The 72,089-nt window shown below is 40.6% G+C and overlaps 1 long non-coding RNA gene and 1 pseudogene across 1 annotated transcript; both read right to left on the bottom strand.

Moving 5' to 3' along the window:
- Nucleotides 1–32,245: 32,245 nt before the first annotated feature.
- On the bottom strand, nucleotides 32,246–60,057 carry LOC106601717 (Ig mu chain C region membrane-bound form-like; annotated as a pseudogene).
- Nucleotides 50,670–52,614, bottom strand: LOC123741714 (uncharacterized). The gene is made up of 3 exons (XR_006769236.1): nucleotides 52,571–52,614; nucleotides 52,203–52,406; nucleotides 50,670–51,423 (listed from the first exon to the last, which is right to left on the bottom strand). It is a non-coding gene; the product is annotated as an uncharacterized lncRNA (long non-coding RNA).
- Nucleotides 60,058–72,089: the final 12,032 nt, after the last annotated feature.

The following is a 72,089-nucleotide window of genomic DNA, read 5'->3' as shown; positions in this document are numbered from 1 at the left end:
TTCAAGGGTTTTTCTTTATTTGTACTATTTTCTAGATTGTATAATAATAGTGAAGACATCAACAACAATGAAATAACACATATGGAATCATGTAGTAACCAACAAAGCCCCCCTTTGCCTTGATGACAGCTTTGCACACTCTTGGAATTCTCTTAACCAGCTTCACCTGGAATGCTTTTCCAACAGTCTTGAAGGAGTTCCCACATATAATGAGCACTTGTTGGCTGCTTTTACTTCACTCTGCGGTCCAACTCATCCCAAACCATCTCAATTGGGTTGAGATCAGGTGATTGTGGAGGCCAGGTCATCTGATGCAGCACTTCATCACTCTCCTTCTTGGTCAAATAGCCCTTACACAGCCTGGAGGTGTGTTGGGTCCTTGTCCTGTTGAAAAACAAATGATACTCTGACTAAGCGCAAACCAGATGGGATGGAGTATCGCTTTGTAATATTGTGGTAGCCATGCTGGTTAAGTGTGCCTTGAATTCTAAATAAATCACTGACAGGGTCACCTGCAAAGCAACCCCATACTATCACACCTCCTCCTCCATGCTTCACAATGGGAACCACACGTGCGGAGATCATCCGTTCACCTACTCTGCATTGTTGTGTCTTTGGCTGGATTAAGTGATATGACATGCTATTCTATAAAATAATTTATCTGTAATTAATATTACCTGATTAAGCTAATCATGTAAATGTAATTAACTAGAAAGTCGGGGCACCACGAAATAATGTTTATAGAGCTGTTATCTTTCGAATAAACTCTTAAAGACCTGGGAATCTTTTACCTCAATAGCAGTCAATATTTAAATCCTCACCTCATTCAGTCTCATCTGAAAGTTGTAAATACTTGGTTATCTTCACGAACCCTGTTTAACAAGTTGAATCAGCAATAAAACATTTGGATTTATTAATTATTTACTAAGTACCTAACTAATCACACATAATTATATATCCTCTTGACGTTACCCTAGGATAGGGGGCGCCACAGCGCATTTTGGAAAGAATTCGTGCCCATTTTCAACGGCCTACTAATCAAACTCAGAAGCTAGGATATGCATATAATTAATACCTGTGGATAGAAAACACCCTAAAGTTTCTAAAACTGTTTGAATGGTGTCTGTGAGTATAACAGAACTCATATGGCAGTCAAAACCCCGAGACCGATTGAAACAGGAAGTGGAATTCTGAATTGTGGACTCAAATTCACGTCGTTGCCTATTATTCACACTGTGAGCTATCGTCCTATTGCTTCCACAAGATGTCCCCAGTCTTTACAAAGTGTTTTGAGCCTTCTACTGTCGAAACTCAGTGAATGAGACGCGTTGGAAATTGGTCACAGGGGAGGGCCATCACCATTATGACGCCGGCGGCCCTGTCTACCCCCACCTTTCGAAACGTTTTGAAACACAATACAATCGTCCCCCTCGAATCTTATTGGCTCTCTTGTTGAAACAGGCCCTGAAGATTTATGTTATACAACGTTTGACATGTTTGAACGACCCTAAATGGGAAAAAATGCTTTATTTCGAAACGGCTGTCCCGTGCCCGGCAGAGCATTTGGATACAGCATTCAGACGCGCTAACAACAGCAAGCTAATGGAACATAAAGGATGGACTTTTTCGACCGAAAATACATCTGTTGTGGACCTGGGATTCCTGGAAGTGCTTTCTGATGAAGACAACTAAAGGTAAGCGATTATTGACAATATTATACAAGATTAGATGTGATATGCGATTGTTCCATGATGGCGCCGAGCTCGGTTTACTAGCTCATTTTCTGAGTATCGCATCCCCTTTTATCGCTAAGTGTGATTACCCAGTAAAGTTATTTTTAAATCTGGTATGACAGGTGCTTTCAAGAGATATTCATCTATAAATCTTAGAATGACAATATTACATTTTAAAAATGTTTTCGAATAGTAATTCAGTAAATTGTAGCACTGTTTCCGGGATGCATTTGACGGGAAAATAGTTAGTCAACCAGACGCCGATGTAAAATGCTGTTTTCATATATAAATATGAACTTTATTGAACAAAAGAATGCATGCATTGTGTAACATGATGTCCTAGGTGTGTCATCTGATGAAGTTTGTAAAAGGTTAGTGCTGCATTTAGCTGTTTTTTGGTTATTTGTGATGCATGTGGCTGGTCGGAAAATGGCTATGTTGCTGCTTTTACGATGGACTCCTCTAACATAATCTAATGATTTGCTTTTCCTGTAAAACCTTTTTGAAATCGGACGACGTGGGTCGATTCAGGAGAGGTGTATCTATAAAACGATATGAGACAGTCCTATATTTGAAAAAAAAATATATTAAATTTCGTTATGCTAATGTCGCTAGGAGTTTTCGCTGGATTTTGATCCCGCATACGGGACGGGACACTGGAGAGGATATACACAGAATGAATCATACATTGATGGACCTGGTGAACAGAGCTGATATAGCGGCTGGTTACACAAAGAAAAGAGGGGGGTTGGGTTTGAATGAAAGCGAGGGAAGACTGGGAACAAAGGGTTTTTGGTCTCTATGGGATCTCGTGAGCCAGCTATCGTAAATACAGAATCCTATGCATTCTAAACAACCGCTCATTTGAAAAAGGAAAATGCAAGGAAATATTTACTCTGGTGTTTCGCCGATAGATGATCGTAGATGTAAGGCTGGATTGCCCAGCCGGATCTCTTGTCCTCTGAAGAATGTCTAGTGGTGAACTGGAGCGTGGTAGAATGGATACTCTGTCCGTCCTCTCCTAGCCCACTTTCACAGCAATGGTTGCTAACGCAACAGCTAAGAGTTATCACTTCTTTAGTGAATAAGAGTTCAAAGTGAATAAGAGTTCAAAGTTCATATCAAGTGGCCATACTTTAAGCTCATGCTATATTCTGGCTGGTATAGTCGAAATTCATCCTTTCGGCGTATTGATCGTCATCTTCACATTGAAATTCGATGCTAATTTAGTTAGATTCTTGCCGTTCAACCAGAGCTCACGCTGAGGTTGGCTTAGTTCTGTAAATTATCTTTGTCCTTTCAACGTGGGGACCGCAAGTCCTCACGTCCTTGGAACAGAAAGTTACATTTACGTAAAGGGGCTTATATAGGGTTGGGAGAGAGAGACGTGTTTTATAGTTTACAACAACTGTCTGTTCACATGGGCGGGGCCACTGAGTTGGCAGAGTTTACTCTATGACAAACCGTTCTCTCATTAAGAAGCTAAAATTACATTTCATATTTTCACAATAGTTTCATATTTAAACATTTAAATTGCACAAAAATTCCATGTGAATCTGAAAGCTAGAACGTGTCGACTTTCCAAGATACAGTTCATGTCATCCTGTAATTAGTAGTAATGTCTCAGACACCAACCAAACTGACATCATATTCATTAAGTACCAACACATATTTTCAACTGGTTGGATTACCGAAATATGGTTCCGTTTCCCACATTTTGATGTCCCCAGAATCTCTATGTTAACCAAGGGATTTTCAATAGTCACATCGGTAGAGTAGAGAGAGGAAAAAGGGGAAAGGTATTTATGGGGGTCATAAACCTCCCCCCTCAGGCCAGCGTCATGACAGCGTCTAGCAGTTGGAACAAAAATCTCAAATTTGGAGTCATCAGACCAAAGGACAGATTTCCACTGGTCTAATTTCCATTGCTCATGTTTCTTGGCACAAGCAAGTCTCTTATTGGTGTCCTTCAGTAGTGGTTTCTTTTCAGAAATGATTCACACAGCGTCCTCTGAACAGTTGATGTTGATGTTACTGTTACTCTGTGAAGCATTTATTTGGGCTGAAATCTGAGGTGCAGTTTACTCTAATGAACTTATCCTCTGCAGCAGAGGTAACTCTGGATCTTCCTTTCCTGTGGCGATCCTCATGAGAGCCAGTTTCATCATACCGCTTGATGGTTTTTGCGACTGTACTTGAAGAAACTTTCAGAGTTCTTGAAATTGTCTGTATAGACTGACCTTCATGTCTTAAAATAATGATGGACTGTCGTTTCTCTCTGCTTATTTGAGCTGTTCTTGCCATAATATGGACTTGGTCTTTTACCAAATAGGGCTATCTTCTGTATACCACCCCTACCTTGTCACAACACAACTGATTGGCTCAAACCCATTAAGAAGGAAATAAACACTTGTTCATTGAAATGCATTCCAGGTGACTACCACATTAAGCTGGTTGAGAGAATGCCAATAGTGTGCAAAGCTGTCATCAAGGCAAAGGGTGGCTACTTTGAAGAATCTAAAATCTAAAATATATTTTAAATTGGTCTAACACTTTTTTGGCTATTACTTGATTCCGTATGTGTTATTTCATAGTTTTGATGTCTTCACTATTATTCTACAATGTGTAAAATAGTACAAATAAAGAAAAACCCTTGAATGAGTAGGTGTGTCCAAACTTTTGACTGGTACTGTATATCTCAATTATACTATAAATATACAATCATTACACTCTAACACACTTATTAAAAGTGTACTTTAAATTCATAGTTTTTTCATTCACTATCACTACAGTCAAACACTCACTGTAATTTAGTATATTCATTCAAATACACTTGGATTTGCTTTTTGTGAAGCATTGTTTAATTTTTTTCTTAAACTCTGTTTGTTAGTGATAAAGTACAGAGTAAGTATAGTTTCAGTGCCAATAATAAGTACGGAAGAACTTCCGGAATTCCTATTCAGAAGAGTGCAGGGAAAGTTGACAATGATAAGGGCATATGCACAGCCATAGAACATGCTTCCCGAGTGTACTTTTTCATATGTCAAGAATATATACTTAAATGTACTTTTTTGAAAGTATACTTAACATGTCCACAAAATATATTTCAAGTATACTTTCAAAAACATTTTTTTTGCATATTACCCAGCATTCTTTTTCTGCATCTGAAGTTTTTATTTACGATATGATAATGTTCCTAATACTCAAATCAAATCAAAATCAAATCCAATTTTAATAGTAACACGTGCCGAATACATATACCTTACAGTGAAATGCTTACTTACGAGCCCCTAACCAACAATGCAGTTATTAAAAAAAAAATAAGAATAAGAAATAAAAGTAACAAGTAATAAAGAGCAGCAGCAAAATAACAATAGCGAGACTTTATACAGGGGGGCACCGGTACAGAGTCAATGTGCGGGGTCACCAGTTAGTTGAGGTAATATGTACATGTGGGTAGAGTTATTAAAGTGACTATGCATAGATGATAATAACAGAGAGTAGCAGCGGTGGAAAAGAGGGGTGGGGCAATGAAAATATTCTGGGTAGCAATTTGATTAGATGTTCAGGAGTCTTATGGCTTGGGGGTAGAAGCTATTGAGAAGCCTCATGGACCTAGACTTGGCGCTCCTGTACCGCTTGTCGTGCGGTAGCAGAGAGAACAGTCTATGACTAGGGTGGCTGGAGTCTTTGACAATTTTTAGGGCCTTCCTCTGACACTGCCTGGTATAGAGGTCCTGGATAACAGGAAGCTTGGCCTCAGTGATGTACTGGGCCATACGCATTACCCTCTGCAGTGCCTTGCGGTCAGAGGTCGAGCAGTTGCCATACCAAGGAAGTGATGCAACCAGTCAGGATGCTCTTAATGCTGCAGCTGTATAACCTTTTAAGGATCTGAGGACCCATGCCAAATCTTTTCAGTCTCCTGGGGGGAATAGGTTTTGTTGTGCCCTCTTCACGACTGTCTTGGTGTGCTTGGACCATGTTAGTTAGTTGGTGATGTCGATGCCAAGGAACTTGAATCTCTCAACCTGCTCTACTACAGCCCTGTCGATGAGAATGGGGGCGTGCTCAGTTCTCTTTTTCCTGTAATCCACAATCATCTCCTTTGTCTTGATCACTTTCAGGGAGAGGTTGTTGTCCTGGCACCACACGGCCAGGTCTCTGACCTCCTCCCTATCGGCTGTCTCATCGTTGTCGGTGATCAGGCCAACCACTGTTGTGTCATCGGCAAACTTAATGATGGTGTTGGAGTCATGCCTGGCCGTGCAGTCATAAGTGAATAGGTAGTAAAGGAGGGGACTAAGCACGCACACCTGTGTTGAGGATCAGTATGGCGGATGTGTTGTTACCTACCCTTACTACCTGGGGGCAGCCCGTCAAGAAGTCCAGGATCCAGTTGCAGAGGGAGGTGTTTAGTCCCAGGGTCCTTAGCTTATCGATGAGTTTTGAGGGCACTATGGTGTTGAACGCTGAGCTGTAGTCAATGAATAGCATTCTCACGTAGGTGTTCCTTTTGTCCAGGTGGAAAAGGGCAGTGTGGAGTGCAATAGAGATTGCATCATCTGTGGATCTGTTAGGGTGGTATGCAAATTGAGTGGGTCTAGGGTGTTGATGTGAGCCATGACCAGCCTTTCAAAGCACTTCATGGCTACATACGTGAGTGCTACAGGTTGGGGTAGTCATTTAGGCAGGTTACCTTAGTGTTCTTGGGCACAGGGACTATGGAGGTCGGCTTAAAACATGTTGGTATTTCAGAATCGGACAGGGAGAGGTTAAAAATGTCAGCGCATGCTCGCAGTACACGTCCTGGTATTCTGTCTGCCCCTACGGCCTTGTGAATGTTGACCTGTTAAAAACTTCTTCGGGATCTGTGTCTCTTCCATGGGATGGTTGAGCTAACGTAGGCTAATGCAATTAGTATGAGGTTGTAAGTAACAAGAACATTTCCCTGGACATAGACAAATCTGATATTGGCAGAAAGCTTAAATTCCTGTTAATCTAACTGCACTGTCCAATTTACAGTAGCTATTACAGTGAAAGATTACCATCCTATTGTTTGAGGAGAGTACACAATTTTGAACATGAATAGTTATTAAACTTTCTGGGATAGGGGGCAGTATTTTCACGGCCGGATAAAAAACATACACGATTTAAACTGGTTACTACTCTTGCCCAGAAACGAGAATATGCATATTATTAGTAGATTTGGATAGAAAACACTCTAAAGTTTCTAAAACTGTTTGAATGGTGTCTGTGAGTATAACAGAACTCATATGGCAGGCAAAAACCTGAGAAAATTACAAGCAGGAAGTGGCCTGTCTGCGAATTTGTAGTCCTTCTGTTGCATCTCTATCGAAATTACAGTATCTGTGCTGTTACGTGACACTTTCTAAGGCTTCCATTGGCTCTCTAAAGCCTTCAGAAACTGGATTGACGCGTCTCCTGTCTCTGGGCAGATAACAGCAGCAGAGTTTGTCAGTGGACTGCCTGGTGACAGAGAGACTGGAGTTGCGCGTTCACGAGACCTCGCCATTTTTTCTTTCCCTCTTTGAATGAATACAACGTTGTCCAGTTGGAATATTATCGCTATTTCACAAGAAAAATAGCATAAAAATTGATTATAAACAGCGTTTGACATGCTTCTAATTACGGTAAAGGAACATTTTGAAATTTTTTGTCACGAAATGTGCTCGCATGTTACACTTTGGATAGTGACCTGAACACACGAACAAAACTGAGGTATTTGGATATAACTATGGATTATTTGGAACCAAAACAACATTTGTTGTTGAAGTAGAAGTCCTGGGAGTGCATTCTGACAAAGGACAGCAAAGGTAATCCAATTTTTCTAATAGTAATTCTGAGTTTAGGTTGCCCCAAACTTGGGGGGTGTCAAATTAGCTAGCCTTGATGGCTGAGCTATGTACTCAGAATATTGCAAAATGTGCTTTCGCCGAAAAGCTATTTTAAAATCTGACACCGCGATTGCATAAAGGAGTTCTGTATCTATAATTCTTAAAATAATTGTTGTGTATTTTGTCAATGTTTATGATGAGTAATTTAGTAAATTCACCGGAAGTTTTCGGTGGGTATGCTAGTTCATATGCTAATGTAAAAAGCTGGTTTTTGATATAAATATGAACTTGATTGAACAAAACATGCATGTATTGTTTAACATAATGTCCTAGGAGTGTCATCTGATGAAGATCATCAAAGGTTAGTGCTGCATTTAGCTGTGGTTTTGGTTTTTGTGACATATATGCTTGCTTTGAAAATGGCTGTGTGATTATTTTTGGCTGGGTACTCTCCTGACATAATCTAAAGTTTTGCTTTCGCTGTAAAGCCTTTTTGAAATCGGATAATGTGGTTGGATTAACGAGAGTCTTATCTTTCAAATGGTGTAAAATAGTCATATGTTTGAGAAATTGAAGTTATAGCATTTTTAAGTTTTTTTTTATTTCGCGCCACTCGATTCCACTGGCTGTTGACTAGGTGGGATGATTTCGTCCCACATACCCGAGAGCGGTTAAATCAATCCACGATTGTGCACCCCAATACATTTCAGACATGCTTTTAAATTATGTACCCAGTTGGTCCCTCAGATATTATGGCACTGGTCTTTTAAAAACCAATAGAAAAATCTTAAAATTCATGCTAAAACTCACAGGCAGCCAGTGCAGAGACCGTAAAACCGATGTTTGATTAATGTGTTTGACACCGTTCCATTTAAACTCCATTCCAGCCATTACAATGAGCCTATCCTCTGATAGCTCATCCCTCTAGCCTACATTGTGTTGATAATATGCTGGTTGTTTAGGCTCTCGGGCATGTTGTGGTTGAGACTTTCATTGGATGTTACTCTGCTGTACTGATGCTCACTGTGGATTGCCAGTTAGATTCTCTGAGGGGTTTTTGTACAGATCCTCCACTCACTCACACCACTGTGTCTCTCGTGCACAGTAATAAAAAAGTCAACATGCTGTTGCTAGTATCTTTAGTGGTTTCCATACGTCCTTCAAACCTTCTAGCATGGTAACCTAGGCGTAATCCAGAATAACCCATCCACTCCAGGGATTTTCCTGCTGGCTGTCGTATCCAGTGTGTGTGGTGGCTGGTAACGGTATATCCAGATATCTTACAGGACAGACTGAGAGTTTCTCCAGGCTTTTTCTGGACTGGGCTGGAGGGAATGGACTCCAGATTCTGACCATCACAACCTGATGGAGAGAGAGAAAGAAATAGGAATAATGTGTGAGAGAATAGGAAGGAAGCAGCACATTTAAGAAAAGCTGAAACCTTTTTCCATGTTCAGTCATTCCACTAAGAACAGTTGATAAGGAGTAAAATCAAGCAGAACTCACAGGTCAGACAGAGAGAGAGCAGCAGAAGGTAGAGTTTTCCTGTCATACTGAGGGTGGAAATATGAACTCAGCTGCTCCACACAAGACAAGACAACAAGACAGCAGCAGAACATAAGTATATATGACATCATGATGTCATGGAGGAGGGGCTGATGAATGAGGTCAGAGGTCAATTTATGGCTCATCAGTAGTGCCAGGAGTTGTCCTTTATCACATGACCTGACCAGGAACAGTTGTCCCTGGTCAAGTCACTTAGTCAAAAAAACTCCAGGGCCTACTCACCACACATAACTGACTCAAGGACAGGAGGAACTGTGGGGAACATGATGATTTTCTAGATATTGACAATCTTCATTTATTAATATAATTGTGGATTCATTTACATTTACATTTACATTTAAGTCATTTAGCAGACGCTCTTATCCAGAGCGACTTACAAATTGGTGCATTCACCTTATGATATCCAGTGGAACAACCACTTTACAATAGTGCATCTAAATCTTTTAGGGGGGTTAGAAGGATTACTTTATCCTATCCTAGGTATTCCTTAAAGAGGTGGGGTTTCAGGTGTCTCCGGAAGGTGGTGATTGACTCCGCTGTCCTGGCGTCGCGAGGGAGCTTGTTCCACCATTGGGGTGCCAGAGCAGCGAACAGTTTTGACTGGGCTGAGCGGGAACTGTGCTTCCTCAGAGGTAGGGGGGCCAGCAGGCCAGAGGTGGATGAACGCAGTGCCCTTGTTTGGGTGTAGGGCCTGATCAGAGCCTGAAGGTATGGAGGTGCCGTTCCCTTCACAGCTCCGTAGGCAATCACCATGGTCTTGTAGCGGATGCGAGCTTCAACTGGAAGCCAGTGGAGAGAGCGGAGGAGCGGGGTGACGTGAGAGAACTTGGGAAGGTTGAACACCAGACGGGCTGCGGCGTTCTGGATGAGTTGTAGGGGTTTAATGGCACAGGCAGGGGAGCCCAGCCAACAGCGAGTTGCAGTAATCCAGACGGGAGATGACAAGTGCCTGGATTAGGACCTGCGCCGCTTCCTGTGTGAGGCAGGGTCGTACTCTGCGAATGTTGTAGAGCATGAACCTACAGGATCGGGTCACCGCCTTGATGTTAGTGGAGAACGACAGGGTGTTGTCCAGGATCACGCCAAGGTTCTTAGCACTCTGGGAGGAGGACACAAGGGAGTTGTCAACCGTGATGGCGAGATCATGGAACGGGCAGTCCTTCCCCGGGAGGAAGAGCAGCTCCGTCTTGCCGAGGTTCAGCTTGAGGTGGTGATCCGTCATCCACACTGATATGTCTGACAGACATGCAGAGATGCGATTCGCCGCCTGGTTATCAGAAGGGGGAAAGGAGAAGATTAATTGTGTGTCGTCTGCATAGCAATGATAGGAGAGACCATGTGAGGATATGACAGAGCCAAGTGACTTGGTGTATAGCGAGAATAGGAGAGGGCCTAGAACAGAGCCCTGGGGGACACCAGTGGTGAGAGCGCATGGTGCGGAGACAGATTCTCGCCACGCCACCTGGTAGGAGCGACCTGTCAGGTAGGACGCAATCCAAGCGTGGGCCGCGCCGGAGATGCCCAACCCGGAGAGGGTGGAGAGGAGGATCTGATGGTTCACAGTATCAAAGGCAGCAGATAGGTCTAGAAGGATGAGAGCAGAGGAGAGAGAGTTAGCTTTAGCAGTGCGGAGAGCCTCCGTGACACAGAGAAGAGCAGTCTCAGTTGAATGCCCAGTCTTGAAACCTGACTGATTAGGATCAAGAAGGTCATTCTGAGAGAGATAGCAGGAGAGCTGGCCAAGGACGGCACGTTCAAGAGTTTTGGAGAGAAAAGAAAGAAGGGATACTGGTCTGTAGTTGTTGACATCGGAGGGATCGAGTGTAGGTTTTTTCAGAAGGGGTGCAACTCTCGCTCTCTTGAAGACGGAAGGGACGTAGCCAGCGGTCAAGGATGAGTTGATGAGCGAGGTGAGGTAGGGGAGAAGGTCTACGGAAATGGTCTGGAGAAGAGAGGAGGGGATAGGGTCAAGTGGGCAGGTTGTTGGGTGGCCGGCCGTCACAAGACGCGAGATTTCATCTGGAGAGAGAGGGGAGAAAGAGGTCAAAGCACAAGGTAGGGCAGTGTGAGCAGGACCAGCGGTGTCGTTTGACTTAGCAAACGAGGATCGGATATCGTCAACCTTCTTTTCAAAATGGTTGACGAAGTCATCCGCAGAGAGGGAGGGGGGAGGGAGGGGAGGAGGATTCAGGAGGGAGGAGAAGGAAGCAAAGAGCTTCCTAGGGTTAGAGGCAGATGCTTGGAATTTAGAGTGGTAGAAAGTGGCTTTAGCAGCAGAGACAGAAGAGGAGAATGTAGAGAGGAGGGAGTGAAAGGATGCCAGGTCTGCAGGGGAGGCGAGTTTTCCTCCATTTCCGCTCGGCTGCCCGGAGCCCTGTTCTGTGAGCTCGTAGTGAGTCGTCGAGCCACGGAGCAGGAGGGGAGGACCGAGCCGGCCTGGAGGATAGGGGACAGAGAAAATCAAAGGATGCAGAAAGGGAGGAGAGGAGGGTTGAGGAGGCAGAATCAGGAGATAGGTTGGAGAAGGTTTGAGCAGAGGGAAGAGTTGATAGGATGGAAGAGGAGAGAGTAGCGGGAGAGAGAGAGCGAAGGTTGGGACGGCGCAATACCATCCGAGTAGGGGCAGAGTGAGAAGTGTTGGATGAGAGCAAGAGGGAAAAGGATACAAGGTAGTGGTCGGAGATTTGGAGGGGAGTTGCAATGAGATTAGTGGAAGAACAGCATCTAGTAAAGATGAGGTCAAGCGTATTGCCTGCCTTGTGAGTAGGGGGGGAAGGTGAGAGGGTGAGGTCAAAAGAGGAGAGGAGTGGAAAGAAGGAGGCAGAGAGGAATGAGTCAAAGGTAGACGTGGGGAGGTTAAAGTCACCCAGAACTGTGAGAGGTGAGCCATCTTCAGGAAAGGAACATTTAAATGGCATGTACTGTATAGACATCCATTTGTCAAGGAAATAATTGAAAAGTATTGAAAAGTCCATACATATTGGGCATGGGTGACAAAAACAGTACAATACTATTCACAGGACCTGTTTCCAATGGGGCAGTTAACCAAAATAATTAATAGAAAAAGAGTCCATTTATACTTGAATGAACACAGCTTATTAATGAAATTTAACACCTCACATAGCCTGTCCTTTGTTTTGTTTCTGCATACATGTGTATAGATGATGTAATTAAGCAATTAGGCGCAAGAGGGTGTGCTATGTACTGAATACAGTCACAGGTAAATGACGTTGTTTGGCCCGAAAGCGATAGCCCATTTGTTGGTGACGCTTGTCAAATCTCTAACCACATTGTATGTTATAACAATCTACATAGATTTAGGAATTAGTAATTTACCAGGATCTCTATGGAAATCTGTCAGTTGATGACATGGCCAGTACAGCACAACTTGGAACGCTGCTTGTCCAATCACCATCCAGGATCCAAACATCCCGTTTTATAATGTATAATGTATTATAGCTGATACCAAATTGCATACTGTACTATGTTTTCATATTATTGCCTACAATGTCTCAAAACTCTGAGTGGTCCACAATGTGCTTCTGCATTTTGTTCTGTCAATTAATGTATCAGTATGTATTATGACAGTTTCATAAATGTTTCTAACTTCTAACTTTCTACTCTTGCCTAGAGGACAATGCTCATGTTAATAGTAGTTAATTTGATGGTTTACTGGTTACTTTGGTTCTCAGGGGAATGTGTGCAGTTTGTAGTCTGCTGTACTGATGCTCTACCACCCTCTGTTGACTCTGCTGTACAGATGCTCTACTGCCCTCTGTTGACTCTCTGTTGTACTGATGCTCTACCGCCCTCTGTTGACTCTGCTGTACTGATGCTCTACCGCCCTCTGTTGACTCTGCTGTACTGATGCTCTACTGACCTCTGTTGACTACTGATGCTCTACTTCCCTCTGTTGACTCTGCTGTACTGATGCTCTACTGCCCTCTGTTGACTACACTGTACTGATGCTCTACTGCCCTCTTTTGACTCTGCTGCCAGTTAGATTCTCTGTGGTTTTCTGTACAGATCCTCAACTCACTCACTCACAGCACTGTCTTTCTTGCACAGTAATACACAGCAGAGTCATCTGCTCTCAGACCAGACAGCTTCAGATACACCATACTGTTAGAATTATCTCTGGTGACTTCTATCCGTCCTTCAATATTTTTTGCATATACAGTTCCACTAGCATCACTCCATATAGCGCCAATTCATTCTAGAGCTTTTTCTGCTGGTTGTCTTATCCAGTCCATATGGTAGCTACTAAATGTAAAGCCTGATCCCTTACAGGAGAGGCTGGGATAATCCCCAGGATTTTTCAGGACTGGACTGGAGGGTATGTCCTCCAGACTCTGACCTTACACCCCTTATAGAGAAAAGAGAATGAAGACAATAGATCACAAATATGTTAACTCAACGGATATTACAATTATCTCATTACATAAAATACTTTGTTCTAATAAATTGTTAGATTATTGCGTACATACTACAGAGGCCCTGCAAGACCAGGAGGAGGTGTAGTTTGCCAGTCATCTTTTCATGATGGAATCCAATTAACCTATGGTTGAAAACATCACATAAGTACACAGACTTGGGAGACAGAATCTGCATGACAACGATGGTTGGGTGGTAGCATGTCACATGCCTATAAAATGATTATGTTTCATGTATTAAGAAGAGTCATGAAATTATTCATATTAAATCATATTACATTTTATACTTCCCAAAACAATATCACAAACACATTCATACACGTAGTCCCTGTAAGATATGCGGTATTTTGTCTCATACGTTTTAGGAAAAGTTTTGAATCCAGGCCTACTGCCCTTTGACACAACCTTTCATCTCTGTCATCCTCTCTCTCTAGCTGTTCAATAAAGTCAGAAAAAACATTACAAATGTATTTTTTTTAAACAACATATAAAACAAAATAATAATAATAATGAACAATTCACATCCTGAAGTACTGTACACTAAAATGTATTCCCGTTGTTTAAATGATCAGCAACTGTCACTAAATTAATACATGGCTAAAAGACACTCAATTACTGTTTAAATTCATAATTTGACATTTTTCCCACATCTGCAATACATCACTGTTGTGAGTTGTTTTTTAAATGTGTTACTGCACTTTCACAATGATATATTGGTTCTTTTTTTGGTTAATAAAAAAAAAATGTATTTCACCTTTATTTAACCAGGTAGGCAAGTTGAGAACAAGTTCTCATTTGCAATTGCGACCTGGCCAAGATAACGCAAAGCAGTTTGACACATACAACAACAGAGTTACACATGGAGTAAAACAAACATACAGTCGATAATACAGTAGAAAAATAAGTCTATATACAATGTGGGCAAATGAGGTGAGATAAGGGAGGTAAAGGCAAAAAAGGCCATGGTGGCAAAGTAAATACAATATAGCAAGTAAAACACTGGAATGGTAGATTTGTAGTGGAAGAAAGTGCAAAGTAGAAATATAAATAATGGGGCGTCTCTCTTGGTTCCGGACAGTAGGCCGTCTCTCTTGGTTCCGGACAGTGGGCCGTCTCTCTACGGGGCACTGTCGCCGGAAGCTCTGGACGAGGCACTGTTGCCGGACACTCTGGAGGAGGCACTGTTGCCGGAGGTTCTGGACGAGGCACTGTTGCCGGACACTCCGGACGAGGTACTGTCGTCGGAAGCTCGGGACTGGGCTGACGCACTGGAAGGCTGATGCGTGGGGCTGGTAGTGGAGGTACCAGACTTGAGACACGAACATAGAAATACACTAACATAGAACAATGCCGAAAAATACATAAATCAAACACCCCTCTACATAAACACACACCCCGAACCACATAAACCAAATACCCCCCTGCCACGTCCTGACCAAACTACAATAACAAATAACCCCTTACTGGTCAGAACGTGACACAAGTAGCCAAATCATCACAGATTCTGACCAAATTGACTGAACATATCAATATAAATAAACGATTTAATTGTACATACTTGGAGTATTGAATATTTATAGTTACTTTTGTTATAATTATTATGCTTTAAGTCACACAGAAACAGCATATTTTCCATAATTTTGGTCAAACTATATGAAAAGTAACTATTAACGCATCCATTCCATACTCTAAGGGTTTATGTTTGATAATCCACTCTGTTCCACACCGGCCCTGCTCTCCTTTTCACAGTGTTGCCTGTTTCTCTCACACACCCCACCCTTCTTGTTTCCCCTCTGTGACCCTCACAGCTGTGTGGAACCATGCTTGGTGAACTCTAATTGGTGTGTTTCAGGGTCCCAATTTAGCATCTCTGATGATTCAGATAGACAGTTATAGCAGTTAATTAGCCCAGGGACCGCAGGGACTGTTCCTATCCACTTTCATGATCTATTTCTCACTACCTTGTTTCAGCTGAGGAGAACCTGTCTTTTGCATAAGCTAGCTGGTGGCTGGTAACCATACAATGTTGGAACCACATGAACACGATTTGCATTTGGTTTGAATAAATGGGGAGATGGTTCAAAGAATGAGACAATTGAATCACTATTTCATTTATATTATAAGCCGTTGTCAACAGTTGTATTAATTTTATTATTTAATATTTTCAGTCATTCACTGCTACTCATCACACACAATGTTATTGACAGACCATATTCATGGTTTGTGTTTGTAATAGATATAATACACTTTTCAAGAATTGAATTGAACAATGAGTCCTTAATTTAAATAACAAATTGCTCTATGTGGTTTCTCATATCTGTCCTGGGCACCTCCACCTAAATACATAACTATGTCTTGATTTTAATTATTTGTAGGGGAGAAAGTTTAAGAATGTGTTTTTATCAGGTGTGTCTATCAAAATGAGTGTTGGGCACGGCAGTTCAAAGCTATCCAAGCATGACTTCTACCCAGGATGCACCTGCACTCTGATAAAGCCATTTCCCTGATATAGCATCTTGATTAGCGGTCAAACGACCTCCACTCATCACTGTCAAACGCTCCCTGAAACATTTCAGCGAGCAAGCCTTTCTAATCGACCTGGCCCGGGTATCCTGGAAGGATATTGACCTCATCCCGTCAGTAGAAGATGCCTGGTTATTTTTTTTAAATGCCTTCCTCACCATCTTAAATAAGCATGCCTCATTCAAGAAATTTAGAACCAGGAACAGATATATCCCTTGGTTCTCTCCAGACCTGACTGCCCTTAACACAAAAACATCCTGTGGTGTTCTGCATTAGCATCGAACAGCCCCCGTGATATGCAACTTTTCAGGGAAGTTAGAAACCAATATACACAGACAGTTAGAAAAGCCAAGGCTAGCTTTTTCAAGCAGAAATTTGCTTGCTGCAACACAAACTCCAAAAAGTTCTGGGACATTGTAAAGTCCATGGAGAATAAGAACACCTCCTCCCAGCTGCCCACTGCACTGAGGATAGGAAACTCTGTCACCACCGATAAATCCACTAAAATTGAGAATTTCAATAAGTATTTTTCTACGGCTGTTGCAACCCCTATTACTAGCCTGTTCAACCTCTCTTTCGTGTCGTCTGAGATTCCCAAAGATTGGAAAGCAGCTGCTGTCATCCCCCTATTCAAAGGATAGGACACTCTTGACTCAAACTGCCAAAGACCTATATCTATCATACCCTGCCTTTCTAAGGTCTTTGAAAGCAAAGTCAACAAACAGATTACCGACCATTTCGAATCCCACCGCACCTTCTCCGCTATGCAATCTGGTTTCAGAGCTGGTCATGGGAGCACCTCAGCCACGCTCAAGGTCCTAAACAATATCGTAACCGCCATCGATAAGAAATAGTACTGTGCTGCCGTATGCATTGACCTGGCCAAAGCTTTCAACTCTGTCAATCACCACATCCTCATCGGCAGACTCAATAGCCTTGGTTTCTCAAATGAGTGCTTCGCCTGGTTCACCAACTACTTCTCTGATAGAGCTCAATGTGTCAAATCGGATCTACTGTTGTCCGGGCGTCTGGTAGTCTCTATGGGGGTGCCACAGGGTTCAACTCTTGGGCCAACTCATTTCTCTGTATACATCAATGATATTGCTCTTGCTGCTGGTGAGTCTCTATTCCACCTCTACGCAGACGACACCATTCTGTATACTTCTGGCCCTTCTTTGGACACTGTGTTAACTTCTATGGGTCTATTCAACAGCCAGTGGAAGTATGTGGCGCGAAATACAAAAACCTCAGAAATGCTATAATTTCAATATTTCAAACATACGACTATTTTACACCATTTGAAAGATAAGACTCTCGTTAATCTAACCATATTGTCTGATTTCAAAAAGGCTTTACAACGAAAGCAAAACATTAGATTATGTTAGAGTACATAGACACAAATAACCACACAGCCATTTTTCAAACAAGCATATATGTCACAAAAAACCAAAACACAGCTAAATGCAGCACTAACCTTTGATGATCTTCATCAGATGACACTCCTAGGACATTATTTTATACAATACATGCATGCTTTGTTCAATAAAGTTCATATTTATATCAAAAGACAGCTTTTTACATTGGCGTGTGATGTTCAGAAATTGTATTCCCACCGAAAACTTCCGGTGAATTTACTAAATTACTCATGATAAATGTTGACAAAATACATAACAATTATTTTAAGAATTATAGATACAGAACTCCTTTATGCAATCACGGTGTCAGATTTTAAAATAGCTTTTCGGCGAAAGCACATTTTGTAATATTCTGAGTACATAGCTCAGCCATCACGGCTAGCTAATTTGACACCCGCCAAGTTCGGGGCAACCTAAACTCAGAATTAGTATTAGAAAAATTGGATTACCTTTGCTGTTCTTCATCAGAATGCACTCCCAGGACTGCTACTTCCACAACAAATGTTGTTTTTTTTCCAAATAATACATAGTTATGTGTAAATATCTCTGCTTTGTTTATGCGTTCAGGTCACTATCCAAAGGGTAATGCGCGAGTTCATTTCGAGACAAAAAAATTCAAAATGTTCCATTACCGTACTTAGAAGCATGTCAAACGCTGTTTAAAATCCATTTTTATGCTATTTTTCTCGTAAAATAGCGATAACATTCCAACCGGACAATAGTGTTTTCATTCAAAAAGGAAGAGAAAAAACAGCGTGCTCACGTGAACGCACATATCCAATCTCTTAGTCACCAGGCATGCCACTCAGAAACTGAGCTACCATACTCTGCCCAGAGACAGGAGACGCCTCAATCCACGTTCTGAAGGCTTTAGAAAGCCAATGGAAGCCTTAGGAAGTGCAACGTAACCCCACAGATACTGTAGTTTCGATAGAGAATCAAAAGAAGAACTACAAATTCTCAGACAGGCCACTTCCTGCTTGTAATTTTCTCAGGTTTTTGCCTGCCATATGAGTTCTGTTATACTCACAGACACCATTCACACAGTTTTAGAAACTTTAGAGTGTTTTCTATCCAAATCTACTAATAATATGCATATTCTCCTTTCTGGGCAAGAGTAGTAACCAGTTTAAATTGGGTACGTTTTTTCATCCGGCCGTGAAAATACTGCAATACTGGACACCTCAATAAGACAGACATAAACTCAGCAAAAAAGAAACGTCCTGTCTCCCTGTAGCACTGTCTTAGGCATCTCACAGTACAGACATTGCAATTTATTACCCTGGCCACATTTGTAGTCCACATGCCTCCTTGCAGCATGCATAAGGCACATTCACGCAGAAGAGCAGGGACCCTGGGGATATTTGTTTTGGTGTTTTTCAGAGTCAGTAGACAGGCCTTTTTAGTGTCCTAAGTTTTCATAACTGTGACCTTAATTGCCTACCGTCTGTAAGCTGTTAGTGTTTTCACTTCATGCGGATCAGTGGGACGCTAGCGTCCAATCTCGACAACTTCCGGTGAAATTGCAGAGCGCGAAATTCAATTTACAGAAATAGTAATATTCAACATTCAGGAAAATTTAAGTGCCATACATCAGTTAACCTGTTGGGGATAGGGGGCTGTATTTGCACGGCCGGATAAAAAACGTACCCGATTTAATCTGGTTACTACTCCTGCCCAGTAACTAGAATATGCATATAATTATTGGCTTTGGATAGAAAACACCCTAAAGTTTCTAAAACTGTTTGAATGGTGTCTGTGAGTATAACAGAACTCATATGGCAGGCAAAAACCTGAGAAGATTCCTTACAGGAAGTGGCCTGTCTGACCATTCCTTGAGCTTCTTGACTCTGTTTATTGAAGACTGGGGATCTTTGCTGTAACGTGACACTTTCTACGGCTCCCATAGGCTCTCAGAAGGCGGGAAAAAGCTGAATGATATAATTCCAGCCCCAGGCTAAAACACATTAGCGCTTTTGGCAAGTGCTCTATCAGAGGACAATGGGCTGAGGCGCGTGCACGAGTCGATGTTTTTATTTTGTATCGTCTTTGAACCTAAACACAGATTCCCGGTCGGAATATTATCGCTTTTTTACGAGAAAAATGGCATAAAAATTGATTTTAAACAGCGGTTGACATGCTTCGAAGTACGGTAATGGAATATTTAGAAATGTTTTGTCACAAAATGCGTCGTGCGCGTCACCCTTCTTTACCATTCGGATAGTGTCTTGAACGCATGAACAAAACAGAGGATATTTGAACATAACTATGGATTATTTTGAACCAAACCAACATTTGTTATTGAAGTAGAAGTCCTGGGAGTGCATTCTGACGAAGACAGCAAAGGTAATAACATTTTTCTTATAGTAAATCTGATTTTGGTGAGTGCTAAACTTGGTGGGTGTCTAAATAGCTAGCCCTGTGATGCTGGGCTATCTACTGAGAATATTGCAAAATGTGCTTTCACCGAAAATAGCGAGTGCATAGAGGAGTTCTCTATCTATAATTCTTAAAATAATTGTTATGTTTTTTGTGAACGTTTATCGTGAGTAATTTAGTAAATTCACCGGAAGTTTGCGGGGGGTATGCTAGTTCTGAACGTCACATGCTAATGTAAAAAGCTGTTTTTTGATATAAATATGAACTTGATTGAACAAAACATCCATGTATTGTATAACATAATGTCCTAGGGTTGTCATCTGATGAAGATCATCAAAGGTTAGTGCTGCATTTAGCTGTGGTTTGGGTTTATGTGACATTATATGCTAGCTTGAAAAATGGGTGTCTGATTATTTCTGGCTGGGTACTCTGCTGACATAATCGAATGTTTTGCTTTCGTTGTAAAGCCTTTTTGAAATCGGACAGTGTGGTTAGATTAACGAGAGTCTTGTCTTTAAAATGGTGTAAAATAGTCATATGTTTGAGAAATTGAAGTAATAGCATTTCTAAGGTATTTGAATAACGCGCCACGGGATTCAACTGGCTGTTGAGTAGGTGGGACGATTTCGTCCCGCCGACCCTAGAGAGGTTAAAGCTTGATTTCTTGTTAAAACCTGTTGGGGCTAGGGGGCAGTATTGAGAATCTTGAAAAAAATATGTGCCCATATTAAACTGCCTCCTACACAAACTCAGAAGCTAGGATATGCATATTATTATTCTTTTTGGATAGAAAACACTCTGAAGTTTCTAAAACTGTTTGAATGGTGTCTGTAAGTATAACAGAATTCATATGGCAATCAAAACCCTGAGACAAATCCTAACAGGAAGTGGAAATCTGATCTGTGGAATCACTTTCAAGCCTTTGCCTATGAAACACACAGTGAGTTAGGATTCATTTAGCACTTCCTAAGGCTTCCACTAGATGTCACCAGTCTTTACAAAGTGGTTTGAGTCTTCTCCGGTAAAAACTGACCTAACGAGAAGCCTGGAAAGTTTGTCATAAGGGGAAGGACATTACTACTATGACACGCATGCATGTGGGGACTCTTTCGTTCTGAAACGTTTTATAAGACAATGCAATCGTCTGCCTTGAATATTATTGAAGTTCTGATTGAAAAGTGCTCTAAAGATTTATGCTATACAACTTTTGACATGTTTGAACGAACGTAAATATGTTTTTTTGTACTTTTCGTGGCGACATGTTCCGTGCGCTTCGTACATTTGGAGTAGCCTACAGAACGTGGAAACGACAAGGAGCTAATATCGAGCAAAACCAGATTTGTTGTGGATCAGGGATTCCTGTAAGTGCCTTCTGATGAAGTTTATCAAAGGTAGGTGAATATTTCTAATACAATTTATGATTGTAGATGGTTCCAAGATGGCGCTGGTATCTATCGCCTAGCTTATTTTTCTGAGCATAGTACCTCGTTTATTGCAAAGTGTGATTTCCCAGTAAAGTTATTTTGAAATCTGGCAATGCGGTTGCATTGATGAGATGTTAATCTATAATTCTTTGAATGACAATATTATATTTTACCAATGTTTTCGAATAGTAATTTTGTAAATTGTAGCGCTGATTCACTGGCGGTATAAGAGGGAAAATATTTTCTGAACATCACCGCCATCGCAAAATGCTGTTTTTGGATATAAATATGAACTTGATAGAACAAAACATGCATGTATTGTCTAACATAACGTCCTAGGAGTGTCATCTGATGAAGATTGTCAAAGGTTAGTGCATAATTTTAGCTGGTTTTCTGCTTTTGGTGACGCCTGTCTTTGCATTGAAAATGGCTGTATGTAATGTTTTGTCAATGTACTGTCCTAACATAATCTAACTTTATGCTTTCGCCGTAAAGCCTTTTTGAAATCGGACAACGTAGTTCGATTAAGGAGATGTTTATCTTTCAAAGGGTGTAAAATAGTTGTATGTTTGAGAAATTTGAATTATGACATAGAAGTTAATCCAGCTGCTGTGTCAGATTTCAAAAAGATTTACGGTGAAAGCACACTATGCGATTATCTGAGGACAGCGCCCAGCACACAAAAGCTTTAAGGATACGCCACTTTCTTTCAATTTTCGCCTAAATCTAACTGCCTATAGCTCAGGGCCTGAAGCAAGGATATGCATATTCTTGGTACCATTTGAAAGGAAACACTTTGAACTTTGTGGAAATGTGAAAGGAATGTAGGAGAATATAACAGAATAGATCTGGTAAAAGATAATACAAAGAAAAAAACAACTGTTCTCATGTTTTTTTTGCACCATCATCTTTGAAATGCAAGAGAAAGGCCATAATGTATTATTCCAGCCCATGTGCAATTTAGATTTTGTCCACTAGATGGCAGCAGTGTATGTGCAAAGTTTTAGACTGATTCAATGAACCATTGCATTTCTGTTAACAATATTGGCTTATATCAAGACAAATATATGGTAAAGAAAGAGTGTTCGCTTTCCAGTCTTTTCGGTCCTCTGAAGCAGTTGGTAGTCATCAAGTTGTCACCGTCAAAAACACCATCCTTGGAGAGCAATTCTGATGTAATAATTTTGTTCGAACTGAGCAAACATTTATGTGGTGAACTAGAACTGCCCGCATCCTCCTTCCTTCGCGACTGCTACAAGATCAAATAGAGCCAAGCAACCAGCATAGCAACGGACGCTTTCATTCATTATGTAATCCGGTCAGAATTTTGCAAGTTCTAGCAACAGCCCTAGCAACAGACGCTAGAATGCATTGAATCCCATTGTATGATAGTGATGGCGCCGGAAGGTAGGGCTGCTGCCTTATTGGCTCTCAACCAATCATGCTATTTTCTATTTATTTATTACGTTGTTCATAACTTTTTTGTACATAATGTTGCTGCTACTGTCTCATGACCGAAAAGAGCTTCTGGACATCAGAACTGGGATTACTCACATCAAATTGAACGAGGAGTTCTTCTTCAATGAGTCGGCCACGAGGGATATACTGCAGACACCCGACCAGGCACCGATCCCCGTGATTCGCTGGAGAAGGAAACTGAGGTTTCGAGGCAAAAGATCCTGGTGCCTTGAGAGATCAGGCGGCGAGTGGCTAATCTGCCCTTGGCTTCCATTCTGCTAGCTGACGTTCAATCGCTGGAAAATAAATGGGATGAACTGAAAGCAAGTATATCCTACCAACGGGACATTAAAAACTGTAATATCTTATGTTTCACCGAGTTGTGACTGAACGGCGACATTAAGAACATACAGCTGGCGGGTTATACACTCTATCGGCAAGACAGAGGAGCAGCCTCTGGTAAGACACGGGGCGGGGGCTATGCATTTATGTGAACAATGCTGGTGCACGATATCTAAGGAAGTCTCAAAGTTTTGCTCACCTGAGGTAGAGTATCTTATGAAAAGCTGTAGACTACACAATCTACCTAGAGAGTTTTCATTTGTATTTTTCGTAGCTGTCTACATAGCACCACAGAGCAAAGTTGGCACTTAAACCGCACTCAATGAGCTGTATTTCGCCAAAAGCAAACAGGAAAACGTTCACCCAGAGGTGGCGTTCCTCGTGGCCGGTGATGTTAATGCAAGGAAACTTAAATCAGTTTTACCAAATTTCTATCAGCATGTTAAATGTGAAACCAGAGGGAAAAAAATTCTAGACCACCTTTACTCCACACACAGAGACGCGTACAAAGCTCTCCCTTGCCCTCCATTTGGCAAATCTGACCATAACTCTATCCTCATAATTCCTGCTTACAAGCAAAAATTAAAGCAGGAAGCACCAGTAACTCGGTCTATAAAAAAGTAGTCAGATGAAGCAGATTCTTCCGATGGCATTGAGGAGTACACCACATCAGTCACTGGCTTTATCAATAAGTGCATCGAGGACATTGTCCCCACAGTGAATGTAGATACATACCCCAACCAGAAGTCATGGATTACAGACAACATTCGCACCGAGCTAAAGGGCAGAGCTGCCGCTTTCAAGGAGCGGGACTCTAACCCAGAAGCTTTTAAGAAATCCTGCTATGCCCTCCGACGAACCATCAAACAGGCAAAGCGCCAATACAGGACTAAGGTCGAGTCGTACTACACCAACTCCGACGCTCGTCGGATGTGGCAGGGCTTGCAAACTATTACAGACTGCAAAAGGAAGCACAACCGAGAGCTGAACAGTTTCACGAGCCCACTAGACGAGCTAAATAACTTCTATGCTTGCTTCGAGGCAAGTAACATTGAAAATATCATGAGAGCATCAGACGGATTACCAGGACGTGTACTCCGAGAATGCGCTGACCAACTGGCAAGTGTCTCTCTCCCTGTCTGAGTCTGTAATACCAACATGTTTCAAGCAGACCACCATAGTGTTCATGGGCACAGGGACTAAGGTAACCTGCATAAATAACTACCGACCCATGAAATATTTTGAAAGGTTGGTCCTGGACCACTTCAACACCATTATCCCTGAAACCCTAGACCCACTCCATTTGCATATCGCACCATCAGATCCACAGATGATGCAATCTCTATTGCACTCCACACTGCCCTTTCCAACCTGGACAAAAGGAATACCGACAGTGGCTTCGCGAAAGTATTCACTCCCCTTGCCATTTTTCCTATTTTGTTGCCTTTTTGGGGGGTTTGTATCATTTGATTTCACACAACATGCCTACCACTTTGAAGATGCAAAATATATTTTATTGTGAAACAAACAAGAAATAATAATAAAAAATTTGAGCATGCATAACTATTCACCCTCCCCCCTAAGTCAATACTTTGTAGAGCCACCTTTGCAGCAGTTACAGCTGCAAGTCTCTTGGGTATGTCTCTATAAGCTTGGCACATCTAGCCACTGGGATTTTTGGCCATTCTACAAGGCAAAACTGCTCCAGCTCATTCAAGTTCGATGGGTTCCGCTGGTGTACAGCAATCTTTAAGTAACACCACAGATTCTCCATTGGATTGAGGTCTGGGCTTTGTCTAGGTCATTCCAAGACATTTAAATGTTTCCCGTTAAACCACTCGAGTGTTGCTTTAGCAGTATGCTTAGGTCATTGTCCTGTTGGAAGGTGAATCTCCGTCCCAGTCTCAAATCTCTGGAAAACTGAAACAGGTTTCCCTCAAGAATATTCTTGTATTTAGCGCCATCCATCATTCCTTCGAATTCTGACTAGTTTCCCGGTCCCTGCCGATAAAGAACATCCCCACAGCATGATGCTGCAAAATAGCGTTTTCCTTGATGGCCAAAAGCTACATTTTAGTCTCATCTGACCAGAGTTGTCAAAAGCGTCGTAAAGGACAGACCAAGGCGCAGCGGGTATAGTGCTCATCTTCTTTATTTTAATGAGAAACACTTTTAACAAAATAACAAAAACGACAACCAACAGTTCCGTCAGGTACGAGACACAACGGAAAACCACCAACCACAAAACCCAAAGGAAAACAGGCTGCCTAAAGGTATGGCTTCCAATCAGAGACAACGAAAAAACCCCTGCCTCTGATTGGAAACCATACTCAGCCAAACATGCAGAAAAATGAAACATAGAAATAGAAAACTAGAACCAAAATCCTCCTAGAACAAAAAACCCAAAACACACAAAACAAACACCCCATGCCACGCCCTGACCATACTACAATGACAAAAGACCCCTTTACTGGTCAGGACGTGACAAGAGTACCCTTCTTCCATATGTTTGGAGAGTCTCCCACATGCCTTTTGCGAACACCAAGTGTACGGCTTAAAGTGGTCCTATGGACAGATACTCCAATCTCCGCTGTGGAGCTTTGCAGCTCCTTCAGGGTTATCTTTGGTCTCTTTGTTGCCTCTCCGATTAATGCCCTCCCCTGCCTGGTCCATGAGTTTTGGTGGACGGCCCTCCTCTTGGCAGATTAGTTGTGGTGCCATATTCTTTATGATGGCTTTAATGGTGCTCTGTGGGATGTTCAAAGTTTCGGATATGTTTTCATAACCCAATCCTGATCTGTACTTCTCCACAACTTTGTCCCTGACCTGTTTGGAGAGCTCCTTGGTCTTCATGGTGCCGCTTGCTTGGTGGTGCTCCTTGCTTAGTGGTGTTGCAGACTCTGGGAATTTTCAGAACAGGTGTATATTTACTGAGGTCATGTGACAGATCATGTGACACTTAGATTGCACACATGTGGACTTTATTTAACTAATTATGTGACATCTGAAGGTAACTGGTTGCACCAGACCTTATTTAGGGGCTTCAAAGCAAAGAGGGCGAATACATATGCAAGCACCACAAAATACCTTTTAATAATAATTTCACTTCACCAATTTTGACTATTTTCTGTATGTCCATTACATGAAATCCAAATAAAAATCTATTTAAATGACAGGTTGAAATGCAACAAAAAAATGAAAAACACCAATGGGGATGAACACTTCTGCAAGGCACTGGATGTTTTATTTATTTCACCTTTATTTAACCAGGTAGGCAAGTTGAGAACAAGTTCTCATTTACAATTGCGACCTGGCCAAGATAAAGCAAAGCAGTTCGACCAACATACAACAACACAGAGTTACACATGGAGTAAAACAACATACAATCAATAATACAGTAGAAAAAATAAGACTATATACAATGTGAGCAAATGAGGTGAGAATAGGGGAGGTAAAGGCAAAAAAAGGCCATGGTGGCAGAGTAAATACAATACAGCAAGTAAAAACACTGGAATGCTAGATTTGTAGTAGAAGAAAGTGCAAAGTAAATATAAATAATGGGGGTGCAAAGGAGCAAAACAAATAAAATAGATAAATACAGTAGGGGAAGAGGTAGTTGTTTGGGCTAAATTATAGATGGGCTATGTACAGGTGCAGTGATCTGTGAGCTGCTCTGACAGCTGGTGCTTAAAGCTAGTGAGGGAGATAAGTGTTTCCAGTTTCAGAGATTTTTTAGTTCATTCCAGTCATTGGCAGCAGAGAACTGGAAGGAGAGACGGCCAAAGGAGGAATTGGCTTTGGGGGTGACCAGAGAGATATATCTGCTGGATCACATGCTACAGGTGGGTGCTGCTATGGTGACCAGTGAGCAGAGATAAAGGGGGACTTTACCTAGCAGGGTCTTGTAGATGACCTGGAGCCAGTGTGTTTGGCGACGATTATGAAGCGAAGGCCAGCCAACGAGAGCGTACAGGTCGCAGTGGTGGGTAGTATATGGGGCTTTGGTGACAAAACGGATGGCACTGTGATAGACTGCATCCAGCTTGTTGAGTAGGGTATTGAGGCTATTTTGTAAATGACATCGCCGAAGTGGAGGATGGTCAGTTTTACGAGGGTATTTTTGGCAGTATGAGTGAAGGATGCTTTGTTGCGAAATAGGAAGCCAATTCTAGATTTAACTTTGGATTGGAGAGTGTTTGAGTGAGTCTGGAAAGAGAGTTTACAGTCTAACAAGACACCTAGGTATGTGTAGTTGTCCACATATTCTAAGTCAGAACCGTCCAGAGTAGTGATGCTGGACACCCGGGCAGGTGCAGGTGATGTCGGTTGAAGAGCATGCATTTAGTTTTACTTGTATTTAGGGAGCAGTTGGAGGCCACGGAAGGAGAGTTGTATGGCATTGAAGCTCAAGTCTGGAGGGTTGTTAACCTCTATGGGCTAGGTGGGACGCAACGCGTCCCACCCGTGGTGCACTCCATCAACAGCAGGTGCATTTTCAAGAGCGGCAAATTTGAATCCAAATAAATGTCAAAATTCAAATTTTTCAAACATACAACTATTTTACACCCTTTGAAAGATAAACATCTCTTAATCTAACCACGTTTTACGATTTCAAAAAGGTTTCTGCGAAAGCATAAATTTAGAGTATGTTAGGATCAGTACATTTACAAGAGTTGTGTGTAATGTTTTGTCAAGTCAAAGACAGGGTCACCAAAACCATAAAACCAGCTAAAATGATGCACTAACCTTTTACAATCTCCATCAGATGACACTCCTAGGACATTATGTTAGACAAGGCATGCATTTTTTTTTTTTTTAGTTCTATCAAGTTCATATTTATATCCAAAACAGCGTTTTACTATGGCATTGATGTTGAGGAAATCGTTTCCCTCCAATAACCGGCAGTCAAGTCAGCAACACAAATTAAATAATTAAAATTAGAAAACATTGGTGAAAATATTATATTGTCATTTAAAGAATTATAGATTTACATCTCTTGAACGCAATCAACTTGCCAGATTTAAAAATAACCTTACTGGGAAATCACACTTTGCAATAATCTGAGCACTGCGCCCAGAAAATACGCGTTTGCGATACAGACAAGCCGTCATGTTGGGGAGATCTAAAATCGAAAATACTATGTAAATAATCCATTACCTTTGATTCTCTTCATCAGATGTCACTTCCAGGTATCACAGGTCCATAACGAATTGTAGTTTGTGTTCAAAAAGCTCATCATTTATGTCCAAAAATCTCCGTCTTGTTAGCACATGATCTAAGCCCGCCGGACTCACTTCATGAACGGGGGGGAAAAATATATTTCCGTTCGTTCAAACATGTCAAACGTTGTATAGCATAAATCATTAGGGCCTTTTTTTAACCAGAACATGAATAATATTCAAGGTGGACGAATGCATTCTCTTTTATAACGCATTGGAACGTAGGGTACCCAACACTTGAACTCGCGCCGCCAGGTGTCTAATGGGCCATCATCGTTCCATGGCTCTTTGTTCGGTCAGAACTCTCCCTCCAGAAGACTCAAAACACTTTGTAAAGGCTGGTGACATCTAGTGGAAGCAATAGGAAGTGCCAAAATATTCCCTCAGCCCCTGTGTTTTTCAATGGCATAGGTTTAAAGGTAATACAACACATCAGGTATCCACTTCCTGTCAGAAAATGTCTCAGGGTTTTGCCTGCCAAATGAGTTCTGTTATACTCACAGACACCATTCAAACAGTTTTAGAAACTTTAGTGTTTTTATCATATATAATAAGTATATGCATAGTTTAGTTACTGGGCAGGATTATAAATCAGATTAAATCGGTGAAATTTTTTTATCCAGCCATGCAAATATCGCCCCCTAGCCCAAATTAAGTTAACACAGTGTCTTCAATTTTTCAAACATACAACTATTTTACACCCTTTGAAAGATAAACATCTCCTTAATCTAACCACGTTTTACGATTTCAAAAAGGTTTTACGGCGAAAGCATAAATTTAGAGTATGTTAGGACAGTACCAAGGTTGTGTGTAATGTTTTGTCAAGTCAAAGACAGGGTCACCAAAACCATAAAACCAGCTAAAATGATGCACTAACCTTTACAATCTCCATCAGATGACACTCCTAGGACATTATGTTAGACAAGGCATGCATTTTTAGTTCTATCAAGTTCATATTTATATCCAAAAACAGCGTTTTACTATGGCATTGATGTTGAGGAAATCGTTTCCCTCCAATAACCGGCAGTCAAGTCAGCAACACAAATTAAATAATTAAAATTAGAAAACATTGGTAAAATATTATATTGTCATTTAAAGAATTATAGATTTACATCTCTTGAACGCAATCAACTTGCCAGATTTAAAAATAACCTTACTGGGAAATCACACTTTGCAATAATCTGAGCACTGCGCCCAGAAAAATGCAGCGTTGCGATACAGACAAGCCGTCATGTTGGGGAGATCTAAAATCGAAAATACTATGTAAATAATCCATTACCTTTGATTCTCTTCATCAGATGTCACTTCCAGGTATCACAGGTCCATAACGAATGTAGTTTTGTTCAAAAAGGCTCTCATTTATGTCCAAAAATCTCCGTCTTGTTAGCACATGATCTAAGCCCGCCGGACTTCACTTCATGAACGAGGGGAAAAAATATATTTCCGTTCGTTCAAACATGTCAAAGCGTTGTATAGCATAAATCATTAGGGCCTTTTTAACCAGAACATGAATAATATTCAAGGTGGACGAATGCATTCTCTTTTATAACGCATTGGAACGAGGGTACCCAACATGAACTGCGCGCCAGGTGTCTAATGGGCCATCATCGTTCCATGGCTCTTGTTCGGTCAGATCTCCCTCCAGAAGACTCAAAACACTTTGTAAAGGCTGGTGACATCTAGTGGAAGCAATAGGAAGTGCCAAAATATTCCTCAGCCCCTGTGTTTTTCAATGGCATAGGTTTAAAGGTAATACAACACATCAGGTATCCACTTCCTGTCAGAAAATGTCTCAGGGTTTTGCCTGCCAAATGAGTTCTGTTATACTCACAGACACCATTCAAACAGTTTTAGAAACTTTAGTGTTTTCTATCCATATATAATAAGTATATGCATATTCTAGTTACTGGGTAGGATTAGTAACCAGATTAAATCGGTTAAATTTTTTTATCCAGCCATGCAAATACTGCCCCCTAGCCCTATTAAGTTAACACAGTGTCCAAAGAAGGGCCAGAAGTATACAGAATGGTGTCGTCTGCATAGAGGTGGATTAGAGACTCACCAGCAGCAAGAGCGACATCATTGATGTATACAGAGAAAAGAGTTGGCCCAAGAATTGAACCCTGTGGTACCCCCATAGTGAGAATGATATTCATTGACTACAGCTCAGCGTTGAATACCATAGTGCCCTCAAAGCTCATCACTAAGCTAAGGACCCTGGGACTAAACACCTCCCTCTGCAACTGGATCCTACACTTCCTGAAGGGCTGCCCCCAGGTGGTAAGTGTAGGTAACAACACATCCGCCATGCTGATCCTCAACATGTGGGCCCCTCAGGGGTGTGTGATCAGTCCCCTCCTGTACTCCCTATTTGGCATGACAAATCGTGTCACCCTAAAAGGCTGAGGATTTTAGGGTGAAAAAGGTCCCACAAATCTGCTCCAGAAATAAACATTTTTAGCTACTGTAAAAAGAGACAAGCGGTTTTCTGCAATGTAAAGGCGCAACCACAGACACAAAGCCATGCTCCATTTGTTTCTATGGGAGAGGCTGTGGTATAGCTAAGCCCAGAGCCATATAGAAATAATTGACTCTGGCTAAATCTAATCATACTTTCCTGAGTTTAAATGGTTTTCACAGATAAAGTAAAATGATGATACAAATTTAACAGCCTGAGGGCACTGGACTTGCAACAACAATACAGAGGTAACCATGTGCCATTTAATGTATCATCTGACAGCCACTAGTGCTGCCAAGTCTAAATTACATGTGCATTCATTTTTGTGTTACATAATTATTTTTAAAATCAAGATCAGGAAAAGTTTCGAAGTATACCTGAGAGGTCCTCAACTCACACCAGTGTGCGGCGGCACATCGATAGGGGAACCACTGATCTAAGTTACCAAATAATCAACATCTTAGATAAGAAACCTACGTTTGAACGAAAATGTTGTGACGGCTGTCTTTGGAGAGAGTGAACCAAGGTGCAGCGTGGTTAGTGCTCATCATGAATTTATTGAAGATAGAACACTATAAACACAAAAAACAAGAAACCGACAGCCAAACAGTTCTGTCAGGTGCAAAACACTAAACAGAAAATATCTACCCACAAACCCCAAAGGAAAAACAGGCTGCCTATGTATGACTCCCAATCAGCAACAACGATCTACAGCTGTTCCTGATTGAGAGCCACACATGGCCAAACCAAAGAAACAAACCAACATAGAAAAATAAACATAGAACGCCCACCCATGTAACACCCTGGCCTAACCAAAATAGAGAACCAAAAACCCCTCTCTATGGCCAGGGCGTTACAAATGTATGACTTTTATCACAGGAGATAATTCCAATCTATTGGAAATAGTGGAAAAATATATTGCGTGTGTGTAGTACTCCATTAAAGAAATACAAAGTGGCACGCCCGACTTTACACAACCATATGACGTACATAGGAAAATCAAATAACTAAAATACTTTTGTTCATATGTATTTATATACTGTATATGTGTGCATGCGTGCGTGTGTGCGTTGCTTTCATACATGCAGTCTTTCTCTTCTTTCAAGGAAGTGTATTTGTGTTCCTGGCAGTTGCTGGACAGTTTCAGTGCCACAGGTGTGGTATCAAGGGGATAGAGAGAGAGGAAGCTGCTTTTGCATGACACTATTATTAGACAAGTTAGAGAACCAAGAAACCACCTCAGATCAACTGATAACAGAATGTTGAAGTCTTAGTTGAGTATTACAGATATAGCTTAACGTTGTTTTAATCTGTCCTGGGAGGAAGTACAGCTGTAAATTGGCTCCATAGATAACTCTGCCAAGCAGAAACACTCCAATCAGTAATGTTTTTGGACAAAGGATGTGTCCTTCTCCCAGCATTAGCATCCAGTGGATGTCTCAGTAAAAACAAAATTACTTTATTAAAGTGAAAAAGGACACAGACATTACAGGATACACTTATATTTAAAGATACTGTACAATAGAAATGAATGAATTAAAAATAACATCACCACAATGCTTGTATAATATTGACAACAACAATACTAATCAATCATAATCAATAATATTTTGGATATATCCATACCATTATTACTAAAGAACACTACTGAACACCATAATCATCCCAGACCATTATCTTTCTAGTCTAGACTCATCTATCTCTGCAGTCCATCATGTGTTCTTCACTGCTTCATCTGAAAAGAGGCAGAGACAGATACAGGTTAATACAATAAGCAGACAGCAAAGTAGAGCAATGTAGGTTACCTTTGGCCCACAAAGAGTTTCTCATCTCTCCTCCGTGTATATAATCATATTTGGAAGGTAAAGGAGCAACTCTCACTCACAATCAAATCAAATCTAATGTTATTGGTCACATACACATATTTAGCAGATGCTATTGCGGGTGTAGCGAAATGTTCGTGTTCAATTAAACACTTGATACCTTATATTTTTATTTGAAATCGTGACGTTTCAGCTGCCAATGGCCTTCATCAGAAGTCTACAATCACATGAAATAAGTGGTGTCAGTACCTTGACCAGGCTGAGCACTGTGCTGTAGGTGAGAGAGAGAAGAAAGAGGATGATGAAGGAGGAGGTGGTGGACCACAGGCTGCTGAACTCATCCTCATCGTTGTCCGTGCAGCTCAGAGCGAAGCTCGCCTCAGGCTCAGTCAGTGGGATGTTCTCTGAGAACAGGGAGAGAGACAGGTGGTGAGGAATGGACATATACTTGTGTCTGTGTGTGTGTGCGTGTTCATGTGTGTCTGCGTGTTTACGTGTGTATGTGTTCATGTGTGTCTTTGTATTCTACACCTGTATTATTCTTTATCATTTTCTAACAAATACAGCTACATGAGTTCAAATGATATGGACACACACAGACAGACACACACAGACACACACATCAACACACAAAGAACACATGAAACTGACCTGTGCAGGCTCATATCTTGTCCTAATATTAACATGCACACCCACTCACATTATGTCAAACTACACTTATACACTAAATAGTACGTCCATGACCACCTGATTGGAAGCATAGTACTACTATGTAGGCTATTCAGTACTGTTGTGTCTTTTCATGCCAAACAATTGTCTTCATTCTGTTTTTATATGTACAGTAGACCAGTATATTTTCTAAGACTTGAAGTAATTGATATACGAACTCGAAACGATGTGATGTTAAATGCAGTATTGTTTATTAGCCAGCCTCCACATTAGGAAGACACATTGAATAATGACAAAGTACAACAATGGCAACACAAGGCTGTGCAGTAGGACTGACAACTTACAAAACAGTAGACTGGACAATATCACATTAGACAATATGTTACAGTCAACAAAACAATGACAACACTAACATGATAACTTTAACTCAACAAGGACAACAATGAATGACATCAAAGAGGACAACAGGGGACAGTCCTAGCAATTGGCTATTCTGACCCACAGAGGAGTTAATAAGGAGAAAGAACAACACAACGCACACAGATTAAAATCACATATCTTAACATGAGTTACCCTTGGACTTCGACACACTGTCCTCCTTAGATGCGGTGTTGTTGTCCAAGCTGTCGTGCCTGACGGCGCATGTGAAAAGCACTTCCGTGTCCCAAACATTCTTGGTGGTGGTGAAGACGCTGGTGACAAGGTAGCTGCCTTTCTGGGTTTTCTGAGGAGGGCTGGTGACCCCCTCCTGATAATTGTCTTCGCCCACCTTCCCCACCTTCCCCACCTTCCACATGATGTAGACGTCACAGAGAGACGGACTGAGCACCAGGCACAACAGAGTCACTTCCCCCTCCGGGGGTCTTCCTTTGGGACAAGGTGAACGGACACTGAAGGGGCTTGACCTGAAAGAGGATTGATTTTAAGGAGAAACATTACTCTCTTGTTCGTGTAACCCCAGGAGGTTGGTCGCGCGTTAATTGGGGAGGATGGGCTCGTGGTAATGGCTGGAGATGAATAAGTGGAACGGTGACAAATACATTAAACATGGTTTCCATGTGTTTGATGCCATTCCATTTACTACGTTCCAGCCATTATTATGAGCCGTCCTCCCACAAGCAACCTCCTGTGGTTTAGGCACATATGAAAACCAGTATGTGAATATCAGTTTAAAATCCAACCAAGTGGTCCTTATCCCTGGATCTGGAGCAACACAGGGGTGTGCTGGTTTCTGTTCTAGTCCAACACTAACACACCTGATTCAACTAAGCAAAGGTGATGATTAGTTAATGATTAGTTGATTTGATGACTCAGGTGTGTAAGCGCTGGGCTGGAGCAAAAGTCTGCACATTCTGTGCCTCCCTCTCCAGAACCTGGAGTACGTGACCACTTATCACAACCACATTGAGATGTCTCAGTGACCTACTTCCTTTGGTGAAGCTGAGTTCCTGAACGACCGGTGTGTCTTCACCACTCTTCATGGCAGAACACTGGACTTTGTTCACATTGGTCCACTCCATCTGGTTTATGGTCAGAGTGCTGACCCTGCTGTTCAGGTTGCCCTTTGATTCAATAGGTTTCAGGTCGACGTCATCAGTCTTGGCCTGTTCGTTGACCTGCCAGGTGATATTGGTACCAGACACTGTGTCTTGGTCTGTAGCAGTGATGACACAGTCCAGTACTGCTTGGTTGTCCATGAACACCTTTTTCACACTCGGTGGGTTCAGAGTCACCGTCAGCGGTTCTGAAAGGGGAAAGAAGCAGTGTGAAAGCAGGACATGTTAATGTTACTGATGAGGAACTACACTAAATAATAGAGATCCTGTATGTGAGCATGACATCAATTGTAGTACAGTCTTCTCCTATGTACAGACCTGTTTTGGAGATCGTCTTGATGGTGGTTTGTCCCTGGTGCTGCACCACACAGCTGTACTTGACCATGTTGTTCCAGTCAGTGTTGATGACCTTCAGCAGACTGCTGGCTGAGAAGAGGCCTGACGGCTGTTGGCCTACAGTAGGGGTCGGGCCCTCCACCTCCTTTTCATTCTTCTTCCAGGTGACAGTTGGGGGCGAAATCTTCAATCATACACATCAGGTACTGGGTTGTGCCAATAGGCCCCGACAGCAAAGACACTGTTGGAGGCTTTGAGACTGAGTAGGGGGAGGAAAATGTCTGCATGTTAGTTTAATCGCTTATTGAAATAAGACATCCAGGGTAAACACCAAGCATAATTTTATAGTCAGGTTTTCTAAACAGAAATAGTTTACATCACAAACATTAAAATGCAATCTTTAGAAAAATAGAACCAACTTCATAGAAAAATACAATATAATGACCACATCATACCTGGTTTATTGATGACTGCTGTCTTTCCACCTCCAGGATGTTCCACAGAACAATGGAAAGACGTTGCAGTATCCCAGACATCCTTAGCCACACGGAGCTGACTGACTCCTGTGTAGGTTCCCCCGCTCTGGACTGCCGGGTATTGGACGAAGTCCGTCAGCGTACTCCCGCTGGCGTCTGTCCATTTGAAGGTGAGTGAGGAAGGAGAAAAGCCAGTAGCGAGACAACCGATGCTGTAGACATTGTTAGAAGGGATTCCACAGTTCATAAGAGTGAGTAGAGTAAGGGGGGCTGTGGTTGCTGCAAGAAAGAAAGAAAGAAAGAAAGAAAGAAAGAAAGAAAGAAAGAAAGAAAGAAAGAAAGAAAGAAAGAAAGAAAGAAAGAAAGAAAGAAAGAAAGAAAGAAAGAAAGAAAGAAAGAAAGGTAACACTTTATTTGAATGTACAGAAATGACCAGGTATCTACTTGGAATTACCATGGTAAAAATGGTCATTACACAGTTATAACCTAATAACTACTTTTTAATTTAATCTGGCACTATAAGGCACCATTTAATTCCATGTAGTTGGTTATAATTACCACTACGTTTCTAGTTTTATTAGTTGTATGTACAGGATACAAAAAGTTACTTTCAGGTTCCTTCTCAACAATGCAACAACAATAAGAAATAATAAAATATACGAATATGAACATAAAGTAACTGGCTCAGTAGAATACAATAAACATTTTAGAAAAGGTATAATACATGACGGCACAATTAAATACACATGAACACATTCAATTGTAGACACATTTACCAGTGAAAACAGAACTGTAAAATAAAACATACTGTTCCACTAATAAAACATTTGAATGTAATTATTTTTATGGATTAAGGTGATGCCAATTAATACTCAATTCAATACAGGTTAAGATTAACTCTTATAATTATACCCTATAATAGGTTTATGTGTTTGACTCCCATATGAATAGCCTACATTTTTGTTTTTACATGGTCATTTTAGACCTAAAACAAAGCCTACATAATCAACTAATTAAACATCAATCGCAAAAAGTGAAAAACTTATGTGGACAGATGAACAAACAATATACTGCCTTACCTAGGTGTGCTACACTAACAACATTATCCAAGTAATAATGTCTACTTTTCTCCATAAAACAATTATTTATCTACAAACTAAAACAATTTGATTGCATGAAAAAATGGATATATACAATGGCTTACCTGATGATACTGTGATCATTGTCCCTTTCTCCTAATAGTCAAAGTATCCATACACAGTGTGACAAGGGCATATGCCAAGCAATACAAAATTAATAGTTGTTATTTAGTCAGCATCATTATGAATGGTTTAACCTATAATAGTTGTTTTTTAATCAGCATCATTATGTATGGTTTAACCTTTAATAGTTGTTATTTAGTCAGCATCATTATGAATGGTTTAACCTTTAATAGTTGTTATTTAGTCAGCGTCATTATGAATGGTTTAATATTTAATAGTTGTTATTTATTCACCATCATTATGAATGGTTTAACCTTTAATAGTTGTTATTTAGTCAGCATCATTATGAATGGTTTAACATTTAATAGTTGTTATTTAGTCAGCATCATTATGAATGGTTTAACATTTAATAGTTGTTATTTAGTCAGCATCATTATGAATGGTTTAACATTTAATAGTTGTTATTTATTCACCATCATTATGAATGGTTTAACCTTTAATAGTTGTTATTTAGTCAGCATCATTATGAATGGTTTAACATTTAATAGTTGTTATTTAGTCAGCATCATTATGAATGGTTTAAACTTTAATGTGTTATTTAGTCAGCATCATTATGAATGGTTTAAACTTTAATGTGTTATTTAGTCAGCATCATTATGAATGGTTTAACATTTAATAGTTGCTATTTTGTCAGCATCATTATGAATGGTTTAAACTTTAATGTGTTATTTAGTCAGCATCATTATGAATGGTTTAACATTTAATAGTTGTTATTTAGTCAGCATCATTATGAATGGTTTAATAGTTGTTATTTAGTCAGCATCATTATGAATGGTTTAAACTTTAATATATGTTATTTAGTCAGCATCATTATGAACGGTTTAAACTTTAATATGTGTTATTTAGTCAGCATCATTATTCATGGTTGAACCTTTAAAATGGGTTGGCAGGTAGCCTAGTGGTTAGAGTGTTGGACCAGTAACCGAAAGGTTGCAAGATCGAATCCCCGAGCTGACAAGGTAAAAATGTGTTGTTCTACCCCTGAACAAGGCAGTTAACCCACTAGGCCGTCTTTAAAAATAAGAATTTGTTCTTAACTGACCTGCCTAGGAAGTGACTGTGAACTGGGTAATCCTTAGGGAACGATGGTTTCATGCGACAGACATCTTTGTTGTTTTTGTACAGGTCATGCTTTGCTTCACACAACTGTGTGTCATTATATCTGACACAGTAATACACAGCTGTGTCTTCAGTTTGAATTATCTTCCCTTCTAAAGTCACTATGTTTTTGGATCCATCTTTGGAGATGCTGAACCTGCTTTTCAAAGAATCCTTGCAGTTTCCATCTGAACCATTCCATAGCTTTATCTACAGGATGTCTAATCCAGTCTGTGGTATAGCTATCATCACTGATATAATACCCAGATACCTTACAGGTGATGCTCCAAGACTCTCTGGGCTTTACAACCATAGAGCTTGGCTACTGAGTTCTGGGTCAACAATACCATGCTCACCTGTGGGGGGATTGAGATATTTGAAAATGGTCTAACATCAGCTACATGAAAAATTGATAAAGCTTGATTATGTTATAGTACTATCTATTTAATGAAAAAATAAACAGGAGGCAGCTGCCAGCAGCAGCAGCAGAGATGCGGGAACATGGTTTATGTGGAAGCTGAACTGATGGGAACAATACTTATTTACTCCAACTAGGTGAAGGAGAGACAGACCCTTCTATATATACTGTACAAAGGGGGGAATTGATTTGCATCAAAGTCTGAGATTTAGGATTAATGCAGAAGTACAGTTAGTACATTTCTAGTACCACGGTGACATGTTGAGTAGAACATATTACAGTTTAATAATACAGTGTAATTACAGTGTAATAATACAGTTATCTGTTATGGAATGCATTGTGCAGCATTATGAATGGTTATGTTCTGCTCGTAGTTTACAGTATGTTATTCTCATCATTATCATTGATGCACAGATGGAGATAATCTAACTTTTGGTGTCCACCAAAGATACAGTATATACAGTTGTCACGACTTCCGCCGAAGTCGGTTCCTCTCCTTGTTCAGGCGGCGTTCGGCGGGCGGCGTTCGGCGGTCGACGTCACCGGTCTTCTAGCCATCGCCGATCCACCTTTCATTTTTCCATTTGTTTTGTCTTGTTTTCCTGCACACCTGGTTTACATCTCCTCATAATTACTATGTGTATTTAGCCCTCTGTTCCCTCCATGTCCGTGTGGGGTATTGTTTATTGTCAGGTTGGCACGCTTCCGGCTGGTTTGCGCCAAGTTTTGTTTAACAGCCGTGCTTTGTGGCAGCCGGTACTTTGTACTTGGTTATTGTACAAGATGCTGCATCACTTGTTCTTTGGGCATTTGTTTTTGTGATGCAGTTGCGTTATGTTCTATTAAATGCTTCAGCAAAGTGCTTTGTCCGCTCATCTCTGCTCTCCTGCGCCTGACTTCCATGCACCAGCTACACCCACTGCCTGACAACAGTACACCAGCTACACCCACTGCCTGACAACAGCCTATTACTCTTTTCATATATCAGTCAAAGTCTGCTATCAAAATTCCTCTTTTATATTTCATTATGTTCAATGACTACATTACTACGTACCAGTAACTCAAACTCTTAATTGGATTAGACTGATATACAGGTGAATGTAAATAAGCTGTAATCAAGATTATATTTACTGACTAACATGGTCAGAGTGGTTTAAGCTTCATTGAGCTTGATGAGGAATGGTATGCTGTGAATACACTTGTGCTGGATCCTCAGTTTATTGTCTGTCTTACATCCCATTAGACTCTTCCAGTGAGAGAAGTGCTTGATCAGTTTATGTACAGCTCTTTAGCCTCCTGTGTCACTGTGTCTCTGGCACAATAATAAACAGCAGAGTCTTCAGTCTTCAGACTGTTCATCTGGAGATACACCTGTTTCATGCTATTGTCTCTGGAGATGGTGAACCGACCCTGAACAGACTGGGGGTAGTAGGTGCTTCTGCTGTCATGGGTAATAGCTGCAACCCACTCCAGTCCTTTCCCAGGAGCCTGTCTGATCCAAGCCATCCGGTAGTTATTCATGTCTAAACCAGAGGCTATGCAGGTCAGTTTATGTGGTTCTTCAGGCTTTTTAACTACTGGTCCAGACTCAATCAGCCTCTGACCCTGAACACCTGTTAATAAAAAGAGAGTATTTCAAACTTGAAGAAGAGCTTTTAAGTACACACAACCATCTGATGAAAGTAAAAACAAAGTGTTTACCTGACAGTCCTATGATCAATAGCAATAGCCCTAATATGTAATCTTTGTTAAACATTTTTGACTATTGTCAGTGTCTATCACTCAGTCTAGTATTCAGAGCTTCAGTCCCTCTCTTCCACTCAGCAGTGAGATAAGTAGTGATGGAAGAGGTCAGAGTTTTGCATTGACTCCTCCTCACAGGAAGGGAAGATCACACAGAGATTAAATAGAGAACTCAGAGATGGGAAACGGATTCATATGTTCTGAATACTTTGTTAAATACTTGTTCATGTGACAACAAGAACGATCAACCAGACAGGGCAAGAGATCCTCTGATTGTGTAGTTAGAATGTCAGAGGCTGGACTCTTTTATAGTGTAGTGCTTTGTGATATTGTTGTATTATTTACAGTAATTATTCTTAGTATTATTCTAGTGTTACATAAAGAGAGGAAGTAGTACACCAGTTAGCCATATTGTTAGTTTTTTTGTACAGCTGCTTCACCAGCTTCAATCAGTGTGTCTGTCGAGCACAGTAATAAACAGCAGAGTCCTCTGAACTAAGACTCTTTGCCTCTAAGATCTGGGTGTTTATGGAGACGTCCTCAGTCAAGGTGAACTGGCCTGTCAGGGTGTCTGAGTAGGTAGCAGAGTTTGAACCAGTGCTCATTCTCCCAATCCACTCCAGTCCTCTCCCAGGTTTCTGCCTTGTCTAGTGAATGTTATAATTAGTCATTGAAAAACAAGAGATGTAACATGACACCTGAGAAGGTGACTGATCCAGTCTGATATCAGAACAAACACCTTCAAAACAAAAACATCAAAATGCAGTTAAAGATGTGGTATTTACACAGATTTAGAGTTTGACCATGATACTCAGACATTCTTCAAAACCCCATTTTACATTGGCGTGTAATGTTCAGAAATGTTTTGCCTCCCAAAACTTCCGGTGAATGAGCACATAAATTTACAGAAATACTCATCATAAACCTTGATAAAATATTCAACAGTTATTTAAAGAATTATAGATACACTTCTCCTTAATGCAACCGCTGTGTCAGATTTTTAAAAAAGCTTTACGGCGAAAGCAAATTTTACAATAATCTGAGTACAGCGTTCAGACACGAAACCATACTCGCCATTTTGTGGAGTCAACAAAACTCAGAAATAATATTATAAATATTCACTTACCTTTGATGATCTTCATCAGAATGCACTCCCAGGAATCCCAGGTCCACAATAAATGTTTGTTTTGTTCGATAACCTCTATGGGCTAGGTGGGACGCTTGCTCTCAATTCTCTCTTTCTCTCTTTCTTTCTTTCTTTCTTTCTTTCTTTCTCTCTCTCGGAGGACCTAAGCCCTAGGACCATGCCTCAGGACTACCTGGCATGATGACTCCTTGTTGTCCCCAGTCCACCTGGCCGTGCTGCTGCTCCAGTTTCAACTGTTCTGCCTGTGGCTATTGAACCCTGACCTGTTCACTGTGATTACTATTATTTGATTTAATAACTGGTTGACCTTCCTTTGGCAACAATAACCTCAACCAAACATTTTCTGTAGTTGTGGATCAGACCTGCACAATGGCCAGGAGGAATTTTGGACCATTCCTCTTTACAAAACTGTTTCAGTTCAGCAATATTAATGGGATTTCTGGTGTGAACCACTCTCTTGACATCATGCCACAGCATCTCAAACGGATTAAGATCAGGACTCTGACTGGGCCAATCCAGAAGGTGTATTTTCTTCTATTGAAGCCATTCTGTTGTTGATTTACCTCTGTGTTTTGGTTCGTTGTCCTGTTGCATCACCCAACTTCTGTTGATCTTCAATTGGCGGACAGATAGCCTTATATTCTCCTGCAAATTGTCTTGATAAACTTGGGAATTCATTTTTCCGTCGACGATAGCAAGCTGTCCAGGCCCTGAGGCAGCAAAGCAGCTCCAAACCATGTTGCTCCCTCCACCATGTTTTACAGTTGGTATGAGGTGTTGATGTGGGTGTGCTGTCCCTTTTCTCTCTATACATAGTGATGTGTGTTCCTTCCTTCCAAACAACTCAACCTCAGTTTAATCTGTCCACAGAATATTTAGCTTGTTGCACTGTGGAACATCCAGGTGCTCTTTTGCGAACTTCAGGTGTGCAGTAATGTTTATTTTGGACAGCAGTGGCTTCTTGCATGCTGTCCTCCCATGAACACGATTCTTGTTTAGTGTTTTACGTACTGTAGACTCGTCAACAGAGATGTCAGCATGTTCCAGGGATTTCTGTAAGTCTTTAGATGACACGCTAGGATTCTTCGTAACCTCATTGAGCATTCTGCTCTGTGATATTTCAGTCATCTTTGCAAGACGGCCACTCTTAGGGAGATAAGCAACAGTGCTGAGCATTCTCCATTTATAGACAATGTGTCTTACCATGGACTGATGAACATCAAGGCTTTTAGAGATACTTTTGTAACCCTTTCCAGCTTTATGCAAGTCAACAATTCTTAATCTAAGGTCTTCTGAGATATCTTTTGTTTGAGGCATGGTTCACATCAGGCAATGCTTCTTGTGAATAGCAAACATACATTGTGTGAATGGGGCAAGGCAGCTCTAACCAACATCTCCAATCTCATCTCATTGATTGGACTCCAGGTAAGCTGATTTGCTTTTGGAGGTCATTAGCCTAGGGGTTCACATACTTTTTCAAACCTACACTGTGAATGTTTAAATTATGTATTCAATATAGACAAGAAAAATACAATAATTTGTGTGTTATTAGTTTAAGCACACTATGTTTGTCTATTGTTGTGACTTAGATGAAGATCAGATCAAATGTTATGACCGATTTATGGAGACATCCAGGTAATTCCAAAGGGTTCACATACTTTTTATTGCCATTGTATACTCGGCAATTTTTATTTGTGAGATATTTATAATATTTTCAAAAGTATACGTTTTTAATATTTTATTATTTTAGATATAATTGAGCATATGACCTGTGTGTGAGAGTATGCTATGTCTCGACAAGTGTGGGTGTGTTGTTGATGATATGGAGTTGATACTGACAGAGTGAACCATAGACTCATTTTAGAGACTCATACTGAGATCAGTGTTGATCAGTTTTTGTATGGCACTGCAGCCTCCTGTGTCACTGAGTGTTGTAACTTTAATGGGTTAGAGAGTTAATGTTTAAGTTAATTAATTGAGCTGTATCTAAAGATATTTTCTTTACAGTTATTTACATATGTAATTGTATTAGAATTTGTGTGTTGGAGATTGAGAGAACTACGTACATACTTTGTTGTATTAGTTAGTATTGAATTACGCTTTTGACTGCAAGTTCCAGAACGCCTTGCGACTGGAGGTAGAGAGAGAACGCGCCAGTTATGTCAAGTGACAAGTGATTATCCTGACTTTCGCTAGCAACTTACTTTTATTGTTTTATAGAATCTAAAGTTGTTAAATGTAACGTGAACAAGTATTATTACTAAAAGAAGCTTTCATCTCAAACCCGACGTCCCGAGTCATTACTTTGAAGATAGTTATTCTATATTTTGGTGCCGAAAGTATTGAGTATGAGCTACGACAAAGATTGTAGGGATGAAGCGGCTGAAATGGCTGAGGAGGAACGTCGGCATGAAGCAGAAAGAATGAGACGAAAGCGGGGTACCATTCGAGGTGCCACAACACGGATTTTGAATCAGATTGACGTGGAAATAACCCAGTCAAATTCGGATACCGATCACTTGAGTACATTGTTGGAATTGCTATCAGCTAAGGAGGACAGCTTGTTTGAACTTGATAGTGGAATTGAACAGTTAACGCCATTGGACGGATTGGAGGTGGAGATTGCATGCACGGAGGATTGCAAAGAGCGCGTTATCATGCTGAAGAGCCGAGCACAACGAGTGATAAAGAAAAAACAGGACCTCAATCCACTACCAGCACGGGTGAGTGACGCTAACTCAAACAGATCATAGAGACAATCAGTAAGGCTACCAAAGTTGATTATTGAGAAATTCTATGGAGATGTCAGTATGTGGCAGGCGTTTTGGAGCCTGTATGAGACCGCTATTCACAACAATGATTCACTGTGTAATAAAGAGAAGTTTACCTATCTGAAAACATATCTCACTGGACCAGCTGCAAAGGCAGTAGCAGGACTGATGTTAACAGACAGTAACTATGATGATGAAATCGTTCTGCTCAAGAGCAGATTTGGAAGGAAAGATCTTGTGATTAGTGCTCACATGTCAAAGCTGCTGAATCTCACTCCTGTGAAGAAATCCTCTGACCTAAATGCATTGAGGCAGCTATATGATGAATGTGAAATTCAGATTAGGAGCTTGGAATCACTGGGTGTAGTGTCAGAAACCTATGGAAGCCTACTATGCCCAATCTTAATGCAGATGATTCCAGAGGACATAGCTCTTGACTATAGTCGTCAGAGGGGAGTAGATGATGAATGGAAAGTGGCTGAGATCGTCAGTTTCCTAAAAAGGAGGTTCAGAGCAGGGAGAGAGCGCTACAAATGACAAGATCATGCAACCAACAGAGAGAGGAAACCATGGAACAAGTCATGCTCCTCCAATGAAATGAAAACAAAAAGATGCAAAAACAAAAACATGGCATCTGCTGCGGCACTGCATACAGTCAGCCAGAAGGAACAAAACTGTCTATTCTGTGACAGTGCAGACCACAAATCAGAAAACTGCCCTGACCACAATATTGCTGCACGCAAAGAGAAACTAAAGAAAATGGGAAGATGCTTTGTATGTTTAGGACAGAAACACATAGCAAAATTCTGTAAAGTCAAAGATGTGTCATGTGCAACATGTGGAAGCAAACATCACATTGCTGTGTGTACTGGTAAGAGGAGTGAGGTGCAACCCCCTACTGTTTCTGCAGATGCTGTTGTTTCCTCAGTTATTCCCCATTCAGTGAAGATGAAACCAGATGGACAGAACACTGTGTTGCTACAAATGGCAAAGGCATGGGTAGAAGGCCCATCTGGCAGGAAGATAGCTCGTTGCTTACTAGATGGAGGCAGTCAGAGAAGCTTCATACATGAAAACCTTGTAAAGGGCTTGAAGCTACCAGTAATCAGACAAGAGGCACTCACTCTTCACACATTTGGCTCCTCTGCTCCAGCAACGTCACAACGCAACACAGTGAAAGTCATCTTGGAGAACGTCTGAGACAAACAGCAGAGAATAGAGATAGAGGCAATTAAAACCCCACATGTGTGCACAGCTGTGATGAAGGTTCCTGGTGAACAGATTCAACATGAGCTCAATAGAAAGGGACTGCAGCTCGCAGACTTTCCAGGAGATGACAATGAACCTGAACTCTCTGTCCTGATAGGAGCAGACTACTACTGGCAGATAGTATCAGGCAGAGTGGAGCGACTGACGGAGACACTGGTTGCTTTAGAGAGCACCTTTGGATGGTCGGTGCAGGGATTCGTGTCCATGTCAAGTGTCGCCGAGGCAACCTACATGTTCATCCCACTTGACGAATACACACTAGTCTTCAAACAACTGCATGCATTCTGGGAGCTTGAGTCTCTGGGTATTATAAGCGAGAAAACACAGAACCCAGAGGAAAACGAGGCTCTACAGAGGTTCGAGGAAACAACCACCTTCGAAGATGAGCGATACCACGTGGAGTTGCCATGGAAACGAGAAATGCCAGAACTCCAAGACAACTATAGAATCGCCAAGAAACTGTTTGAAGGTCTGAAGAAAAGACTGAAGAAGGATGTGACGTTGTACAGCAGATACAATGAAGTAGTAGAGGACTACTTACAACAGGATATGGCAGAGGACGTGCCCAATGACAACGCTTCAAGCGCAGACAACGTAAAATACTACTTACCTCACCATGCAGATAAGGTGACGACAAAACCGAGACGATAAGGTGACGACAAAACTGAGAGTGGTGTTTGATGCCTCGTCCCATGAAGATGGCTGTCCATCCCTCAATGACTGTCTACTCACAGGACCGAACCTGAATCCGGATCTGCTCAGCATTCTGATAAAGTTCAGACTACATGAGATCGCATTCATGGCAGACATCAAGAAGGCTTTCCTGCAGATATCCCTAGCAGAGAGAGACAGAGACGCAGTGAGATTTCTATGGCTCACAGGCCCACCAAGGGGAGAAAATGAAGAGAAGCTGCGTGTTCTGAGGATGAAAAGAGTGGTATTTGGAGCTTCCCCAAGTCCATTCTTGCTGGCAGCTACAATCAGGAAGCACCTGAAACAATATGAAACAGAACAACCAGAAGTTGTAGAGATACTGAGAGAGTCACTCTATGTAGATGACTTCATTGCATGTCCACGCAATGTTGAATAGGCTTACTTTGTGACAACAACTGTAAAGCGAATGCTGTCGATTGCAGGCATGGACCTCTGCAAATGGATGACCAACTCTCCTGAATTGAAAACAAAATGGGAGGAGAGTACGACAACTGACCACCGGTTGACGCTAGAAACACAAGGAGCAGTGCTTAAGGTTTTAGGTTTAGTATGGTGACCAGAAACAGATGACTTTGTGTTTGACCTCAGGCCGCTACTGAGCATTCTAAAGCAAAGGGAAAACACAAAGAGAAGTGTTCTGCAGTTGTCTGCAAGTATCTTCGACCCTCTTGGTTTCCTGACCCCCTTCACCATCGGGATCAAGTGCAAGTTCCAGGAAATGTGGGAGAGGGGACTCAGCTGGGACGAAGAATTACCACCTGATCTGACACGAGAATGGCAACAGTGGTGTTCAGAACTACCCCAGTTACACCAGCTCACCATACCAAGGTGGTACAGAACAGACATGCATCCACAGAATAGCCACAATAGCCACCTGAAACTACACGTCTTCTGTGATGCAGGTGAAAGGGCTTACAGTGCAGTAGCTTACTTGCAAGGTGAATCACAAGACCAGGAAACAACAAGTCTAGTCGCATCCAAGTCCAGAGTAGCCCCACTCAAGAAAATGACGCTGCCACTCCTGGAGCTCATGGGAGCTGTGATTGGAGCGAGACTAGCAAACAACCTGATGACCACACTGAAAATTTAAGAAAAACAGATCAAAATGTGGACAGACTCGATGATCATGCTGCATTGGATTTGCAGCTCAGCTCAGAAATGGAAACAGTTTGTCGCGAACAGAGTGACGGAAATCCAGTCCATGACCAATCCAGAGTCATGGTCGCATATTGAAGAGAAAACTAATCCAGCTGACCTCCCTACAAGAGGACAAACTGTTCAAAACTTGACACAGAGCGAGCTATGGTGGAATGGACCCAGAATTCTGACATCACCCAATCAGTCTGAGGAGCCTGATGATAACAAGGTTCCAGAAGAGGTAAATACAGAACTCAAGTTCAGTTGCCAGGTTACTGTACAACTCGCAGCAAACAGCACAGACATCACTGAACCTGTGTTGGAGCTTGAAAGGTACAGCAAACTGAAAAGAGTGTTCAGAGTCACCGCCTGGATAAAGAGATTCATAGCCAATGCTTGTACAAACATAAAGATGCAAGGTGAACTGACTGCTGACGAACTGTTCGATGCAGAAAAGTACTGGATTAAGGTAACACAATGATAAGGGAATTATATAATAAAGGTAAATGAATAAAGAATCCATCCCTGAAACGTAACTGACTAGTAATTCATAGTTATGTAGCATGTATAATGAATAATTAAAGTACTAATCGAAAGGCCCATAAGGTCTAGTAGAGGCCCGGGACAAAATGTGTGTGTGTGTGTTTTAGTGGGCCTAAGATAACAACAAGTAGACTGTGATTGGCCCGGCAGCTGAGGAACTTTGAGTAACTTAGAGAAGAAAGGGAGTGACCCTCATGGTTTCTCTAATCCTGGGGGAAAGGAACAGACAGCACTGGGTAGTGATTAACCATGGTGAAAAGTCTGGGGAGGGATACAATTCACCTACGGTTCGTGTGTATGTATGTGCGTAGGATATCTATTGTTTGTGTGGAGGTATGTGCGTAAGCGGGTAGTGAGCATAAAATGAACATCTTTGTGTAATGTACTTCAGAACGTTCTCTGAATAAACTGTACGAACCTTTTGCAGAAAGCTGAGTCCTTGCCTAATTATTCTTTACCCAGTGTCTTACAAACCTTGGGAATTAGTCAAGGCTTATTTATTGTTAATTATTATCATTGGGATAGAAAATTCCACTGACACACAACAACAGAGTTTCGGACAGGAGATCAAACTACTGAAGGCAGGAAAAAGGCTAAACAATGACTGTAAAATCAGAGAACTGAAACCGTTCTTGGACGAACACGAACTACTCAGAGTAGGAGGAAGACTGCAACAGTCCAACTTCACATTCAGAGAGCAGCACCCATAGGTTCTGCCCAACAAGTACAGATACTCAGAAATGCTGATACAGTGCCACCATGAGAAGGTGATGCATTCTGGAGCAAGAGACACTCTAGTACAAATCAGAGAGCGATACTGGATCTTGCGTGCTAGGCAGCTAGTCAAGAGCACAGTGGCAAGATGTATAGCGTGCAAGAGATTCAAGGCAAAGGCCGGACAGCAGGTCACTGCGCCTTTACCAAAAGCCAGAATAACTGAATCCCCACCATTCGAAGTCACAGGTGTGGATTTTGCAGGACCGCTCTATGTGAAAGAAAATGGTTCTGTGAAGAAGTCATACATTGCACTGTTCACTTGTGCTGTAACCAGAGCAGTGCATTTGGAACTGGTCTCAGATCAGTCAACAGAGACATTCCTGTTAGCTCTAAAAAGATTAATCTCAAAGAGAGGATTATGCAAGGTAATCTACTCAGACAATGCAAAAACGTTCAAGAGAGCTGATCAGGACTTGAAAGAGCTGTGGAAGGCAATCGAAGAGCCCCAACTCTTGGCATTCTTTTCAGAAGGGGGCATCACCTGGAGGTTCATTGCCGAGCGAGCAGCCTGGTGGGGCGGATTCTGGGAAAGACTCGTCAGGTCAGTGAAAACATGCCTGTGAAAGGTTCTTGGGAGAGCTTCACTCAACTTTGAAGAGATGTGCACAGTCCTGACAGAGGTTGAAGCTATCCTAAATTCTAGGCCTCTGACCATCGTGCACAATGAAGTGGATGAACCACAACCCCTGAACCCAGCACACTTCCTGGTGGGTAAAAGACTAACCTCTTTGCCTCCAAAGCCATTTCCAGCTGACACTCAGCACCCAACGCTAAACAAGGAGGAAATGACATGCAGATGGAAGTACAGGCAGAGAATTGTGACCAGCTTCTGGAACAGTTGGCGAAGAGACTACTTGCTGGATCTAAAGTCAGCACACCGCTGTGACACGCCACAGCCCACCCCACTGAAAGCGGGTGACGTTGTACTCATTGGAGAAGATAACACACCCAGACAAACCTGGAAACTAGGAAAGATTGAGGAACTGTTTCCAGGCCGAGATGGCCTAGTTAGGTCATGTTCAGTTCGTACTGCTTCATGGACTTTGTTGAGGAGACCTATTCAGCTGATATACTGCCTAGAGATTTAGATGAACACAGTTGTTCATCGGAGGGGACGATGTTGTAACGTTAATGGGTTACAGAGTTAATGTTTAAGTTAATTCATTGAGCTGTATCTACAGATATTTTCTTTACAGTTATTTACATATGTAATTGTAGTAGAATTTGTGTGTTGGAGATTGAGAGAACTAAGTACATACTTTGTTGTATTGGTTAGTATTGAATTACGCTTTTGACTGCAATTTCCAGAATGCCTTGCGACAGGAGGTAGAGAGAGAACGCGCCAGTTATGTCAAGTGACAAGTAATTATCCTGACTTTCGCTAGCAACTTACTTTTATTGTTTTATAGAATCTAAAGTTGTTAAATGTAACGTGAACAAGTATTATTACTAAAAGAAGCTTTCATCTCAAACCTGACGTCCCAAGTCATTACTTTGAAGATAGTTATTCTATACTGAGTCTTCAGTCTTCAAGCTGTTCATCTGGAGAAACACCTGTTTCATCTTATTTTTTCTGGAGATGGTCAACCGACCCTGGACTGAGTGGGGGTAGTAAGCGCTGTCACCATCACGTCCAGTAATAGCTGCAATCTACTCCATTCCTTTCCCAGGAGCCTGTCTGATCCAAGCCATGTAGTAGCTACTGAATATGAACCCAGAGACTGTACAGGTCAGTTGGTGGGATTCTCCAGGCTTTTTAACCACTGGTCCAGACTTAGTCAATGTCTGACTATGAACACCTGTTGAAAGAAAGTAACATTAGAGCTAATAGCTGGACTCAAAACCTCATATAATAACAATATAAAGGTTTTATTCTAACAATCTTAATGTTTCCACATGTCAGGCCTATTATCATCAGTAGAAACACAGTAGTAAATGTCATGATGAACTCTTAGTATGATGTGTCTCTGTTCCTCAGTCTAGTCAGTGTGTCTTTCATCCACTCTGCAGTGAGATATGTAGTGGTGGAAAAGCTCAGGGTTTTGCATTGACTCCTCCTCACAGGGTGGGAAGATCACACAGAGATTAAATAGAGAATTCAGAGATGGGGAACAGGTTCATATGTTCTGAATACTTTGTTTATTACATGTTCATGTGGCAACAAGAACGATAGACCAGACTGGGCAAGAGATAGTTTTATTGAGTAGTTTGAAAGGCTGGACTCTTATTGTGTAGTGCTTTGTGATATTGTTGTTGTATTCTTTACAGTAATGATACTCAGTATTATTCTTATGACACAAAGAGAGGAAGTAGTTCACCAGCTATCCATGTTGTTAGGGGTGGTTTTGTACAGCTGCTTCCCCATCTCCAGTCACTCTGTCGAGCACAATAATAACAGCAGAGTCCTCTGATCTTAGCCTCTAAGAAGTGGGTGCTGGTGGACACGTCCTCAGTCAGGGTGAACTGGCCTTTCAGGGAATCTGAGTAGGTAGCAGAGTTTGAACTAGAGTACATTCTCCCAATCCACTCCAGTATTTTTCCTAGTTTCTGCCTCATCCAGTGCATGAAGTAGTCTGTCATTGTAAACCAGGAGATTGTACAGGACAATTTAACAGTGTCTCCACGTTTTTACACCTGAGGAGTACACTAATCCAGTCTGATATCACAACAAACACCTGCAAAACAAACACATTTAAGATGTGGTATTTACACTAATATAGAGTTTAACCATGATACTCAGACATTCTTCAGTCACCATTTAATGTTTTACTTACTGTGTATGGACATCACCATGACAGCTAAACTCCAGACAGTCATCAGTGCCATTGATCAGTATTAATTAGTGCAGGTATTGTTGTAATGTCAGTCCAAGCTGCCTATAATGAGAAGACCAGAGCTGACTGTCTGATTATAAAGGGATGAAGGTAGGGAGACTTTAAAGAAACCACCCTCTATAGAGGTTTAAGTACAGACTGAGAGGTTGAGATCTTTGAGAGTTGGTATTATCAGCATTGGTTCTTGGAACAGCACAGAGTGAGACAATCTATTGAGCCCCACCGGGAACTATACTTTACATTATTATTTTACATGAATGACCTTCATTGTACTGTATCCACATTGTTACATTCTGTTCTTAATTACATACATTTAAAATCTGATTTCAAGCAAATAAACCTAACAAATTGCAGAAAATGACCACATAATGGATTTCATCTGCATGAGATTGATAATTTATTTTTATTTATATATTTAACCTTTATACATTTCACTGAATGACTGCATATGTTTGGGATTATTTGCTGTTGTCATCTGCCTTTGAATGGCTGTAAAGATATTCATACAGTTATCTTACAAAAGATGACAGGTATATTTTGTGCTTTACGAGTAATTATGTTTATAATTTAGTGTATGATGTGTCTATTCTTTCCTATAGTGTTTATGGGGCCATAGGACTAACAGAGGTTAACGGAGATCAGAATGATCTCACAGACTCTCACAGTGAGAGAAGTGCTTGATCAGTTTATGTACAGCCCTGCAGCCCCCTGTGTCACTCTGTCTCTGGCACAATAATAAACAGCAGAGTCTTCAGTCTTCAGACTGTTCATCTGGAGATACACCTGCCTCTTGCTGTTGTCTCTGGAGATGGTGAACTGACCCTGAACTGACTGGGAGTAGAGAGTGCTTCGGCTATCATGGGTAATAGTTGCAACCCACTCCAGTCCTTTCCCAGGAGCCTGTCTGATCCAAGCCATCCAGTAGCTATTCATGTCTAAATCAGAAGCTGTACAGGTCAGTTTGTGGGATTCCTGAGGCTTTTTAACCACTGGTCCAGACTCAGTTAGTGTCTGACCCTGAACACCTGTGGAAATGAAATACCCAAAACTTTAGAATGCAAACATTCATACACATGAACAGTGATGTCTTAAAACATGTCTATATACCTATTTGTCGCAAATTACTTCTGAAAAATTACTGAAAATGATGGAACATTCATTCTAGTGAACACAGAATATTGTAACTTACTTTTTACAAACACCACCATGAGTATTAAACTCCAGACAGTCCTCATTGTTCAGTGATAGTCAGGTTGTATGCATTGCTTGCTACCGAATCAATCCACACTGCCTATAATGAGAAGGACAGGGCTGAGTGTCTGATTATAAAGGGATAAACGGGAGGGAGACTTTGCATAGACCGCCCTCTAGAGGTTTAAATATCCTGACAGGGAGAGATCTTCTGCTCTATTCCTTTATTCTCTCTCCTCCCTGTCCTTTGTTCTTCTCTCTGTAGTTCAGATTTTACTTATGAGACGTGTTGACTATAATGGCTTTAGTATTGTGTGTTGACTACATATAATGGCTTTAGTATTGTGTGTTGAAGATCAGCAACATGGGGACAAAAGTTCTGCATTTTTACTTGGAGTTAAAATGTCTGAAAAGCTTTTAATGATGTATGGTTTTAATGCTTTTGGTAAGATTCACTTATTAAATTATAATTTGACCATTTTTGAGACTGATCATTAGTCTTAATATGTTGATATCTTGGTGTGGAGATCATCATTCTCCCATGGGTATCTGGGTATTTGTTCAGATCTGGTGCTGGTTTGTATCACTGAGGAGGGTAGCGAGCAAATAATATTTTCTCAATATATTTTATTGAGCCTCAATCCATTCCTTCCCCCAAATCCCGAGAGACTTACAGGAGGCAGATTCCAGCAGGAGCAGCAGCAGTAATGATGAACATGGTTTGTGTTGAAGCTGAACTGGTGGGAGCTGCTCTTCTCTACTCTCCAGGACTCAGAGACGTACTAGGACTCTCAGATACAGAGAGGTGTTCATATAATGAGGAGAGAGAGGGAGAGAAAGGAAGAGAGATGATAGGGGAAATGTGCATAAAAAGAGGACATATAATAGTAATGATGATATCAGTAGAAACTGATTTATTTAATAACTGTGGAAGCTATAAATACTCTGTGTATTCCATGTAAAAAGACAGACTTTTACTGGCTGATTATGTTAAGCAGGACTGTGATACAATGAGTTTTACATTCTGCCAGTGTTTTTGGTATCATAACCCAGAAGTGTTAATGAGTTTTGAATAGATGGTACAGAGCTGTGACCGGAAGGGACTTTTTCATCTCAGGTTAGGAGAATTTACGCAACAGGTTAGGAGAATTTACGCAGCAGGTTAGGAGAACTTATGTAGCTGGTTAGGAGAACTTACGCAGCAGGTTAGGAGAACATACGCAGGAAGTTAGAATCAACGTAGCAGGTTTGGAGAATTAGGTTAAGGTTTGGAAAAGGGTTATAGTTAGGGTTAGCTAAAATGCTCTCTTAACCTGCTATGAAAAGTCACTTCCGGCTGTAGCTATACTCCATCTAGTCACAACCATGTTAATTGTCTCAAGTTTTTTGTTTTATATATTTTAATTTATAACATATTGTTGGTTATTTGTATCTTTTTGATAATACAGAGCTTAGACCTTCTCGTTCTGTATTGGTGAGGCCACCATTTATGAATGATTAAAACATGTAATGGATCATGCATGAGTTGATTGAATGTTTAACCTGTCTGGGCTAGGGGGCAGTATTTTCACGGCCGGATAAAAAATGTACCCGATTTAAACTGGTTACTACTCTTGCCCAGAAACGAGAATATGCATATTATTAGTAGATTTGGATAGAAAACACTGAAGTTTCTAAAACTGTTTGAATGGTGTCTGTGAGTATAACAGAACTCATGTGGCAGGCAAAAACCTGAGAAAATTCCAAGCAGGAAGTAGCCTGTCTGAGAATTTGTAGTTTTTCTTTTGATTCTCTATCGAAACTACAGTATCCGTGGGGTTACGTTGCACTTTCTAAGGCTTCCATTGGCTCTCTAAAGTCTTCAGAAAGCGGATTGAGGCGTCTCCTGTATCTGGGCAGAGTATAGTAGCTCAGAATCTCAGTGGTCTGCCTGGTGACTAAGAGATTGGATATGCGTGTTCACGCGATCACGCTGTTTTCTCTTTTCCTCTTTGAATGAATACATTATTGTCCGGTTGGAATATTATCGCTATTTTACGAGAAAAATGCCATAAAAATGTATATTAAACAGCGTTTGACATGCTTCTAGGTACGGTAATGGAACATTTACCATTTTTTTGTCTCGAAATGCGCTCGCGCGTTACTCTTTGGATAGTGACCTGAACGTACGAACAAAACGGAGGTATATGGACATAACTATGTATTATTTGGAACAAAAACAACATTTCTTGTGGAAGTAGCAGTCCTGGGAGTACATTCTGACGAAGATCAGCAAAGGTAATACAATTTTTCTAATACTAACTCTGAGTTTAGTGTGCGCCGAACTTGGCGGTTGTCAAAATAGCTAGCCGTGATGGCCGAGCTATGTACTCAGAATATTGCAAAATGTGCTTTTGCCAAAAAGCTATTTTAAAATCTGACATAGCGACTGCATAAAGGAGTTCTGTATCTATAATTTTTTTTATAATTGTTATGTATTTTGTCAACGTTTATGATGAGTAATTTAGTAAATTCACTGGAAGTTTTCGGTGGGAATACATTTTCTGAACATCACACGCCAATGTAAAAAGCAATTTTTTGATATAAATATGAACTTGATTGAACAAAACTTGCATGTATTGTATAACATAATGTCCTAGGAGTGTCATCTGATGAAGATCATTAAAGGTTAGTTCTTCATTTAGCTGTGTTTTGGGTTTTTGTGACATATATGCTTGCTTGGAAAATGGCTGTGTGATAGATTTTTGGCTATGTACTCTCCTAACATTATCTAATGTTTTGCTTTCGCTGTAAAGCCTTTTTGAAATCTGGCAATGTGGTTAGATTAACGAGAGTCTTATCTTTAAAATGGTGTAAAATAGTTTCATGTTTGAGAAAGTTGAATTATGACATTTTGTTGTTTTTGAATTTGCCGCCCTGATATTTCACTGGCTGTATCCCGCAGGTGGGACGCTAGCGTCCCATGTAGCCCTGAGAAATTAACCTCTCTGGGATCATTCGGGACGTGAGCATCCCACCTCGCCAACAGCAAGTGAAATTGCACGGCGCCAAATTCAAACAACAGAAATCTCATAATTAAAATTCCTCAAACATACAAGTATTTTACACTATTTTAAAGATAAACTTGTTGTTATTCCAGCCGCTGTGTCCGATTTTAAAAAAGGCTTTATGGCGAAAGCACACCATGCGATTATGTTAGGTCAGCGCCTAGCCACAGAAAACCATACAGCCATTTTACAACCAAGGAGACGTGTCACAAAAGTCAGAAACAGAGTTAACCTGTTATGGATAGGGGGCAGTATTTTCACGGCCGGATAGAAAACGTACCCGATTTAACCTCTATATGTTTGAAAAATTGAAGTTTTTGGATTTCTGAGGTGTTTGTAATTCGCGCCACGCCCTATCATTGGATATTGGAGCGGTGGTCCGCTAGCGGAACATCTAGATGTAAGAGGCTAGCTAGCTAGCTAAAATGGTCCCTTTCCTATATTAGCCATGGATGGAGATTTGAACTTATGGTTTTACTTGATTCTCCCTACTGGCCAATGATTATAATGGCTATTCTGAACCAACCATTAATTCATACATTGTGCCCCTGGCCTGAGAGGATTGAAGTTCAATATGTAGCTAGATGTACTGTAGGAGGCTAATGTTAACCTCTCTAGGGCAGGCGGGACGAATTCGACAACTTTCATATGTAATAAGTATATGCATATTCTAGTTACTGGGTAGGAGTGGTAACCAGATTAAATCGGGTACGTTTTTTATCCGGCGGTGTAAATACTGCCCCCTAGCCCTAACAGGTTAACTAGCTAACGTTGCCCATGAAAGGAAGTTAGGCTAGCGAGCAAGCATTTTAGCTAGGTAGCCTAAGACAACCAAAAATAAAAGTGTGTGTTGTATGACAGATTGATAGACCGTTTCATCAACATGAAAGAGAGGAGGATGGCTTTGGCGAGTCAACATGTTTTTTGTACTTGCACGAACACACACGCACGCCTGCACACACACACACACACACACACACACACACACACACACACACACACACACACACACACACACACACACACATCATATTTAGCTTATGCTGCTTGAACTAAATTGTTCTTGGTATCTTTTAGTTGCCACTGTATTAGATTAAGCATAGGTAATTTCATGATGTTGACATGTTGAAGTTGAAATGGTGCTGGAAAAGTGGAGGCAGCTCCTGTTTTCTTTGCGACTTACGTTAACTCTGTGGTTCTAAATCAGTAGTTTATTAGTGGTCTGAAAATGATTGAAACATTATTAATTTGCTTGACCATGCTTTTGGTCATGTAACTATTTGTTACATGCAATATGCTTTGTGGACTCCACAGGACAGCTGTTGCTCTCCGGTTTTGTGATGAAACAAAGGTGTGGTTGAATTTATTCTGCCTCAGTGTCTTTATTGTCTCTGCCTTTAGGCCTATATATCATGGTCGCAAGGCATATGAACTAACAGGTTATAGAGCAAACAGCGCAATTATCACAACACATAGGTTGTAATATGGCATTTTCTTTCTTCTGGCTTCCCCAGTGATTTTACCAACACACCACTACTTTTCATATGGCATGAATAGTTTGTTAGGAGTCCAATGCAGCCATTTTTATCTCAACATGAAATAATTTCTGAGTAACAATTAAGTACCATGCTGTGATTGTTTTCTATTATACAACGGGTGGGTCTAATCCTGAATGCTGATTGGTTAAAACCGCATTCCAGCCGGTGTCTATTCCACAAGTTATCACCGGCTAAATCTATGACGTTAAAATGCCTATTTACTCTGTTCCATCTGACTGTGCAATCCACTGTCTCATCAGCACAGCCAAGCTATTTATAAACTTGATCTCCACTATAAAAAGCATCCAGTTTTTAGAAATGTTTGCAAATATCACATTTACATAAGTATACAGACCCTTCACTCAGTACTTTGTTGAAGCACCTTTGGCAACAAATACAGCCTTGAGTCTTCTTGGGTATGATGCTACAAGCTTGGCACACCTGGATTTGGGGAGTTTCTCCCATTCTTCTCTGCAGATCCTGAAGCTCTGCCAGGTTGGTCGGGCTGGGCCACTCAAGGACATTCAGAGACTTGTCCCGAAGCCACTCCTGAGTGGTCTTGGCTGTGTGCTTAGGGTCATTGTCCTTTTGGAAGTTGAACTTTCACCCCAGTCTGAGGTGCTGAGCACTCTGGAGCAAGTTTTCATCAAGGATCTCTCTGTACTTTGCTTTGTTCATCATCCCCTCGATCCTGACTAGTCTCCCAGTCCCTACCTCTGAAAAACATCCCCACAGCATGATGCTGCGACCACCATGCTTCACCAAAGGGATGGTGCCAGGTTTCCTCCAGACGTGACGCTTGGCATTCAGGCCAAAGAGTTCAATCTTGGTTTCATCAGACCAGAAAATGTTGTTTCTCATTGTCTGAGAGACTTTAGGTGCCGTTTGACAAACTCCAAGCGGGCTGTCATGTGCCTTTTACTGAGGAGTGGCTTCCATCTGGCCACTCTACCATAAAGGCCTGATTGGTGGAGTGCTGCAGAGATGGTTGTCCTTCTGGAAGGTTCTCCTATCTCTACAGAGGAACTCTAGAGCTCTGTCAGAGTGACCATCGGGTTCTTGGTCACCTCCCTGACCAAGGCCCTTCTCCCCTGATTGCTCAGTTTGGCCGGGCGACCAGCTCAAGGAAGAGTCAAGGTGGTTCCAAACTTCTTCCATTTAAGAATGATGGAGGCCACTGTGTTCTTGGGGACATTCAATGCTGCAGAAATTTTTTGGTACCCTTCCCCAGATCTGTGCCTCGACACAATCCTGTCTCGGAGCTCTACGGACAATTCCTTTGACTTCACCGATTGGTTTTTGCTCTGACATGAACTGCCAACTGTGGGACCTTTATATAGACGGGTGTGTGCCTTTCCAAATCATGTCAAATCAATTGCATTTACCACAGGTGGACTGCAATCAAGTCTTAGAAACATCTCAAGGACGATCAATGGAAACAGGATGCACCTGAGCTCAATTTCGAGTCTCATAGCAAAGAGTCTGAATGCTTATGTAAGTTATTTATGATTTTTATTTTTAATAAATTAGCAAAAATTCTAAAAACCTGTTTTTGCTTCGTCATTATGGGCTATTGTGTGTAGATTGCTGAAGATTTCAGTTTATTTAATACATTTTAGAATAAGGCTGTAACGTAACAAAATGTGTGAAAAAGTCAAGGGGTCTGAATACTTTCCGAAGGCACTGTACATACAGACCTTTTGTATGTGTAAACAATTCATTCCAGTTGTGACAGTGATGAATTGTGGAGTCATGGCACCATATTTTGGCCAAGGAAGATGAATGGCTGTGTCCTATAGCCTGTCATAATGTTGTATAATTTCAGTAATTGTGGTATGTTACCCCATGTATTGTTACAGAACCTTGTGGTAAGCCTAGTCAGTATTTTGTATCACAATTTAGCAGAAGTTGTCCACCGTTATTTTAGGGGCATTTGGTATATTGACCAGTTCACCTCTAATTTATTAACAAAGGACGGCAGGTAGCCTTGTGGTTAGAGCGTTGGACTAGTAACCGAAAGGTTGCACGATCGAATCCCCGAGCTGACAAGGTAAAAATCTGTCCTTCTGCCCCTGAACAAGGCAGTTAAGCCACTGTTCCTAGGCCATCATTGAAAATAAGAATTTGTTCTTAACTGACTTGCCTAGCTAAATAAAGGTAAAATATAAAGGAGATTGGCTAAACTTTCTCATTGAGTATTTTATGAATAAAAAAAATATTTTTCCATGATTTGAGTAGAACTGAGGAGAATTACGTCTGCTCTTCAGCTTCCATTTTCTGTACAGCATATCCCAAGAGGATGGGTTTTTGTATAGCTCTGGTGCTGGTTTATATCACTGTGAGGGTAGGCACAATAATACACAGCTGTGTCTTCAGTCTGAAGGTTCTGCCCTTTTAAAAACACAGTATTACTGCTTGAGTCTACTGACAGGCTGAACTTGTTCTTTAGAGAATCCTTGTATTTTGTGTCTCCAGAATATACATTTCCAATCCACTCCAGTGCTTTCCCTGCAGGCTGTCGGATCCAAGATGTCCAAGTGTTAGTAACTGAATATGAGACCTTACAGGAGATGGTCAGTGGTTGACCTGGCTGGACAGTCATAGATGTTGGCTGAGAGAGTTCATAACTCTGTACACCTGGGAAATAAAATTAAATAATTAACAATATTAAATACACAAAATAGCAACATGTTACACTATATACATTCTAGTAGTTGTGTTGAAGACAGTTTTATTCTGCAGGCAATTTTATTTGCTTTGTTTTTCCTCCAAACCCAGAGAGACTCACAGGAGGCAGCTGCCAGCAGCAGCAGACTTGCAGGGAACATTGTTTGTGTTGAAGCTGAACTGGTGGAGCTGCTCTTCTCTACTCTCCAGGACAGAGGGACTTACGAGGACAGACACACAGACAGCCATATACGGTTTAAGTAGGGAAAGAACCAGGTTTGCATTGACGTAAAGGGGGAGGGGATGTATAAAAGGGTAAGAGACACCACAGGACCATCTCCCACTATTACCGGACACAACCTTGGCAATCTGAAAACTCAGAGACCCTCTTTAGGTTATATTTTTGAATAGGAGGGTGGGGTAAATATGAAACACTACATGTACAGCATTAGTTAATACTTGTGGTGGATGAAACATATTTAAGGCACTAGTTTCATTTTGACAAACTAAAGCATTATGAATCAACATCCATATTATACTTTTTTCTTGTAATATATTTAAATAGCAGAGCCTTCATCAGTACTGGTCTTTATTTTATTCATATGGAGAGAGAGTGTCCCCTGTTGGTGCATCAACAACACTAGCACCATGTATTTAACAGGTGTATCATTGTGTTATTATTTGATACATCATTACAATTGTTCCTCATGTATCCCCTTGTCATGGTCTACTGGTCATACTATACGTGTGTCTGTGTGTTTGTGCACGTCCTTCCTTTCTCTACCAGATGGTTTTTGTAAGGCTATTCTCATTAGTTTAACCATAGTGAATCTCTAGCACAGTAATACACTGCAGAGTCCTCTGGCTTCAACTGACTCATGAACAGATAGAAATAGTGCTGTCCTTCGATGCTGTGAATCGATCCTGTACTACCTGGGCAATGCTCTTACTTCGGTCAGAATAATAGTAAATTATCCATTCATGTCCTTTTCCATGTGCCTGGCGGATCCAGTGCATTCAAGTACTGCTTATAGTAAATCCACTACAGGCACATGTGAGTTTAAGGGATCCACCCGGGGTCCCCTGGACTGACTGTTCAGCCTGTGTGAGTACGACCTGACAGTGGACACCTGAGTAGGGAGAAGAATGACAGGTCAGATCAATCAACCAGTCACATCAGTATCACAGCAACACAGGTTATACTGATCAGTCTACAGTCAGGAACTCACAGGAGGCAGCTGACAGCAGCAGTCATGCAGGGAACATGGTTTGTGTTGAAGCTGAGCTGGTGGGAGCAACTCTTCTCTACTCTCCAGGACTCAGAGAGACGTACTACACACTTAGAAAAAAGGAGGAGCTATCTAGATCTAGGAGCTATCTAGAACATAAAAGGAGCTATCTAGAACCTAAAAGGGTTCATTGGCTGTCTCCATAGGAGAATCCTTGGAAGAACCCTTTTTGGTTCCATGTAGGACTATTTTCACAGAGGGTTCTATATGGAACCCAAAAGGGTTCTAATATGGGGACAGCTGAAGAATCCTTTTGGAACCGTTCTTTCTAATGTAGGACAGACAGACAAATAGCAATATATAACGGAGAGTGAGAGGAAGCGAGGGGTGAGATTATATTTGGATAATGAAGATAATCAGTATAAAAGCACTGGGAATATCAGTGCAAATGGTGGTAAAATATTTATAATGTGTCAGTTTCTATCACTACACTCTAGAATGGTTAAACATTGTTTTCTTATTATTGGTAATCCTATACTATATGTATCAAGTTATTATTGTAAAGACTAATGTATTGCGGTGCTTGTAAACATATTGCTATTAACGTTCATCAGAAAGAAATAAGATTATCTGTGCTGAATGCGGAAGTGGTTTTTGTACGGCTGCTCCCATTAGTTTAACCCCTGTGACTCTCTAGCACAATAATACACTGCTGTGTCCTCACTCTTCAGGCTGTTCATCTGTAAGTACAGTTTACTGCTAGAGTCGTCTCTGGAGATGGTAAATCTACCCTGGACTGACTTGGAGTAGGAGATGGGAGTACTAGCTGTGTCTATATAAGCAATCCACTCCAGTCCTTTCCCAGGAGCCTGTCTGATCCAACCCATCCCATAGCTACTGAATGTGAACCCAGAGGCTGTACAGGTCAGTTGGTGGGATTCTCCAGGCTTTTTAACCACTGGTCCAGACTCAGTCAATGTCTGACCATAAACACCTGTGGAAATAGAAAGCAGAGATGTTGTTGAAGTTGAAACTAAAATCTGATGTCAACTTGTTTATTTGATAGACAGCATAATTAAACATACTGTATCCTCACCTGTTAGATAGACTGTCAGTAAGAACATTCCTGTGGTAGGAAACATGGTGATTTGTGTAGTTCTCTAAAGGTAGTTGAGACAGTCCTCAGCAGATACAACCTTCAACAGAGACATTAATAAAGATGAAGGACTAGAATGTTTTGCATGAGCTCCTCCTTACTGGGAGGACCAATCACAAGAGGCTTTGATAGATACCCACAGATCACCTGGTATGAGGTCATCTTGAGATGCTCTGTCATGAAGAAGAAATCCTGCTGTTTGTGTTTCCATGTATCTATTTTATCAGGTAAATTGATGGAGAATACATTTCCATCACATCAGGTGTTGTAAGGACAGTTTCAGAATTAATGTACAAATTATTACTCATGACAGTAAAGTAATATTGGTACAAGCTGCCATCATGTTGTCATAGCATGATAAAGAAGTATACTTCTGAAACAACCACTGAATCAATCCCACAATACGTATTTGTTGAATAACATGTTAATCAATGGTGCAAAGTACTTAAGTAAAAATAATTTAAAGTACTACTTAAGTAATTTTTTGGGGTATCTGTACTTCACTTTACTATTTATATTTTTGAGTACTTTTACTTTTACTTCACTAAATAAAATAATGTACTTTTTACTCCATACATTTTCCCTGACATCCAAAAGTTTTCATTACATTTTGAATGCTTAGTAGGACAGGAAAATGGTCCAATTCACGCCTTTATCAAGAGAACATCCCTGGTCATCCCTACTGCCTCTGATCTGACGGACTCACTAAACACACATGCTTCATTTGTAGTGTTGGAGTGTGCCGCTGGCTATCTGTCAATTAAAAAAAACAGGAAAATTGTGCCATCTGGTTTGCTTAATAAGGAATTTGAAATGATTTATACATTTACTTTTACTTTTAATACTTAAGTATATTTAAAACCAAATACTTTTTGACTTTTACTCAAGTAATATTTTACTGGGTGCCTTTCGCTTTTACTTGAGTCATTTTCTATATCTTTACTTGTACACCACTGATATTAACACATGTTCAATAGTGAGGGTATTGAGTTATACCTATATCTGTTCATATCCTACAGTAGTCCTATGTTATGACTAGTGACTGATACTACATCTAGTTCATACAGTCATCAGATCATAGTAGGATGTATTTCATGTAAAGGCTAAGATTGTCCACTCCTGGTGGGTACATATAACGCCAACCGTTTATGGGGTGGGTGAGTTTTTGTACAGCTCTGTTGCTAGTTTGTATCACCGTGACCCCCGAGCACAATAATACACAGCTGTGTCCTCAGCCTGCAGACTGGTGATGTCTAAGTACAGTACATTACTACTGTCTCTGGAGATGGTGAATCTGCTCTTAAAAGAGGATCCAGAAATGATGGATCCACCAGCCCAGATGATCCCAATCCACTCCAGTGTTTTCGCTGGCTGATGTCATATCCAACCTGTACCATAGTCTGTCAGGGCATAACCAGAGACTTGGCAAGATAGTTTCACTGGACTGTCCAGGAGGTTTGAGTTGAGCAGGGGAGGAGTTCAAACTAATGCTGTGTATACCTGAATGAGAGCAGGGAGAAGAGAGAGAGACAGGGAACTTAACCTGACAAAAGATAATAAATTACTTTTTCCAACCATCTACGTCTTTATACAAAAATGAACACATGGGAAAAACATGGATTTACTGGATTTACTGTCCAATCTTGTTTTGTACCCTGTATTTGAAGAGAGAAAAATCACCCCACTTACATGGCAGGAAGGCCAGGAGGAGGAGAGAAATAATAAAGACGTTTCTCTGTTGAATGGCAGACAGGTTGGTTGCAGTGATGAAGATTGTGTCTGTGTGTGTCTGTGTGTGTGGCTACCCCTCAGAGCTGTTTGTACAGTTTATAGCAGAGGGGATTATCTGCATATTGTCCGTCTTTTATTGACAGAGTAAACAGGAGTCAACAGTAAGACATCAACCTAGGATCCGGAAAATATGCATAAGCTGGTCAGATTCCCATGCATACATACATGACCAACTCAACAATGCTGTTCTACAGTGATCATTGAGGATATAGAGACAGATAGTTAGTTAGCTCGATGTGTCATTCACGACAGAGATTTGGAACATTAAACTTGGAGAGATACCTGGTGAAACCTTTAGTTCAGCTCAACATACATTTTTATTTATTTATTTATTTTATTTTATTTATTTCACTTTTATTTAACCAGGTAGGGAAGTTGAGAACAAGTTCTCATTTACAATTGCGACCTGGCCAAGATAAAGCAAAGCAGTTCGACAACATACAAAAACACAGAGTTACACATGGAGTAAAACAACATACAATCAATGATACAGTAGACAAAAATAAGACTACATACAATGTGAGCAAATGATGTGAGATAAGGGAGGTAAAGGCAAAAAAAGGCCATGATGGCAAAGTAAATAAAGTATAGCAAGTAAAACACTGGAATGGTAGTGTCACGAAATAAGTCGTACTCATCATTGAAAATGTCATACATGAGAGAGAAGGACCAAGGCGCAGCAGGAATATGGATGCTCATATTTTAATTTTAAAAAAAGGAGTAAAGCATCCACTGAAAAAAACGATAAACAAAACAATGAACAGTACTCACGAAGTGACAGTGTAGCAGGCTAAACCAAAAAAAGCAGTGCTCACAACAATTCCCCACAAACACACAGACAAACACACCCAACTAATATAGGACTTCCAATCAAAGGCAACACCACACAGCTGCCTTCAATTGGAAGTCCACCCCCAATTACCTCTACATAGAAACACCCAACCTAGACAGAACAAAGAAAACTCAACTTCTTCTGCCACGCCCTGACCAACACTTGTACACCTACTCCACCTGCTGGTCAGGACGTGACAGGTAGATTTGTAATTTGAAGAAAGTTCAAAGTTAAAATATAAATAATATGGTGCAAAGGAGCAAAATAAATAAAATAAATAAATACAGTAGGGGAAGAGGTAGTAGTTTGGGCTAAATTATAGATGGGCTATGTACAGGTGCAGTGATCTGGGAGCTGCTCTGATAGCTGGTGCTTAAAGCTAGTGAGGGAGATAAGTGTTTCCAGTTTCAGAGATTTTTGTAGTTCGTTCCAGTCATTGGCAGCAGAGAACTGGAAGGAGAGACGACCAAAGGAAGAATTGGCTTTAGGGGTGACCAGAGAGATATACCTGCTGGAGCGCGTGCTACAGGTGGGTGCTGCTATGGTGACCAGTGAGCGGAGATAAGGAGGGACTTTACCTAGCAGGGTCTTGTAGATGACCTGGAGCCAATGTGTTTGGCGACGATTATGAAGCGAAGGCCAGCCAATGAGAGCGTACAGGTCGCAGTGGTGGGTAGTATATGGGGCTTTGGTGACAAAACGGATGGCATTGTGATAGACTGCATCCAGCTTGTTGAGTAGGGTATTGGAGGCTATTTTGTAAATGACATCGCCGAAGTCGAGGATTGGTAGGATGGTCAGTTTTACGAGGGTATGTTTGGCAGCATGAGTGAAGGATGCTTTGTTGCGAAATAGGAAGCCAATTCTAGATTTAACTTTGGATTGGAGATGATTGATGTGAGTCTGGAAGGAGAGTTTACAGTCTAACCAGACACCTAGGTATTTGTAGTTGTCTACAAATTCTAAGTCAGAACCGTCCAGAGAAGTGATGCTGGACAGGCGGGCAGGTGCAGGCAGCGATCGGTTGAAGAGCATGCATTTAGTTTTACTTGTATTTAGGAGCAGTTGGAGACCACGGAAGGAGAGTTGTATGGCATTGAAGCTCGTCTGGAGGGTTGTTAAAGAGTGCTACACTGTATATTTATATGGACAGGCATGTCAGAAAAACAAACATGAACGTCATTCAACAATTTGGCTAAAATCAGCAAAGTAGGAATCAGTACGAAATCAGAAACATAGGACACAATAGCAGAATAGCAACCAATACTGGAATGGAGAAAATTACGATGAGAGTATGAACATTCAAATTCATAGCAGTGAAATGATCTCCCATATGGGTCCAGAGTGCAGTCAGTGTGTCGTATGCAGACAGTACAATCCTGTCAACCCTCATGTCCATGGAGAGGTTTTAGTATTGATGTTTATCACTGTGGCCATTCCCATACACAGTGACTCACACCATTACAAAACCCTATGTCACAAACAGCCACAGAATCCTCTCAGTAAAACTCACTGAAACCTCCAATGTCTCCATGTGGACAATGTCTTTTCCAATCCTGTGTCATTTACAACCACCATTGAAGTTCATATATATTGGCATATACTATATATTACTCTTACAGAATGTCCACGTGGATGATACATTGTTTATAACTAGGACAGAATAATTTATAACTGACTTTTTCAGACATAACATAGGTACAGCAGATCCCCTTATTGTATAGGACACTTTTAAGTGTGCCTTTAGAGGCCATGCAATTCAGTACTCATCTATAAAACAAAAGCAATTTAGATCAAAAGAGTCCATATTAACAAAGGAAATTGAAGGACTAACAGTACAGTTAGATAGCAATAAAAACTGTACCATAGAGGCACAGAATAAGTTAGAGGAAAAACAAAACGAAATGGAGGAACTTATTCAAGAAAGATCAAGTGTAATATATTATAAAAAATAAAGCGAACTGGATGGAATATGGGGAAAAATGCACCAAATTATTTTTCAATCTTCATTATAGAAATGCTACCAAAAAAAAATGTATTAAAACTTGTTACAAATAATGGAGTCATGCATGATTCACCGAATTATATTTTGAGAGAGGAAGTAAAGTACTTTAAGGATATGTTTTCATTTCAGTCTCCTCCATCTCCACTAACTGAAACTAATTGTATGGATTTTTTTCCTAATAATAATGTAAAATGAACATCTGTACAGAAAGACTCATGTGAAGGCCAAATTACAGAGGAGGAACTTCTTGATGCAATTGGGGCCTTTAAGGATGGGAAAACTCCAGGGCAGGATGGCATACCAGTGGAAGTATACAAAACTTTTCTTTATATACTCAGAGGACCATTATTATGGGCCAAAATTCGGACAGGTTTTTTACATGGACGATACATTGGAGATAATATAAGACAAATACTGGAAACAATAGAATACTATGAAATATCGGGGACACCAGGCTTGGTTTTCATAGCTGATTTTGAAAAGGCTTTTGATAAAGTATGACTGGAGTTTATATATAAATGCCTAGAATATTTCAATTTTGGGGAATCTCTTATAAAATGGGTTAAAATTATGTATAGGTGTAAAATAGGTGTAAAATAGTAAATAATGGCTACATCTCAGAAAGTGTTAAACTATCTAGAGGAGTAAAACAAGGTTGTCCACTATCGGCATATCTATTTATTATTGCCATCGAAATGTTAGCTGTTAAAATTAGATCAAACAATAATATTAAGGGATTAGAAATCCATGGCTTAAAAACAAAGGTGCCATTGTACGTTGATGATTCGTTTTCTTTTAAAACCACAATTAGAATCTCTCCACGGCTTCATAGAGGATCTAGATACTTTTGCTATCCTCTCTGGATTAAAACCAAATTAGGATAAGTGATCCAATATTACATATTTTGATCACTAAAAAATGCACATTTTACATTACCATGTAGTTTACCAATTACATGGTCTGACGGAGATGTGGATATACTCGGTATACAAATCCCAAAATAAAGAAATGATCTCACTCCAATACATTTTTATAGAAAGTTAGCAAAAATAGATAAGATCTTGCTACCATGGAGAGGAAAATACCTGTCTATTTGTGGAAAAATCACCCTGATTAACTCTTTAGTCATATCACAGTTTACCTATTTGCTTGTGGTTTTGCCTACACCTAATGACCTGCTTTTTAAATTATATGAACAAAAAATATTCAATTTTATTTGGAACGGCAAGCCAGACAAAATTAAAAGGGCCTATTTATATAACGAATACAAATTCGGAGGGCAGAAATGATTAAATATTAAAGCATTAGACCTCTCACTAAAGGCATCAGTCATACAAAAGTTATACTTAAATCCAAACTGGTTCTCTAGTAAATTGGTAGGAATGTCTCATCCTATGCTCAAGAATGGCCATTTTCCCTTTATTCAGATTACACCTGCTCACTTTTGGTTGTTTGAAAAGGAAACAATCTCCAAAATATTGTTATTTTTTAAACAAGCCTTAGAAAGTTGGTTGCAATTTCAGTTTAATCTACCTGAAAAGACAGAACAAATAATATAACAAATATTGTGGTTAAACTCAAATATACTAATTGATTTTTAAAAAAAGTATTTTTCGAAGAAATGTTTAGAAAAGGTATAATTTTAGTGAATGATATCATAAATAGGACTGGTGGTGTTATGTCACACATGCAGCTAACACAGACATATGGAAATGTCTGCTCTACCCAAAATTACAACCAATTAATTGCAGCATTACCACAAAAATGGAAGAGGCAAGTAGAAGGGGAAAAAAGTAAGGAACTTGTAAGCCGGCCCTGTATTAAAGAACATAAATGGCTAAAGAAAAGTGTGATAAATAAAAACATATACCAATTTAATTTAAGGACAAAAAACTGACAGCTATGCCATATAAATTGCAAAATAGTTGGGAAGAGATTTTCGATGTACCCATTCCATGGCACATGGTTTATGAATTCATACGCAAAACAACGCGGGATTCAAAACTTCACATTTTTCAATTTAAATTACTATACAAAATTCTTGCAACCAATAGAATGTTATATATATGGGGGATACAACCTTCCCAGCTCTGCAGATTTTGCTGTGAGGAGGCAGAGTCATTAGATCATTTATTTTGGTATTGTCCATATGTAGCTCATTTTTGGTCACAGGTCCAGGAATTGCTGAAGAATTGCAACATTTGCCTAGATCTAACGCTGCAGATAGGAATACTGGGTGATTTGAAAAGCCATAGTCAATCAATAATATAATAATTATTTTAGCAAAAATGTTTATTTTAATTTACAATCTGTAGAAGGTATGAGAATAGAAAGGTTCAGTACTTTTGTGAAGCATCACAGCACAGTTGAAAAATATATGGCAAATACAAATCCGAAATGGTTAATGTTGAGAGATAGATGGGAGGGGTTGAATGGAGCTGAAGGGTGGGACTAATAACAAGATAACCAATGTAAAACATACGAGGTCTGTAAAATGTATATAGGTTCAGAAATTTTGTGAAATAGCACAGTTACAAATATAAATCAAACTGGATGGACATCAGAAATAGAGGAAGGACTAAAAACTAACAAAATATAACTATTGTAAAACAGATTGTGTCTGTAAAATGTGTATAAATGTATAAACTGAAGGTAGAAGCCTAAGTGTTTATTAGTTTGCTCCAATTGAGGGAAGGGTGGTAGGGTTTGCGGGGAATAATAAAGGTATATTCTTTAAAAAGTATGTATATCTATATAGATATGTATACATGCATGTATGTATAAGGATATATATATTTACCCAAAAAATATATGGGGGATTGGACATGATGCAGACAATTACATTGATGGAAGCAACAATCATTCTGCAATATTAAGCTGATCCACCCCTTAAAAGAAAAAAGTTAAATTCAAGCAAATTTTTAGATCACAGTGTACAGAAAATAGTTGTTCCCCAGTGTATGTCAGTATTAAAGTTTTGAATATTGAGATTTCTTTGTCTGAAGTAGGCCTAAAGAGTATGGACATTTGTTTGAGTTGATAATGTGTTTAAATGTACAAGCACATATAGGTTAGCTGCCTATTGACGATCAGAATGTATATGTCTGTGTTCCTTAGGTGTCAGCACTCTCACACCCTGTGCTTGGTAGAGGTGGTAGGTTTTTGTCATGGACTGTATCATTGTGACCCGCTATATGGCACAGTGGTTTAACCCTGTACAAAAACCTCCCCACCACTCTGTGCAGGGCCAAAGATGGAATAAACATGTGCACCTTTTCACAACAACCATAACATGATCTATTGATTTTAATCTGATGAACAGTATGTCAAATTATGTTTTACTGCTTATTATTAACTATTTGATTAGTTTGGACTTTCAGCTTTTACTCAGTCAGGCATTTTTACCATAACAATGATTAAAGAACCTTGTTGAGGACAGTTTTATAGACAGTAATTAAGTTAATTTTTAGTTCTTATTTAAAGTAAAAAATATTTTTATTTAGAACAAATTCATTCTGTTTTCAGAATCCAATAATTAGAGTAGCTGTTTAAATGTTTTCTCTTGTAATTGTGTATGAGATGAAGTGGGTAGCCATTTTCCACCACAGTGGTTTTTGTTATGACATGTAGCACTGTGCCCCCATAGTTATCACGATGACACACACCCATACAAAAACCTTTCCACACACCAGAGACCACTACATCTATCAGGTACCTGGCATATTTCCCTGGAGTCATCACAAATCTCTCTGACTCAATAAATTATCTTATTTTTACCTTGGAAATGTGTCTTTAGCCAGTTGATCTTGTCAGATATTATAATCCAAATGTATATGAAGAAATGCCAAACCATTCTCACCGGCCATCGTGGCTAATGGATAAAGGGCATAGATGAGCATATACAACTTAAAAAGTGAGTTATGCAGCATCTCTTTATGTTGTAAATTAAGTGTCCTTTGCACTACAGGAATATGAATGAGAATTTGTAAGAATGTGGAGTGTGTTACATATTATGGGACATCATACTGTAGAACAGTGGTATTCTAAGAAGGGGGGGTGACCACTAGGTTGGCCACAAAGGTATTGCATGTGGCATACTTTTGGCTCAGTGGTTTTGGTGCAGCTGCCCCAACAATTTCAGTCACTTTGTCTCTCGAGCACAATAATAAACAGTCCTCTGATCTCAGACTTCTGGCCATTAAGAATTGTGTGCTTGTAGACGTCCTCACTCAGGGTGAACTGGCTTTTCAGGGAGTCTGGAGCATTTGTTGAACCAGAGTTAATACCCCCAATCCACTCCAGAGCTTTTCCTGGTTTCTGTCTTATCCAGTTCATGCAGTATCTTGTCAAATCAAACCCAGAGATTTTACAGTACAATTTAACAGTTTCTCCAGGTATTTTCACCTGCGAAGGTGACTGATCTATCTCACCACAGCAAACTCCTGCAAACATTATGGAGGTCATTCAATAAATTATTAATTCAACAGATGTAACTTTTCTGGTGATAATGTACTGTCATTTACAATGACAGCCTAACCTAGACGATGCAGAGCAAATAGTGCGCCGCCCTGGGGGACTCGCAATCATGGCCGGATGTGACACAGCCTGGATTTGAACCAGGAACACCTCTTGTACCAAGATGCAATGCCTTAGACCACTGCGCCACCCAGGAGCCCAAACATGTGTTTGCCTAACAAGTAGGAAGAGAAGAGTTGTTGAAATACTCAAGTCTAAGTACATATGCAATGCTGTCTTTCCCTCATTGTTTCTCTCTCTCCATCTCTCTCTCTGTCTGTCTTCAACACTATTCCCACCTCTCTCTCCCTCACTCACTTTCATCCGGTTTAACTTATAGCTAGAGTCAGACACCTCAAAAGGACAGACATATAACTACACTGCTCAAAAAAATAAAGGGAACACTTAAACAACACAATGTAACTCCAAGTCAATCACACTTCTGTGAAATCAAACTGTCCACTTAGGAAGCAACACTGATTGACAATAAATTTCACATGCTGTTGTGCAAATGGAATAGACAACAGGTGGAAATTATAGGCAATTAGCAAGACACCCCCAATAAAGGAGTGGTTCTGCAGGTGGTGACCACAGACCACTTCTCAGTTCCTATGCTTCCCGGCTGATGTTTTGGTCACTTTTGAATGCTGGCGGTGCTTTCACTCTAGTGGTAGCATGAGACGGAGTCTACAACCCACACAAGAGGCTCAGGTAGTGCAGCTCATCCAGGATGACAC

The sequence above is a fragment of the Salmo salar genome, chromosome ssa03, assembly GCF_905237065.1.
Source record: "Salmo salar chromosome ssa03, Ssal_v3.1, whole genome shotgun sequence".
In the NCBI taxonomy this organism is placed as follows: domain Eukaryota; kingdom Metazoa; phylum Chordata; class Actinopteri; order Salmoniformes; family Salmonidae; genus Salmo; species Salmo salar.
This window is presented reverse-complemented; position numbering and strand designations above follow the sequence as displayed.